This window comes from Gymnoscopelus braueri, assembly GCF_963280865.1.
Source record: "Gymnoscopelus braueri genome assembly, chromosome: 12".
Lineage (NCBI taxonomy): Eukaryota > Metazoa > Chordata > Actinopteri > Myctophiformes > Myctophidae > Gymnoscopelus > Gymnoscopelus braueri.
Genome location: NC_137614.1, coordinates 21,434,341 through 21,504,150, shown reverse-complemented (window position 1 = coordinate 21,504,150; position 69,810 = coordinate 21,434,341). Strand labels below are relative to the sequence as shown.

Genomic DNA, 69,810 nt, shown 5'->3' with positions numbered 1-69,810 from the left:
GTTCAAAACTAACCAATCCCTATAACAGGCCCATGTGAAAAATGTGGGGCAGAGGTTCTGAATTGGCATCCAATTCTATTAATATAATATTCTTTCTAATAAATGTCCTGCATTTCTATAACTTACAGTTCTAAACCACTCCAACAGCTGATCAGATAGCAGAATTTGTCCATAACTCCATGACTTCAGGGTAAGAGGTCCACCTAGAGTTTGTCAACCATTTAGCAACTTTTTACCAATAAGTGTTGTGAAATATAAAAACATCAACGTTCTCTTCAGTGCAGTGACACAGATCGTACGACACACTTACACAACGGTGTGTGTGCACAGTTTTGCAGCGACTGGGCCAACGTGGATGTCATTGCCTTCTAATGTCTCTTAGTCCCATTTAAGTGTCAATGTCAGGTTTGCTCTTTTGATCTAAAATCAAGATTTATTAAGTATCACTTGAATAGAAGCCAGACTAAAGACTAATTATTCACACAGCGAAACCAATAGAGTAAATGTAACACTGAAAGTGTAAAATGAATTAACACTCTGGATTTTACTGTGCAATCTTTACTACACTACTAACAATACACAGAGAAAAGACAAGGAAGGACAGACAAACAACAAAAAGGGCTGGACTTATACAGTACCAATGATGTCGCTAATACATGAAACAGTTTGTTGAGCCAGAATACAGTATGCAACAAAAAGCTATTTTCTGAGTGATTTCTTTTAGTTGAGACATACGATATGATACGATAATACTGTACTTTATTATGAGCTCTCACTTGACTCGGTCCGTTGCCTTGTTTTGCGTGGTTGATATGGTGCGGTACAGGCCCTTGGTGTAAATAATTTCCTACAGTAAGATGAGATATCAATAACGTAACTCAACCGCTTGTGTTGGCTAGCTGCTTCAACGTCAGAATGTAGAATGCAAAGTGCCTTCCAGCGGTCATGTGAACGCTCTACTTACGTACTCATGTCATCGTGTCAGCAGTGTTTACCAGCAACCTCTGATACACAATTAGTGGTTTTTACAATTGGTTAAAAGCACACTTGGTGCACTTTTTCAGAACTCTCTACCCTCCCTAACAGCATTATATTTAGATAAAACTGTGACTGGTTATTTTCATTGGTTTGACATAAAATGCATACAGCTTATAAAATGCCAGAACTTTCTCACTCTCACTAAACCACTGGCAGATTAGAGTGAGTCTACTGCACATTTTGCAAATGTTTCACAAATACCACATTGAAATCCTATATTAAAATTGGGTAATGGGAGGGCGGATGGGCGGACCTCTGACGACAAAGCAATGCGAAACACTCACCCTCTCAGTTAGCTCAGTCTGTAGAGCACTTACCTTAGGACCACAAGGGTCTGGGTTTGATCCCAGGCACCGCTTACTCAGCGTATGAGTTTCATGGCTTGGTTAACTAAGATGTGTGTTATGTACTAGAAGCTGATGGTAGGCGTTGTGTTGTACTCCACCTCAGCAATCCCCATCTTCCAGGGTTTGGACCCATGTTTGCAAACTCACAACACATTGCATCACGATGCGTTGCGAGCTTGTAGATCATCTATTTTCACTAGTTTAAATGTCTTATCGGCTATTTTCTCTAGTTTAGGTACCGTGGAGACATCACATTTCAATTATTATTTTTTTTGATTTATTTGTGGGCTTTTTTATGTCTTTATTATTGATAGCTCAGTAGGCTGACAGGAAATTGTGGGCGAGAGATGGGGAGTGACACGCAGCAAAGGCCTTCGGGATGGGGACTCGAACCCGCAACGTGCTGTCAGGCTACATTGTAGCCTAGGTGCCCGGACTGCTACGCCAGCGGTCCGGGCCCGGGTCTCTTTTGTGTCTCAAGGTTTGGTGACCACTGGTGTAGCGCATTGAAAAGGGCATTGACACCCTCGCTGGGCTGATTCCAACACTATTATGAAGTGTTGTGTTGTGTTTTTTCAGGCTGGCATAGACATCACCAAGATCCTGTCAGCCAAGAAGAAACTGGAAGCCAAGAGGAAGCGGCATGAGAAGAAAGAAGCCAAGGAAGCTAAGAAAGCTGCCAAGAAGGATGGACAGGAGATGGTAACATTATTCAAAAATATAACCTGCAACTTACACTTCGCATGATATGATGACAATAAAAAATTTTGGCCATATAAAATCTAACCTCACGTCACCAGGGGTAGGACCTGATAAGTTTTCACAAAACTTCTTCCTACTCCTTTTTCGAACATATACTATAATTCAAGGATGTTATAATAATTTTGGCTCTGTTTTTTTTTTTTTTATTGATTCTGATTTTTACTTTCTTCTTTTTTCTCCTTTGTCTTTTCTCATTTATATATTTTTTAATATGTTCGAAATAAATAAAAAAATGAAAGAAAAAAAAACAGGCTTTTCCACATGGCGGAACGTGGTCTTTGCCACGCCTACTCTAGGATTTCCTAAATGGTTTCCGGTTATGTCCAGTTGGTGCTGGGCTGTTGTTATTCCCCCACATGAATGCCGAATCGAGTAGTCTAGTGACTCTAGTCTCACCAGTCGCGCTAAGAGTTGGAATACAACATGGATATAACAAAACAAAATTATTATACCAAACAAAACTAATGATGACACGTCTGGACGAGGGAGATCATTTTGGAGGAGCACATGCGCTCTTGGTTTCCGCCCGAATGGTGATTTGAAGTTGTATACGCTCTAGACCGAATCAGAAAACTGCAAAACAAGTTGATCCCAGTCTATATGAAATCTAAATTTGCCATGTCACATCTCCTCCTGTCCAGAAGGACGAGCAAGAGACGAGGGCTCAAAACAGCATCATAGAGGTAGAAGAGCAGCGTGACCCCTCCCTCCCCAGGGCGATCATCCTTGACCTCAGCCCCGTTAACTTCCTGGATACTGTTGCAGTAAAGACGCTGTGCAATGTGAGACTCGCACGCACACGCACACACACACACACACACACACACACACACACACACACACACACACACACACACACACACACACACACACACACACACACACACACACACACACACACACACACACACACACACACACACACACACACACACACACACACATACACATACACATACACTGTAAGACACACATTAGTTTCTTCTTATCCTTGCTTCAATTGACCTCATGCATTCATTCAAGCTCAGTTCAATCACTACAGTAACCTAACCTAACCTAACAGTGTGAAATGTTGTGTCTCTGTTTTTGTTACCAGATCCAGAGGGACTATGGAGACATTGGAGTAGAGGTGTTCCTCGCAGGATGTCAGAGTAAGTTGTTAAAGGCATAATCAGTGTTGTGATTCAATACAAGGTCTGTTAAGAGGATTTTAAACCCAAGAAAGGCTATGGCTTGTTTCCATTGGGGTCAGTGATGCAGTGTTGATGCATCGTGTTTACTTCTAATTTGACACTTTGTCGCCGAAGCATAAATCAGGCGTCTGTCTTGTTTACAGAGAAGGCCATGCGATGAAAGGTCTGGTAAACATGAATTGTTCTTTATTCTTTACAGAAAGTGTAGAAACTATGTAACTGAATCATGGCTGCACTTGTTGGCTTTGACTTTTTTAACTACTCTCTGAACAGACTTAATAATCACCATTTGCCCCATTGTCCATTTACCAACTGCTGAACAGGCAGGCAATTCTATACCCAAGGACACTCCAAACAGGGCAGATTGCTTTTGCAGGATGCATTATTTGCTATTGTGAGGTTTAAACCTGTGGCTGTCCAGTAACTAGAGAGGAGGTAGAGTGGCCTTCTTGGAATCTGACCTTTAACACCACTCTGACTATTAACAACACTCCAGTAGAGGGTGCAATATGCTCTTGCAGTATGTCGGGAATACCTAAAATGCCCAAATTCCCCATGGGACACTTCAGACAGTCTCTCACACACACACACACACACGCACACGCACACGCACACGCACACGCACATGCACATGCACATACACACATACACACACACGCACACACACTGTAAGACACACATTAGTTTCTTCTTATCCTTGCTTCAATTGCACATAGCTTCTAAACATTGTATGTTATTTTAGCTGTTCTGCTATGTTATTGTAGTCTTTCTGTAAGACGGGTCAGTACGTCAATCATTGCACAGTGTGGACAACTACCGTGTTTTCATGGAAGGTGTCTCTGGGGAATCTACTGGGGATCAGACGGTGGGTTCATAGGGAAAAGACTAGAATAAGATCTGTGTTGCAGGGGGGGGGAATATAATAATAATAAAATGAACAAGTACAGTACATGAAGATGTGTGTATGTAATGTATACATTCAGGTATACTATTCCATATCATGTGTAAATAATTAAATTATAACTACAGTACTACAACTAGCTACTATACATTTCTGTAAAGCAAATGTTCTTTATTATATTATAATAGTTTTTTTTAAAGTATAATAATCATTTTAAAAGTACTCTGTACTTCCAGTCAGTATTCTGACTGGAAGGAGGATGTAATATCTAGTGTTTTATTCTACACTTTCTGCTTGCCTGTCATTGTTAGGAGGTAGAAATATATTGTCAGGCACTGGCTACTGTACTGTTAGCCCTGCATTGGGGTTTATGCTGGCATAAATATGTGTACATTAATACTGCAGCTTATCAGTTATACAGAATAGGCTGATTTAGAGACTGAAGTGTATGATGATAAAATGCTGTGGTACAACGGTGATAATGCCGATCTACAAGCTCACAGCATGTCACAACTGTGACGCATCGTGAGCTTGTAGATCGGCGGTTTTGAGTGACTCGTCATTTAATGAAGTATATGACGTAGTATACTATGTTTATTGTTTATATGTTGTATAAACATAGTAAACATTGTAATCATTACAAAACACAGTACCACAGGGAAATCATGTGAAACTAGAAAAAGTGCTCCTCTGACTTGTTTTACATAAGTCGGCCTTCTGGTGGCGCTATAAAAGGCAGATGTGAAAAATGCAGGGCATACTAGGTTTTTCCTTGGCCTCTAGGGAGTGCGCATACAAAGTTTTACACAGATCAGGCCTATTCGTGTTTTTCCCTATAACTGTTATAGCGCCACCATGAGGCTGATTTGAAAAATGATTCACAAGAATCACACACTGTGTTCATGATTTGAACGTTGTTCAACCGGAAACAAAGAGCAGCGTGACCCCTGATGTTGTTCAAAACGGAGCACTCCTGCAAACTTTGGAAGCCAATCTTAGCCAATTAGGATGGAATATGAAAAATCTGAAAGACCCTTTTCATTTGATTTGCGTGATGTTTGGACAAAATCTGTAGGAGTACTGTCAAAAAATGTGTTTCACAAAAATCGGCCTCCTGGTGGCGCTATAACAGGCCCATGTGAAAAATTTGGGGCAGACGTTCTGCTCTGGCATCCAGGGAGTGTGTGTGCACATCGCTGGACTGACGGACGGACAGGGTGCAAAACATAGTCTCGGCCATGCCTACGGCCTGGCGGAGACTATTAATGTTAATGTTTAAGGCATTATTTTCACTGGCCCCAGCAGGCAAGTGATTGGTGCGTTCTGCTGGTCCGGACGGTTTAAAAAGTACATTCGGGTCACCGGGCCATTTATAATGTAGACTCCTGATATTTATTTGTATTTCATATAGATAATGCTATAGCCTATCACAACCAAGGAAAATAATTACAGTATGTGCAAGAGCAAACATATGTCCAGATAAAAAAGCTAATGCAAAACAATAAAGGTAACCACAAAAACAAGTTAATAAACAACATGGCATTTTAAAATAAAGTCTCTGGCAGGAGAGTTTATGAAACTTTTTGACATAGGTTATAATTGGCATATATTTTTCCAGATACGGTAATGAGGAAAACGATTTTAATTGAACCACAAACTCCCAATCTCCTCTCCCACACACTGACTTGCTCTCTGTTAATTTGTACTGACTATGCCATTATGTCTCACTTTTTTCTCTCCCCCTTCCTTCCACCCATCTGCTTTTCCCTTCCTCTATCTCCCCTCTCCCCGTCTCTCACTCCATTCATGAATCTGTCTCCCTCACTCACACTTAAATCATGTTCCTCCTTCCTTTTCTCCATCCATCCACTCCTCCTTCCCTCTAATTCACCTACTCCCCCTCCCTCGCTCCCTCTATCTGTCCCTCACTCTGTCTTTCTCTCTCTCTCTTCTTCTTCATGTCTTCCTCCTTCCCTCTAGCTGGTGTAATGGAGAACATGGAATCTGCAGGTTTCTTTAATGACAAAGTGACAAAGTCTTGTCTCTTCTCCACCATCCATGATGCTGTTCTGCACTGTCAATCTGACAGCGATGGACAGGTACCCCACACCCACACCCACACCCACACACACACACACACACACACACACACACACACACACACACACACACACACACACACACACACACACACACACACATACACACATGCACACACGCACATACACACATATGCATGCAGATTCAAACACACATATATGATATAGAAAGACACACACACCTAATATAATCAAGTTAAGGTATGCACACATGTGAACGGGTCCATAAGCATAGAATGCATTTGCATTGATATATGCATGCACACATTCCTCAAGTATGCACATCTGCACACACACACACACACACACACACACACACACACACACACACACACACACACACACACACACACACACACACACACACACACACACACACACACACACACACACACACACACACACACACACACACACACACACACACACACACATGCATGCATGCAGATTCAAATTCCCTAGTGTGCGCTCCTGAATGCAAATTCTTCTCTTCTCAGCAAAAACACGTGTGTGTGTGTGTGTGTGTGTGTGTGTGTGTGTGTGTGTGTGTGTGTGTGTGTGTGTGTGTGTGTGTGTGTGTGTGTGTGTGTGTGTGTGTGTGTGTGTGTGTGTGTGTGTGTGTGTGTGTGTGTGTGTGTGCGTGCGTGCGTGCGTGTGGCCGTGCGCTCACGCATGCATACACATATATGCATGTTCAATTGTATGAGCATATACATTTCAGGTTTCGCTGTCTTTATTGTGTGTGTGTGTGTGTGTGTGTGTGTGTGTGTGTGTGTACGGAAAGAGAGAGACTTGACATTACATTTCCCCCGGGAAATCCATCAAAGCGCCACAGCTGCAGTCCATGAAATACATTTTACAGGAATAGACTTTAAAATGAAAGAGACAGGACAGCAGAGGAGAATAAGAATAAGAATCCAGATCTGGCAGTTGTGAGAACGATGTTGAGCAATGTAATAAACACAGAGAAGTCTTGAGATGAAAGTTAACTGACTTTTTGTCCTCAATCTTTCTCTGTCGCTCTGTTGCATGCCTGTTTCTTGTTCTCTGTCTGTCACTGTCACTCTCCTTCACTTTTGTCTCTTTCTGTCTATAACCTGATCTATATCCCTTTGTCCTTCTCTCTTTCTCTCTCTCATCTCTCTTGCTCTCTCTTCATTTTCTTTCTTTCTCTCTATTCCTTCCCTGGTGTTCCCCTACCCCACCCAAATTCCCATTCCTCTCATCCTTCCATGTCACAGGAGATGGCAGGAACTCATTTCTGATCCCTGGGAGTGATGAAAGAATGTAATGAGAAAAGAGGGGGAAAGAATAAGAGTGACAGAAGCATCAACCAGAGGCTCTCCAGCCGCTTTTACATCCCTGGAACAACTGTGTCTCTATTCTCACATACATGTGCAAAACTTGACGAGGGAACACTACAGTATTGCTACCAGCACACAATAGCACACACGGATAGGACGTAAGGCGAAAGACGCACTCACACATAACACACATACCGCACACGCACGTAAATAGCCACATAAGAAACAAGTAAGCAACAAGCAAATGCAACGCAACAGACAACAAACCAAATCTTCAGAGAGATCACATAGATAAAAGCACTGCTGTATGTTCTGTTGCATTCACCACTCACCAAAAGGCACATATTGAATATTTATGGTTTGCGAAGAGAGATTATTTTTCCAACTCAACAATGAACACATACATTGATTGTATTTTTATGAAATTGTAAAAGATTTTTATTTATGAAATTGTATTACAAATAAATACTTTTTGACTTTTGGATGGTAATCTTTGCTGATGTAGTACGCCATGTGGTGTTTACGTTGCACCTGATTATTTTACTGCTAAGTAATTGGCACACCTTGAACGATGGAGGGGGCAAACTTATTACTGAAATGTGGTGTTGTGTGTATAGTATTAGGCTGGAATAGAAACCATGGCACATAATTAAATACTTCTGACATACAGTATACGTAGATGGTGTATGCATATACTGTAGAATAGATGATACTGTGCATGGCAAGTTTTGGATTGCAGACATTGCATGAAGAGATTAATACAAATTAAAAAAAAGATTAATCTTTGGGGCAAAAGAAAACTAGCCTACCATAACTTCTGTTCAACAGAACCATCTGGCAAAGGAAAATATGTATCAAGTTTTACTTTAATCCCATGATAGGCAGATTGTTTGTGCACCTCCAAATCTCCCAGTTATTTTGAAATGTTTTCCTCTGACAGGTTCCACTCCTTCATTATGAGCACAGCGACTGGTGAAGTGCACACCCTGTGTATAAACTATTTGCTTGAAAACGGTCTAAATTGGCCTTACTTAATCATTGTGCATTCTTGCTTTTCAAATGCATACCATATATTTCCAACTGCTGAGTCTATGCAAAACGCCATCTGTTGATGCCTGCTAACAGGTTTCAAGGACACTGCTCCAGTTCTCCTACAGTATGCTCCCATAGAGAGCTAGGGAGATAGATAAACCACATACTCCTCTGTTTATTTATTATCTATACATTGCCCTCTTTTTCATGCTCATAAACATCTGCTGATGGTCTCACTTCATGAGGAATCCAAAAAAGGTTGACAAAAGACTCCATCTTTGATGCACTTATCCAGAATGACCTCACCTCCACTAAATGAGCAGGGAGTCAGATCTCTACACTTAAAAGTGGTGGTGTATCAATTGAATGTCCAAAACCAAACAAGTGGCAGTGAAACAGTTTGGGTTAGACTAAATAGCAAAAACGTGTCAATTGAACAATTGCTTGACAAATGCACCATTTAGATAGTAGAGGCAAGACCATGTTTCAACAGGGGGTGCCATTCTGCAATTTTGGATTGGACCATAATTTAGAACCATCATCAAGTCTAACTAAAAAGTTGTGATAATGTTGCACAGGACCTCACATTCTGTAGCCTACAGGACATAAAATAGACTGCATATGCCCTACTGTGGATAACTTATGGCAGAGACTACAATAATAGTTGGCCTACCTTGATGGAAACTTGCTCCTAATTGAAAGTCCACCTAGATCCTAGATCATTTTCAGGTGGTGGACTGAATATCACATGCATATTTAACGCATGATGCTGATGATCAGACATTAACACCTGGCATTAATTTGTGTCCTGTATGACAGGGCTGTAATTGGATATAGCAGTAAAATACAAGACGCATTGAAACACAGAAACACTGGCACGCATACAAACACTGGCACATACTGTACAATGAATACAAACAAGCATTTACAAACACTCTAAGCAAACATAGCTTAAACAATCATGTTTAAGCACACAGAGTGGCACACATAGAAAAAGGCCTGAAATAGAAATCATGCAAAGCACAGGAATGCTAAAAATACAAATGCACACACACTGTAGACCTCTGTTGTGATCCTAAGACCTATCCTAACCCGTGGTAACTGGTCATTCAGATGGATTTCCCATCTACAACACAGCATGTTCTGAAGATTATTAAGCACTATTTGCAGTCATGACTGATATAGCTACGCTAGAAAAGGCAGAACAGGAACAGAGCAGTTATCATGTGATACAGAGAAAGATACATTATCTTTGTGATGTTCTAATAAGCAGACGAGTTGTACTTCAACGGTGACATCCCATTATGTTTGGGCCCAGTGCTGTATTTTTTTGACAAAGTAGATTGCATGCCATTGCCATCACAAGCATATCTACATGCTTATGCACCTACAAGAATTCAGGTCAGGTCAAACCGCCATTAAAACACTAGTCAAGCGTGTTTAGCTAGAAACGTAAAGAACAATACACACCCACCTAGCCTACTGGTTAACCCATTAAGGCCTGAGGCCGATAACACAAAATGTCTTCTAAATCCTAACATGTTGCTAAATCAGTGGTCAAGGACCCCCAAAAAGACATACAGTATATTTGGCCACGGACCCCCATCTCAAAATAGTTTGTTTGTTACAAATGTTCGCTTTAAAATATATATATATTCAAAGATTTGCACACATGTTCACGAAAAAAAAAATAGCAGATCTACAAGCTCGTAGTGCTATGAGCTTGTATATCTGCTATTTTTGAATAGCCAAAGAAGTCTAACATGACACAGATGCGTTCGCGGTCTTAACGGGTTAAGCATGTCAGGGCAGATGGTCATTAGATTAGTTGAGACATGGATTCCAGACCAGTCATCTCTTTGTTTGAGGATGAGAACAAGGTATCTCCACAGTCTTACAGTTTTTCACAATTGTTTACACACGTTTCTCAAAACAATAACGGCTTTCTCAAACCTCACACACAAAATGCTAAACCCTACACTCCCTTCGCAAGATGACTCTTTGCCATCAAATCTCTTAACTGTTCACAAAATGGAACTCGTGTTTTCATTTGGTACACACAGCCATATTTTCAAATGACACACACATATCATTCATTACAGTACACACAATAAGCATGTGCTGCACACTACCAAGCATTTACAGCACACTGCAGGGCAAAATTGAAAACACAATCATATAAATGGAACACACCATATGAATGACAATGACTCTGGAGAATGAGCCATTTCTCCTTTTGTAAAATGACTCAGTGTAGGCCTAGTGTAGACATTTTTCGATTTTGATTTGGAAAAAAACATATTATACTAATCGAGAATCGTTTGTTTTGAAAAAATCGGAAAAGAATCGGAATCGTGACCCCAAGAATCGGAATCGAATCGTAAGATAGCAGAAGATTCACACCCTAACAGTGACGTCGCCACAAGCCTCCTCCATGGCCTGGAGCAGTGGGACCCGGCTCTGTGGGTTCCGTTCATTTACCTTCCACCTCCAAGCTCAAAAGAACTCCTCAATGGGATTCAGGAAAGGAGAATAAGGTCGAAGGTACAGAAAAATGGAAACGTAAAAATGTGGGTGGTCCTGGAACCACTCACGCAGTGGAGCTCACCAGACCTGAATGTTTAGAGATTTGACTATTTGTGTGTTGTAGGTTGATGCTTTGAGATTTTACGTGAGAAGTGTATGCAACAACTGAACATTGTGTGTAGTGTTTGGACAACAAGGTGTGTTGTAGATTGATGCTTTGAGATTTTATGTGAGAAGTGTGTGCAACAACTGAACATTGTGTGTAGTGTTTGGACAAGGTGGTAATGTAATTGACATCAGAGTGTAAAGAAGGAAAGTCAGAGTCTAATGCAGATAAGGGAGTGTGAAGTAGTGCCAAATTGGGTGGAGCGATTAGTACATGAAGTTAAGGTTGTGAAAATTGTGCCTAATTTTAGCTTTTTGTGTGTTAACAATTGTGAAAAACTGTAATTGTGCAACCATAAGCAACAGTCATCTGTAATCCAACCTGGGATGGGAACACCCCACAAGCTCTGAATGCTGATGAATTATATTTCGGCATCAAAAACAGCAACCCATTTTCAGCTAATGGATTTCCACTGAGGCCCCTTTTTTCACGGGGCCTCCTGGCCGTGCAGCAGCATTCTCTGTACTTCATTGATCCACTCTCTGAGGCTTCTTTTAACAGTCCAGAACCCAGAAACATATGGTGGGTTTCAATGAGGAGGAGAGAGGAAGGATGGAGGAATGAGGAAAGAAGGGGATGGTGATGATGAGAGAGGGTGAATGAGAAATTGCAAGGGGGGTTTCAGAGAGAGAGAGAGAGAGAGAGAGAGAGAGAGAGAGAGAGAGAAACCAGGGAAGAATGAAAAGCGAGGGAGGGAGAGGCAGTGAAAGGAGGGAAGGTGGGAAAAAGAGGGATTGGGAACCAAAGAGAAAGAGGAGTGAGCACAGGAGGGGAGCTTCAGGGCAAAGAGAGAGAGAGAGAGAGAGAGAGAGAGCATGAAGGGGCTTCAGTGTGTGTGTGTGTGTGTGTGTGTGTGTGTGTGTGTGTGTGTGTGTGTGTGTGTGTGTGTGTGTGTGTGTGTGTGTGTGTGTGTGTGTGTGTGTGTGTGTGTGTTGCAATATAGCCTCAATCTCCAGGCTTTTAATTATTTTAGTTGCAATGTAACCGCTCTGTTACAAATTTCTTTATTACATTATTTGGTTTGTTTTGTTCCACTTTTGCTTTGGCAATGTATGTTTTCTCATGCCAATAAAGCCCCTCTGAATTGAGAGAGAGAGAGAGAGAGAGAGAGAGAGAGAGAGAGAGAGAGAGAGAGAGAGAGAGAGAGAGAGAGAGAGAGAGAGAATTGGAGCACACACACAAGAGAGGCTTCAGAGAGAGATAGAGAACATAGAGAGGGAGAGGCGCTGAGTGACGCCAAAATGACAGAACGGGGCAAATGAAGAAGAGAAGAGTAGGACTGCCAAGCAACACACTCTCTCTCTCTGCCCCGGGTGAATAGAATGTGTGTGCGACAGTTTCACTGATCACTGTGTGTGTGTGTGTGTGTGTGTGTGTGTGTGTGTGTGTGTGTGTGTGTGTGTGTGTGTGTGTGTGTGTGTGTGTGTGTGTGTGTGTGTGTGTGTGTGTGTGTGTGCGCGCGCATGCGTGCGTGCGTGCGTGTGTGTGTCTGTGAGAGAGAGAGAGAGCGAGCGCGTGTGCGTGTGTGAGTGTGAGAGAGAGAGAGAGAGAGAGAGAGAGAGAGAGAGAGAGAGAGAGAGAGAGAGGGAGCGGCGCGGAGGAGAGAGAGGATGTGTGTGTGAATACTTGCTCTGAGTCTTTCCCCAAAACGCCTCTGACTACATTCTTCCCTCAACAGGCGCCGACAGCGGAGCATCGGTTGAATACCGTGCTGATTAAAACCCACTGAAAGCTGGAGCGAGAGAAGGGGTGACAATAAAGGAGAGAGAGAGAGAGAGAGAGAGAGAGAGAGAGAGAGAGAGAGAGAGAGAGAGAGAGAGAGAGAGAGAACCAAAACAAGGAAGAAAGAGAAACTGAGAAGTGACAAGTGAAGTCAAAGAAGAAGCTACAACTTCCAAGAAGCGTCTTTGCAGCAGGTTGGTCGATCAACTTTCCTGCATTCATTCATTCGGTACTTGCATTACTTCATCATTGACCATTAAAACCCCATATGGGTCCGGAGTCTCTCAGGGCTCAATACATACTAGTGTCTTTTCTATTTTCTGTTATTGTGGGGAAAGCTCTCGCTGAAATTCGGCATCATAATAATGATGACAATTAAATAATAATGGAATGTGTATTGAAAATTCTGCTATATGATATAGCCTATTATTTATAGCCCCATGTTAATGTTCATTTATTTAAATTAGTATTTTATAAACATTAACATAAATGTTGTTGAAATTTAAAATTCTCAAGGCCACAATTAGGCTAAAGAAGACAATGAAGGACTCAAAACAAGGTGGCATCTGCTCTGCACTAAAGCTAAAAGGAGATCCACTTCAGGACATCACATGGGGCTATTTTTATCTGCAGCACGGTGCCATGTGGTAGAGGTAGACTACGGCACCATCTGTACATTCCATTACATTAGAGCAGTGGATCCCAATTCCCAAACTTTTTAGCTCAAGAAGACCCAAAAGAGAAATTAGACGTTTGCCCGCGTTGTGAGCTTGTAGTTCGGCTATTTTCACTACTTCTTAAACATTTATTTTCTAATTTATGGAATTTCTTTGATTTTTTTTTATTTCTTTTGATCTATTCATGAAATTCTTTTGAAAATCATTGAATTCATTTTTTAATTCATGAAAAATGTTGCATTTCTTTTATGTTTTGACATTTACTCATGACCCATACAAAATGGTCCGCAGCCCACATATGGGTCCCGAATCCCGACCCACCGTGTGCATTAGATTACATTATGCACTTGAAATCATGCCAGAGAAGTCATCTGTGATGCTGTGCGACGGGCATGCTGGCTGCTTGCTGCTGCCAAATGCCAATGGGGGGATGTGTGTGTGTGTGTGTGTGTGTGTGTGTGTGTGTGTGTGTGTGTGTGTGTGTGTGTGTGTGTGTGTGTGTGTGTGTGTGTGTTGTGTGTGTGTGTGTGTGTGTGTGTGTGTGTGTGTGTGTGTGTGTGTGTTTGTGCGTGTGTGTGTGTTAGTGTTTGCGTGCGGGGGGGCGGGATCCGTGCGTGTTTGGGAGAGCATGCGCGCGGCACCGTGTGCGTGCGCGTTTATGTTTATGTGTATTAAAGGATCCTAATAGAGACACATGAATGAGCCTCTAGTCTACCCGGGAATCCGGTATCATGAACAAACCAAATGTACAACTACAAATTAAAGTATAAAAAAAGAATAATAAATAAATAAAAAGAAAAAAATGAATACAACAAGTGCATGCGCGTGAGAAAGAGCGCCAGTGTGTGTGAGAGAGAGAGAGAGAGAGAACGAGAGAGAGAGAGAGAGAGAGAGAGAGAGAGAGAGAGAGAGAGAGAGAGAGAGAGAGAGAGAGAGAGAGAGAGAGAGAGAGAGAGAGAGAGAGAGAGAGAGAGAACGAGAGAGAGAGAGAGAGAGAGAGAGAGAGAGAGAGAGAGAGAGAGAGAGAGAGAGAGAGAGAGAGAGAGAGAGAGAGAGAGAGAGAGGCACTGACAGTGGGACAGTGGAGAGATCTTGGCACGTGACGTCACTACGTAGAGCCTAGCTACCGTCCTCCGACTGGTAAACATTCCTGGCGCGTGTACCGTGCACGCGCGCGCGGTTTTAACGACACGAGACGAGAGATTATCATCATCACAACAACAACAACCGAGCATAGAGTTATATAATAATAATAATATAACACCGAGCCGCCGCTGTGTGAATGAATCCTCTATGAGCGAATGACAGCAGCGACACCATGAACGCAGTGACCGCCACCTGCCTGCTCGTCGCCGGCTTCTCATATCTGTACAGCAGCGATGTCTTATCGGTGCTGCGTGTCTATGTTGCAGAGCGGGTGTTCGGCGTGTCTTCTCCTCCCTCCTCCTCCTCCTCCATCTCCTCCTCATCCTCCTCCTCCTCCGCCCCCATGCCGGAGCAGGGAGCCCCTGCTCCTCGGATGACCCCCCAGGGGGTCCCCTACGACGATCTCAAGCACCTCGTCAACGCCGACGGGATGCACTTGTTCTGCCGCTACTGGGAGCCGGAGGGTCCGCCGAGGTCAGTGAGTGCATGGTGTTGTGGTGGTGTTGTTGTTGTGAAAGGAAAGATGGAGGCTTCACGAAATACCGACTCAAAGTCACACACTCAGTGGTGTAAAGTAATTAAGTACATTTACTCAAGTACTGTACTTAAGTACACTATTGAGGTATTTTTTACTTTACTGTAGTATTTCCAATTTCCTGTACTTCTACTTCTACTCCACCACATCTCAGAGGCAATTGTAGCCTACTTTTACTCGATATACAATTATTTGAAAACTTAAGTTACTAGTTACTTTGTACATTTTGATTAATATTACAAAACATACATTAGCCACTTCAACCCCATATACATTTCGGCCATTTGAAAATAGCCGATCTACTGTACAAGCTCAGAATGCCTAGTGATGCGATGCATTGTGAGCTTGTAGATCGGCTATTTTAAAAAGATTTTTACATATTTTATACATTTGAAAACTTGTGAAATGGGACATTCTGCCTAATGAGTACTTTCGGTACTTTAAAGTACATTTTGATACCAATACTTTTGTGCTATTACTCAAGTAAATTTTGAATTCCGGACTTTTACTTGTAACAGAGTATTTCTACATCGCAGTATTGATAATTTTACTTAAGTAAGAAATGTGAGTACTTTTTCCACCACTGGCAGTTTGACATCAGGCTGTATGGTTTTTCTTTGATGTGATGATAAAACAGCATAGTAGATAGCTACTGTATTACGTAAACGTGACTGGAACCTGTACCCAGCTGGCTGTGTCCTATTAGTTCATAGCCTACTACACCGACATGGTTAATAAAACATTCTCACGTGGCTACTCAGAAGTGTGACCATAATAAGACCATAATAAGATTCCCTCTTTACTGGAACTGTGTCCCTTAGTTATATAGAGACCCCACGCCAACTTATTCAGCCCCATGAGCCCATGACCTAAATATAAATGAGAACACATTTCTTATCCCATGACTCAGACTCATAAAACTATTAGATTAGGAGTCCTGAATTGGCCTTCATCTTATTGGGTCATGACCCATTGACCCATAGTCAAAGACAAAAGAGCTAATGTACAGTATGTCAACGACCTCCCTTCCATGACCCAGTGTAAGAATGAAATCTAAAAATCTTGGTCCTAGGGATCTCCTGAAGGATATTGAGGCACATTTCATAAAAAACTGTTATTTGTTTTTTTCCAAGAGAGTATAGACTTGGCTCCTGAGCCTGGTGGTCTGCTATTGGACCACACAGCCTTTTTGACTTTGCGTTTGCCTCCTATTTATTTTCTCTCATAATTTGCGTTATGTGCTACTGCAACAGTGTTAAACATTTCATTACTGTATGTGTGAAGTTGATGCTGCTCTTGGCCGGGTCTGCCTGGGCAAGATCTCAAGCTCAGTGGGTCCACCTGGTTTAAATAAAACATATAGAATAAGACACCAGAGCCTAGTGTACTATTGTCTAGCATTCTCTCATCTCTAACACGGATGTTTTCAGCTGTACAATATGCTGCAAAATCATATTCATTTAACCAGCCCTATTTTCAATTATATATAAAAACTAGAAAATGTGCTCCTCGGAGCACAAGTCTCCGCCAGCAGACCTGTGCTATCATTTTTTGTCATTTAGGGATTCTTTGTCTCTGTTTAGTGTTCTTTGTCTCTGTTTCTTAGCTTTGGCCTTCTGCGCCTTTGCTTCTTCATCAGGTTTCAGACGATGATTTACTGCTTCTTCAGTTTGCGTAATGGGAGTTAGTTGCATTGTGTGATCTCAGCTGTGATCTCTGTTCGTACTGGATAGTACTGTTCCTGTCTAAGCTATTTATATATTTATATTACATGAAACTTGACCAATGTTAGGTCAATTGGCTAGAGGGACGCATGACGAAATAAAATCCTATAAATAGGATTTTATTTCGTCATGCGTCCCTCTAGCCAATCAAAAGCATTGGTGTCAACATATTGTCACGTGGAGTTTGACCAATGTTAGCTTGGCTAGGGGGGGGGGGGGACACACAGCGGGACGAAGCGAAAACATACTCTCCGCCTCCGGCGGAGACAATCACACCCAGTGTGAAGTGGGCGGTGTGGTCACAGTGGTCATCACAGTGATGGAAGTTCACTTAAAGAAAAGTAATATTGTGGACCAACCATTGTACACCCCTAACTTAAAAAAACCCATAAATGTGCATAGTCCTATTTATAGGGCATGTGTCATGTTTCACTAGCCAATCACAGTCCTGAATAGACTGTGATTGGCCAATCACGGTGCAGGGTTAGGGGGGTACACTGGTGGCCAATCACAGCGCAGGGTTGGGGGGGTGCAATGGGTGGGGGAGGTCCAAACCTCACATATAGGGGCGGTTTCACCGCCCAAAAATCACACCCAGTGTGAAGTGGGCGGTGTGGTCATCACAGTGGTCATCATAGTGATGGAAGCTCACTTTTAAAAAAAATGGATTTTTGGAAGTGCATAATCCTATTTATAGGTTATTAATGTCATGTGTCTCGCTAGCCAATCACAGGGCTGAATAGAGTCAGCCAACAGAGTCAGCCAATCACAGTACAGCTAGGGGTGTACTAATGCTAGGGGTGTACTAATTATGAGCCAATCACAGTACAGCGAAGGGTGTACTAATGAGGTGTCCCAACCCCACTTATAGGGGCGGCTACACCGCCCAAAAACATATTTCATCTACAAGTTCAGAACATGTCACATTGCAATCCATTGTAGATCTGCTATTTTTGCTATACAAGAAAAAAGAAAATATTTGTAATATTTATATCACCTATAATGCTTGCCATGCCCAAAATATGGATGCCAGGGTGAAAATGGTTTAACTCACACAGGGTAAATTCGTACACGCTTTAGAGTTAAACTAGCTCTCAGGATTTTGCAGTGTATGTTTCTATTACAGGCCCCTCTGCCCCTAATCTCTTATCCTAACCTCCCTCATCCATCGCACGCTTCCAACATGTGGTGGGAGGAACAGCATGAAATGCAACACACACCTAATAAAACAGAGTTACAAGCCTGCCCTGCATGCACATGTGTATGCATACAAGGTAACAGCTTATGTCCACATGTCCTGGTCCTACAGAAAGACATATATTGTGCACAAGCACATACCTGTTTCCTGCAGAGGGAGTAAGAGAAAGAAAGAAAGAGACAATAACAGAGCTTGTACATACATACTGTATGAAGCATACAGGCACAGCATGAGCATACTATAGAGCTGCATGTACACGCATCATGCACACAGTGCATGCAGAGAGAGAGAGAGGTGCCAGACGAAAACCAGAAAACATCTGGATTCTAGTTTTTGCTGATCACAAACACACACACACCTACAAATATACACACACACACGCACACGCGCGCACACACACACACACACACACACACATACACACACACACACACACACACACACACACACACACACACACACACACACACACACACACACACACACACACACACACACACACACACACACACACACACACACACACACACACGTACAGTGTGTTTGTGTTTTTTCTCTGTATTTTTCTCACAAATCATATCTCAGAGTTTACCTGAACTAGTGCGAACTTGTGTGTATATCTTCCTGCGAGTGTGGAAGTGGGCTTTGTGGGTGATTCCAGTTTTGTGTATCTGTTGATGTCTGTCCATGTATACTTACAATTTGTGTGAGTTTTCATATGGGTGTGTGATTGCTAGCTTGCAAGTGGATTTGTGTAGCCTATGAATGGAGCCTTTTGTTTTGTGTGTCTTCTTTAATGGACTCTTGAGTCTGATACTAAAGTTGAACTGAGCGGAACTTTTGTTTTCATCCGAGCTGACTGGTGGTGATAGATAGCTCTTTTTAACAGAGCAGGAAAACAGGTGCCACAAGCTCTGCAGCATGCCTTGGTGTGTGTGTGTGTGTGTGTGTGTGTGTGTGTGTGTGTGTGTGTGTGTGTGTGTGTGTGTGTGTGTGTGTGTGTGTGTGTGTGTGTGTGTGTGTGTGTGTGTGTGTGTGTGTGTGTGTGTGTGTGTGTGTGTGTGTGTGTGTGTGTGTGTGTCTGTGTCTGTGTGTGTCGCGACACAGACCCATTTCAAAATTATCCTTCATGTCCAAAATTCTAGAAAAAATTATCTCCTCACAACTTCTCACTCACCTATCTAATTACAATCTGTTCGAAAAATTTCAATCCGGTTTTAGAACACTCCACAGTACTGAGACAGCCTTGGTCAGGGTCACCAATGACCTACTAATGACACTGGACTCTGGGGACGCTGCAATACTGGTCCTCCTTGACCTTAGTGCAGCGTTCGACACAGTTGACCACGCCACTCTGCTGAGCTGACTGGAGTCATGGGTGGGTCTCCAGCTGATGAGCTCCTACCTTACAGGAAGGACTGTCTCGGTGGAGATAGGAAATGCCACCTCTTCCTCCGCCCCCCTCATTCATGGTGTCCCTCAAGGATCAATTCTTGGTCCACTACTCTTTTCTATTTATATGCTTCCTTTAGGTCAAATAATCAGAAAACATAACATTAATTTCCACTGTTATGCCGACGACACCCAACTATACCTGCCACTCAACACCTCAAATCCCAACTGTCTAGCTTCCCTTAAGGCCTGCCTGGCCGACCTCCAAAACTGGATGTCTGCAAATTTTTTACATCTCAACTCTAACAAATCAGAAATTCTTCTGTTTGGCCATCTCACCTCTAGATCCCAACTTCACAACTGTCTTGACTCCATGTCAGCAAATGTCACACCAATAGCCAAGAATCTGGGCGTACTACTGGACTCTGACCTCCGTCTTGAGGCTCAGGTAAAAACGGTGGTTCCTGCTTTTTTCATATTAGGAACATACACAGAATCAGACCAATACTCTCCACCCCTAACCTTCACAAAGTCGTAAATGCTCTAATTTCATCCCGCCTAGATTATTGTAATGCCCTATACTCCACTCTCAATAAAGGTTCCATACACCGTCTACAATTGGTACAGAATGCCGCCGCCAGACTCATTACCGGAACTAGGAAATCTGAGCACATAACCCCGGTACTGGCGGCACTGCACTGGCTGCCTGTAACTTTTAGAATAGATTTTAAGATTTTATTGTTAACTTTTAAAGCTCTTAATGGCCTGGCACCACAATATCTCACTGACCTGCTCGATCCCCATGTGCCTGTCCGCCGCCTAAGATCCTCTGACGCCGCCCTATTAGATGTCCCTACATCTAGGCTGGTGACCAAGGGTGATCGGGCCTTTGCCGTCAGGGCCCCTACACTCTGGAACAGCCTCCCATTGGACATTAGGGTTGCAAATTCCATTGCCATTTTTAAAACCAAATTAAAGACCCATTTTTATAGAAAGGCCTTTTTAACCTCTTAACAGCAGAATCTCGGTGCTTCTCATTTACTCACTGATACTGTTGTGTGTTGTTTTTATTGTTGCAAAATTGTATTTCATTGTTCACTGTCTGATTTTAAGTTGTTAAGCACTTTGTAACATTGTTTAAAAAGGTGCTATATAAATAAAGTTTATTATTATTATTATTATAGTGTGTCACAAGTTTTATAGCTGGATCCTAGACATTGAATATGTTTACCATAACAAGCTAGCACGTATGAGAGGTTTACTGCTTGGAGTGGACCACCCAGGCTTATGTTGTTAGAACCCATGGTGCTTAGGAGCTTTGAATCAAAGCATCCATTAAATGGAATGTGTTGTGTTAGGCTTTACAGTATGTTATGCTATGTTACAGTTTTGTTATACTATGTTCACCTGTGTCTTGTTCAGCTATAGTGTAATGTTATGTTATACTAACATAACATAACATGAAATAGTGTTACATTGCATTATATTGCATAACATTGTGCAAACATTGTATTCCCCAGCAGGGAGTAAATTAGCTTCTTCCAGTAATACCCTGTCAGCCGTCATAATAACTGCAGAGCTCTCTGTGAACAAACTTCAAACACTGGCTTCTGTTTGTGCATGTTCTCTGTTACTACCCTGCCGCCTGCCCGTTTACTGATTACGTCTTTTGGTGTTTCAGGCATGAATGGAATTCTCTTGACACAAAACCACACAGTACTGCCCTGCTTTTTCTTTGTTGAACCAGGATTAACTGTGGTCTAAAGTGGTTGGACCTGTGAGAATCACTTCTATGTGAAGTTGCAGTCATAAATCCCTCAGACGACTGGAGGTTATTGTGCATATTCTATTTTAATTCAGGTCTTCATAAAATATTTTCTGGCCCTTCTGGTTCTGGCCTTTATCTACCTGTTTTCTTAGGGCTGTTAATGTATCAACCACACCTGAATGAGATGTACTGTAGAATTAGATTTAGTAGTTAAGTAGTAGATTTGTTAGCGGCTGTTCTCGCCGCTATACTAGCAACTACATTGGATTTAGACGTCACCAGACATAAGGGAGAGACTAAGTGAAATGCTATGTGAACTCTTCCTGCTCACTCATTTTGAGTCATAAAGAGGCGGATGACTAAAATGTCATCATCGTATTTTGATCCGGCTCAACCCTACATTACGCTCACTCACCCAGTCAAGTCAAATTAGCATTTCAATTTATTTTGTGATGCAGCATTTCAGAACCGTGGGAGAATGTAAAACCTGGAGCTCTGTAGATATGACTTAACCCCAAGCTTGCTACTTGGTATTTGGGATACAGTATACTGAACTGTGCGGTTGTTTATAACTTGTATATAACATTTAAACCAATATGCTGTTTCATAACTTCTCTCTCTATACCACCGCACTCTGACCGCTCACCTTTTTTGAAGCATGTCAAAATAAAACAAAAAAAATTACTTATTAATTCAGAGTGCGAGCCTCCCTGTTTTGATTTAATGAAGTCATGACTGAAATTTGAAATTCAGACGAGGTGACAGATGCCGTGTTTGAGAATGATCAAACAAAGCTGCTTCTAAAAACGGGTCCTTTTAAGGAACATTAATCTTTTATCACAAGTGTCATGATATTTTTCCCCCGTGGCTCTGGTTCCTGCAATGATAGCTGTTTGCCGTCATCATCATGATTCATCAGTAGCAACATATCTATCTGGCATGCGTTTCCTCTTCTCACAAGTACAGTCACAATCATATTATACATATGCTGCTCAGTTACAAACACTGTCATCGTTCTTCACAGTAATCTTCATCATTATCACACCAACATCACCACAACTATCATCTCTTATCTTCAACATCAATTAGCGTCATCTCTGTCTCCATTAATGCCATCATCATCATCATCATCTTCATTTCCATCTCATTTATCATCATTTATCTTCATTGCCATTATCGAAATTAATCATCCCGATCAACTTATAATTATCATCACCCTTCAAGGTCTGCTACAGTGTGTTGTAACTATGGTAACAGTCGGTCTCTTGCAGTGACAGGCCGACCTGACTGTTGACTCACTGACTTGTGACAGCAGTGGCCAGTTTGATGCCTGCTGAGTTTGTTTAGCAAAATACTGGAACGGAAATAATGTAGACTGCTTATTAGTAATTGTCATGCTGGGCAGAATAGGGTCGCACCCACAAGAAATTGGTTTCGCAACTTTTGTTGGTGAGACAGATATTTCGGGGATGAGAAGGTGTTCTCGCTACTAGCACACTGCTGATTGCTATGAATCATATCAGCATGTGGCCCGGAGTCTGGGAGATGAGAAATAATCATTTGAGCAGACCAGAGTATTTGCATAACTAGGAAAAGGAGAGCCATGAAATGAAAAAATGGAATGAGCAATAACTGCACAGCGAAGACTAAAACAAACTTGAATGTAGGCTGTTATTGTATAGAGTTGGATAGTCCTATATTGTTTAGCTGCATTTAATGTTTCTGTAAGCTCAGCTGTAAACTTTGATGATATGAAACGTAAACTGAGTTACTGCGTTTTGTTTCATAATCAAAACACAGAATGGAGTTACTGTTAATTAATGCCACAATTTAGTATAAACCTTTGATGTCGAAATTTATGTTCACTTGAACTTGTGATTCATCTGGTTGGTTAGCCGAACCCCATGTGAATACACTTGAGTGTGCAAAACATATAAATGTCTATTGCCATCACATAGGCAGACAGTGATTTTAGTTAGATTTTAATTCAAACTGAAACACACATGCTATTAACACCTCCTCTTTCCATGAAATACACTGAAAGACAAGTTTAATCCAATTGATTGAAACCAATTGATTCAACTGTGATTATTTAATTTACATGATCCATTATTTAATTTGTTTTTGTCACAGAGGAAATGTCAACGCTACCTTCAGTTGATTGAGATATTGCGGTAAAAAAATGTCTATGATTGAAAATGCTAGGCGTGAATCGATGACTGATTTATTGATCTGATCAGGACATGAACATGAACAGTCACAGTAAAATTGATTTTGTGATGTGGCCTGTGTCCACTGAGCACCTACAATGGAAATGATAACAGTGTGATAAATTAGAAAGGGAAAGCATTGTGAAATGCATTCGTAGAATTCCTCTAGTAAATGTCAATATTTTGTCCAGTGGTCATGTGTGGTTATAACGGGGTCAAAGGTCAGGTGCTTCTGAAGGGCCCTTTCAATGGAACCTGGAAGTAGGTGAAAGGTATGTGCTTAGGGTGAAGGGGTCATTCCAATGATTGACAGATCTGTCAATAGATAAGCCATCTGTGGTTGCACATAACACACACACGCACATAACACACACACACGCACACACGCACACACACACACACACACACACACACACACACACACACACACACACACACACACACACACACACACACACACACACACACACACACACACACACACACACACACACACTGAGAGAGAAATGGAGAGTGAGATTGAATTTCTGTGGGTCTGTGAACCCACATTGGGATGTGTTTGTACACGCACGCACAGACACACTCATATGAGCTCTGAGTCTGAAGAATCATACAGTGTCCTCTCTGGTTTGCTATGTACAGTATAAACACAACTGTTTGTATACATAACCTGAAAAACACACAGTGACACAGCTTACTGTCTGTGAGTCTCTCTCTGACTCTCACACACACACGCACGCACGCACGCACGCACGCTCGTACACGCACACGCACATTTTCCCATGAGGATGCATTAAGGTCTTTTCACATGGGAAGCAACTGACGCACGCGCCTTGTAAGTCATTTTCTATGAGAGGTGGGCATTCAGGTAGGGGCCGGAGGCATAGCGACAAGCGGGCACGATCCTATGAAATTGTATTCGTGCTTGACTAATGCACATGCCCACCTGTGTCAAGAGTTGAAATTTGTTTAACTTTTTTCTATGCGATGCGTTAAAACGTGTCTATTCGCATGAGGAGTTTGGTGCGACCCCGCCGATCCAAGCGAGAACGCAGGTGTTGTCGCTCCCTTTACACATGTGAAAAGCCCTTTACATAACGTGAATACATGAGGAAAAATAACATGCTCAGTCTTTTGTGACTGAGACACACTCATGCACACACACTCACCCACACACACACACACACACACACACACACATTCACACAAGTGTTTGAACATCTAAGTAGGTCATGCCAGTATTGATGTTTTAGCTGATGGAGTCTGGATTAGGCGTTTCCTTCCCAAACAAGGTCGTACTCTCTTTCTACTTTTAGAATCTCTCATTTCCCTCTTTCTCTCTTCCAGTCTCTCACCCCTTATCAATTCATATGTCACTGTCGGTGTTGATGGTTATTTAAAAAAATGATAAGGCAGCCATTTTGATGTATTGGACCAATGGGCCCTGTACTCATTTCCATTGTTGGAAGAACATTTCTGTCTTTCCATGAAATACTCTGACCAGAGTAAGGCTGTGAACCCTTGTCGTTTTTTCACTGCTTCAGGGGAGATGTCAATGGAAGAGGTCAGCGACGGGTTAAAGCAGGTTTTAAGCTCTGAGAAAATTGAGACCCGGATTGGACAAATGAGGGTGAAACTCACCGTAAGTTTATGAGAACTTTCTTACACTATTGATAGATTCTTTACTGTCGACTTGACAGAGTTGAGCTGGGACATTTGAAATGACCAATTTGTATAATATTTCATATACAGTATATATTGCTTGTTATGTTTTCATACTGATCTTACAGGTTGTGTCTAGCCAGGGTGTGAGTTAACTCCTTGGCCTGAAGGCCTGTCTCTGATTGATCAACTTTGATCAATGGCCTCAGTACAATGTGGTCATTCCTGTTCTGACCAGGTGTTGGCTGAGTTGTTGGTGACCAAGCTGGCTTGCCCTAGCCCGGGGGTCTACACATGGGACCCCTCCCAGCCCAAATCCTGTTACTGCTTGTAAGACACTATATAGAGGTTCGGGCTGCTTCGCGGCCCTCACATCTAGTAGCCTGGCCCTCACATCTAGCTATCAAGCTATAGTATACTATTATTACAATTGTTGTGGGCATGCACATGGCTACATATTTAATGACAAACGTGATGCGACAACACTTTTAGTTATGTGTGGGCAAGGCGTGTTTTCATATGAGTGGATGTCTGCCTGGTGACAGTTACATCACACAGACACACACACGGGGCAGCTTCGCACGTTGTGATTCACAGAGAGAAGTTGCGACCCGACCCCCAGCGAATGGTTCGCAGGGGTCCCGCGACGCTGTGCTCCGTTGTGCTCCGTTGTGCTGCCCGGGTATGTGCACTCTCTCCCTGGCTAGTCCCAGCTAAGCTATGCGTGCTATTAACACTAGCGTTGCAGTCCAAGGCTCGTCCCAGCTAAGCTATGTGTGCTAATAACAACAGCCACACACACACAGTTGCTGTATCGCCGATGTCCGTTTTTGGTGGAGAGTGGTGCGCTTAGCAGTAAGAGCAGATTATTAAAAAGTGGAGGGGCCGATGGAAGCAACAGATCTTCAAGATCTTGTAGATCTGTTCTGCAAAAGTGTGACGTCAGACGACTTGCGCAATCATTTACTGCGTCAAATATGAGCCAGTAAACAAATTCAAATATATGGTAAACAATTAAAAGTAGCCTATGCAATGGCTACAGGCGTGATGGATTTTTCGGCTAAATTTGTTGGAGATTGGACATGTGGTCTGCTAGAACGGCGGTCAACAAAGAAACAAATGTGGATAAACAGGCCGTGGCTGCGGATAAACAGGGCGTGGCTTCTAAGGCAAATGTATATATAGATATAAAGGGACTGTGAGAGACATGTGGGAGGCTTTTATGGAAGGATGGGCTGAGTGAGAGGACACACTAATAATCATTTAAGCATTCATCATTTCCATGTCAAGCCTCTAAAACAGCATTTTGTGCCACCCTCTGCCTCTGTCTGTGTCCCTCAGTTTCTCTTTCATGCTCTCTCATTCATTAGTGGCAACCACAGTCTTGTTCTTGTTCACCATTATTCTATAGCAGAGCAACCGCAAGATTTGTCCCGCTACTCCTCACACAGGCTTTGTGGCACACACAGGAGTCATATGTCAAATCAACCAGCTTTGACCGTGAATGGTGTGCTTGCATTTAGCTAAATTATATGTTTCATAGTTTAAATGATATAAATGAAAGTGAATTACATAATATGTATTCGATTCAACTATTTTTCTCTAGGAAACTGTAAAGGGCTAATGTTACCACACTTGGTAGAGAGGTTCTCAGTCCATTGACCTACTGTATGCAGGAAAAAATAATAACACGAAGTTGTCCTCATCGTGGTCCATATACCATCTGGCTGTAATTGGCTTCCAAATGGTGGGGCCTATTTTACACCATGCAATCATGAACAAAATGTCCAATCAGACCCAAATTTGAATCACATGTTGATCTACTCAACCGAGCACCAAAAGCTATTTCAAAGGTTTAGCTGTACAGGTAACAGTGCAGAAACATAATCTTTGGACCAGTTTCATTCAATTAGTTGCATCTATCTATGAACATCCAAACAACCACAAATTTGAATTGTATGTTGCGTTGCCTTTAACGCAATTTTTACCAGCGGTTTCCTCGTCTCTCGATGGCCGTGTTGGGGCAACCACATTTGCAATTTCTCTGAACTGCACCTTTCTAGTTTCATTTTCTCCTTTGCTCTTTGCTCTTCTGTCTGTTCTGTTACACCCTTCACTTGCCTTCAGACTGTGACACCTACAGTTTCTCTCTCTCTCTCTCTCTCTCTCTCTCTCTCTCTCTCTCTCTCTCTCTCTCTCTCTCTCCCTCTCTCTCTCTCTTATACTGAATATACCGGTATTACCTATTTATCTGCCAGGATCTTACTTTGTCTGATTGCTCTATCATGCACAGTTTTTCTCTTTAACTGACTCTCTGCTCTCACCCTCTCTTTCACTCTCTGTGTTATAGTCATACATTTTACTGTGGGTTCATCTATTTGTCTGGCTGTCTGGCTGTCTGTCTGCCTGTCTATGAGGGAACATAATTTAAATGCTGTTTGCCTTGTAGGCTCTGTCCACTCATTTATGTATATATTATGGAACATCGGTTGCGCGACATACAACTACAGTAAATAATGCAGTTGGGTGTTCAACGATACGATTGCAAATATACGACGTCATGTTACAGTAATACGTGGTCTGCAGATAACTACAAACTGTAGTGTAGGCCTGTTTAAGAAAACAGTTTGTCACATTTTCTTTCACATGCATCACTCCCTTTCTTAGCACCTCTCTCTCACCCTCAGATATTCAACCTTTTGAGCATTTCTCTCCGACTCTTACTCTCTCACACACACACACACACACACACACACACACACACACACACACACACACACACACACACACACACACACACACACACACACACACACAGATGGATATCCATGGATAGCTACATGGACACAGACACACACGCATGCACGCACGCACGCACGCACGCACGCACGCACGCACGCACGCATACACACAAATCTATATGCAGCTCTCAAACGCATTCAAGTACAGAACGTACGGTACATGAGCACACACATCAGGTCCCCTGGGCAGCCCTTCAAAGAAAGCACAGTAATCTCTCTCTATCTCTCTCTCACTCCCACTCTCTATCTCTCTCTCACTCCCACTATCCAACACTCACACACACACACACACGGACACGGACACGGACACATACGCACACGGACGTGCACACAGAGACCGTGAGAGGAGAAACCCTGACCATGCACTTCTGAACGGCTAAGTCTAGTAATCACATTAACATGCCAAGGTTCTGGACTACAGCTTGCTCTGATTACCCACACACACTTCTGTGGAAAATAATCATGTTAGGTACATGACTGTGATCAGACAGTGTGGACTATATAAAATATGCTTTTTGAAATGCACAGTACAACCAGTAGATTGTATGTCAAATCAACCTTTTTTTATAGTCAGATGGTTGCATGCAGTGTCGTGTACCAAAATTAGCCAATCTACAAGCTCTCAACACGTTGCAGTGCTACACATTGTTATTTGCACGACACCAGCGCACAACTAAGTACAATTCAGACGTAAGAGTTAAGTAAAGTTCAGTTTCTTTGCGGCATCTGTTGGCAGAACAAGGGACAATGATACCGGCAATGATAGGGAGTTGACAAAAGTTGACAAAGTCTGAAAACCTGTTGTGGAGGCTAGGAATACATGGACATTATGTTATTGACCTTGGTCCAGAGATATGGTGAAGAGTGCATGATTCCTATATGAATGGAATACATAGAGTGGTGCCATTTATGTTTTTGACCGTTGACAAAGTTGACCCATCAATAGAAAACCTTAGTAGCAATAACAGGTGATCTACAAACTCACGATGCTTTGTTGTGAGGTTGTAGATCTGCTATCTTTGGTGAGCGACACCAGCGCGCAACTTAGTATAAATCAGGCATAATAACACATATACTGCATGAGGAAGGTAGTGCATGCACATCCTTGGCCCAGGTGCAAGACAAGCAGCAGTATCACAAAAGGAAATAGAGTCTGCACACTGGAGTCTGCAATACTGTCTGCAGTCTGCAATACTGAGTTTTTTCACTTAGATCACTTAGATCTTCATCAGGACCTATACGTACATGTCCTGATGAAGATCTAAGTGATCGAAATGTTGACGCAATAAAATACTGCAGAACTTTTTCAGTATTTCCAGTGTGAAGACTACTTCCTTTTATAACACATATATTAACCTCAGCAAAATGTCAGATGATTGTGAAACAGTCATCATTAGGTATAAATATAAGGGCTTTGAGGTGCTCGGTTCAGTTGTGCAGTTCCTTTTGTGGACCAGCTTAGCCTTGGACTAACTTGTGAAGCTGTGGATGTATTGAACTCTGTTGGAGTCGTTCATGTATACATTTTATCATAAGTTTTTGCACATAATATCAATGTTAGAGAAATAGTGTTTGAGAAGACCCAGGGATGTCTACCCCACCCAGGGAGTTTCTCCTAACATAACAGCACAGAGAAGTGATACAGGAAGCCATGTTTAGAAAGCAACGATATGGTTTGAGTCAGATTGGAATGCATGAGGTCTATGTTGCAGGGCTGGTAGGCCAGCTCTTCAATATGATAGATAAGTATTTGAATGATTTGAATAATACAACATTGAGATGCTATATTGACAACAGTTCAACAGTGTAAATGGAAAATGATTTAAAACCATCTTTCTATCTCTCTGTTACTTCCCCTTGTTGTCAGTAAACAAAGTTGTGCACTTGCACAATGGGAGATGGAGCATAATAATGAAAGATCTGTATCCATAATTGTGTGTGAAATGTGAGCACAAACTTAAAATCAGTCAGTTCCACTGTATTCATGTTTCAGGCACTTTCTGCCTCAAGGACACACTCATAAACTCTGGTCACTCCACAGTTTGGATAGTGTTAATGTTAGACATTGTGATCCTACTCGCCAGCTTGAAATGTTGCTAATTCAGCACCGAAGAGCATTAGACGTTACCTCAAATAACAAAAACACAGTTCAAAATGGGAAGAGATGGGACGTTTTAAAATGTCCCCTAAAAATGAGCAGCCATTTTGGAAAAATATTAAAAGAATGAGAATCAGATGCTTCTAGCAGTTGTACTCATGGATGAATTTTACCCTTAAGCAACATTAACATTCCAAAATGGCAGATGAATCACTTATGTTAGGAAATGTAAGTATACGTAACACATGGTAAAAGAGTAGAATATTTGACCGCAGTGATTATTTGACTTTGTACCAGAGAATAAATCTTTCTTGTTATGAAGTATGTAAGCACACCACTTAAGGACAGTGGTTAAGTCACTGAACTGAGTCCAAAAAATAAGTGATATTTTCTTTTCATCTGTCACAGCCTGTGGTACTGGGAACATTACTAGTGCACACATAAATAACTTGAATTGGTTCCTTGGATGAGAACATCAACTTTCAATGCTAGTGAAATGTATTTGGACTAAATAAGCATGCGAGGCCCATGTGAAAGACATATCCATCACACTGAGATTTCTCCTCTCAGTGGAGGGCAGGAAGAGGCAGTGGAGGAAAAAGTACTCTATTATACTCTAGTATTTTTTTTTTAAACTTAAAGTATCAATACTGCAATCTAGAAATACTCTGTTACAAGTAAAAGTCTGGATTTCAAAATGTACTTGGGTAAAAGTACAAAAGTACTGGTATCGAAAGTACTCATTATGCAGAATGTCCCATTTCAAGTTTTCAAATGTATAAAATGTATAAAAATCTTTTGAAAATAGCAGATCTACAAGCTCACAATGTGTCGCATCATGACGCATTGTGAGATCTGCTATTTTCAAATGGCCGAAATGTATATAGGGCTGAAGTGGTTAATGTATGTTTTGTAATAATAATCAAAATCTTCAAAGTAACTAGTAACTAAAGTTTTCAAATAATTGTCGTGGAGTAAAAGTACAATAATTGCCTCTGAGATGTAGCGGAGTAGAAGTAAAAGTACAGAAAATTGAAAATACTCCAGTTAAAGTACCTCAAAAAAATACTTTACATTTATAATACTTTTGTCTAAAAGGTCCGACCAAAAAAGTCCTTGCGGACTTGTTTCCGTTGGGGTCCTTGAATTAATTTCATAGACATAGTAGCAACCAAACATTTCAAGTACAGTACTTGAATAAATGTACTTAGTTACTTTACACCACTGGGAAGAGGAGCAGGCATGATGATAGTGTGAGTCTCAAAGAGGTGATAAATGCCCTGATGTTATGAAGTGTACAAGCAGATGGCCATTTACAAGGGCATAAAGGGGCCTGTCACCCTTATTACTACTCTTTTTTTTGGAGGTAACCGCTTTACGCTGCAGATCACATGGAAACTTAGCCATGTGTGAAACTAGTCCATTTCTGCTCACCATCCCACATAAAGTTGAGGCAGTTATGTGTATAGACTCACAAATTAAAGAAAGTGCGAGAGAGAAAAAGAGAAGAAAGGGATAGAAAAAAAGAAAGATCACGGAAGGGCTTTTCCCCCACACTAGAGGTCTCAAGCAATATGTCTGAGCCATAGTGTCGGGGGCACATCGAAAACAGGGATTTAAAATCCCCAAAAGTTAGCACATCCCATATTTCAGATCAATGGAGGACAAAGCATTCACACCTCCACTTTCTTTATTGGCACACACACACCAATAAACGAACGCTTATGTGCTTCGGCTAAGAGCCTTCATCAGAGCATGATGACAAGGCTCCTATGATCATAGTGAAAGATCATAGTGTCGGGGGCTTTGTCAGAGCACCTGTGGTCACCTCTGTCTGTGTCCCTTCTGTGCCCATATATGGAGATCTCTGTATCTGTGAAACTGTCTACCTGTGAAACTCACTTGTAACAAGTAACACGTGGTTAAGGCTTGAGAAAAAATAGATAGGAATCATGAAAGAGTGGAACCTCAGCACCAGCAGCCAGTTCCTGGTGTTTTGTTAGTTCCTTTGTAAGTTCCCAGTTCCTTGCATGTCTAATAGTAAAAATGTTCTTCTATTTTTCCCCGAATGTTATTCTATTTTTGCTAGACATTCCCAGAATAGGAATGCTAGGGTTCATTTGGTTAATTAATCTCTTAAAATGTACAAATTGACCCTTAAGGATTTTCTTTTACGGAGTGGCTTTACCAGCGCCGTCATGGGGTGGAATTAAGCTTATGATCTGTGTCACATGGCATCTCCCCACTGCGTGGCCCCTCCATGCTGTCCCACTCCACTGTTAACCCCGCGTCACCAGACTTCCCACATGGAGGAAAGCCTTGTTTTCATTCCATCTGACCAGTGTGATCCGGTCTAGGCCACGCCTACTCTAGAAATCTAGAAAGTGGTTTCCGGTTGGCACTGCATTATTTTTGTTCTCCCCGAATCAAGTAGTATATTTTACCAAGAGATTATTATACCAGACGAAACGATTATACCAAACTATTCATATCATAACGCCTCTGGCCGAGGGGTTTCCGCCATGGTTTCCACCATGGTTTCCACCATGGTATCTGCCCACCTGATGACACAAAGTTATATCCGCTCTAGACCGGATCAGAATTACTTCTCTCAGTAAAGCAGAGATAATCCTTAAGAAAATAATTAGGAGATACTAACTCATTAACACACAATGAGTGTTTTTTTCAGGGTCAGTCCAACTGAGAAATGCAGGCCGTCTTTTGTTCCACTTTATGGAAGGTGCTTAATGTAGGAGGCTAGGGGCCTCTGGTGTTTGGCACAGTGAGGGAGTTGAATTAAGCATGGGAGTGTCCATTCAGCATCTTGTTAAGGGGATTAACGTCTTGGCTTGGTTTTAGGTTCTGCAGCTACCAAGTATGGCTTTGGCTCAGGCTAGTAGGTCTATGCCCCCAAAACAACCCACCCCTGTGTGTGTGTGCGTGTGTGTGTGTGCGTGTGCGTGTGCGTGTGCGTGTGCGTGTGTGCGTGTGTGCATGTGTGCATGTGTGCGTGTGTGCATGTGTGCATGTGTGCATGTGTGCATGTGTGCGTGTGCGTGCGCACGCGTGTGTGTGTGTGTGTGTGCATGTGTGTGCATGTGTGTGCATGTGTGTGTGTGCGTGCATGTGTGTGGTTCTTTCGGCTGTTATGGCTGGGTTGTAATAAGAATGGCTGTTTGCCGCGGCTTTTTGTAGAGGAAAACATCCTGGGAGATGGACTGGTTTCCAGTTCCCATGCGAGGTGGTGGGGGTGGGGGGAGAGATGGAGAGAGTTAATGAGAGGCAGGGAGAAGGAGTAAAAGAGGGTGAGAAGTTCGGGAGCAAAAACTGATAGTTGTAATAATTAGAGCAAAGAGAGCGAGAGGGAAAAGTGTCAGAGAAATAGAGAGTAGTGGTAATTGAATTAAAAGTAGTGACATCAGAGAGAGAGGGAATGAGATGCAGAGAGAGGAGAGAGAGAGAGAGAGAGAGAGAGAGAGGAGAGAGAGAGAGAGAGAGAGAGAGAGAGAGAGAGAGAGAGAGAGAGAGAGAGAGAGAGAGAGAGAGAGAGAGAGAGAGAGAGAGAGAGAGAGAGAGAGAGAGAGAGAGAGAGAGAGAGAGAGAGAGAGAGAGAGAAAATGGAGAAGTCTGTGAGGGAGAGGTACAGGTAGAAAGGAGAAAGAAGAGTTGGGTATGAGAAAAACTGAAAGAAGTAATGAGGAAGCGAGAGAGAGCGAAAGAAAGACAGAAATTGAGAAAGATCAGTTAAAGAGCTGAAAGAGTGAGAGAACAAATTAGCCTCGTCACACTATAACTCTACCCCCAGGCTGTGTCACACAGTGTTCCTTACATTGCACTGAGATTGGAAGTAGAAGTTCTACTGACCCATGTACATCACAGTCGCACAAAGACAGTCTTTCACACACACACACACACACACACACACACACACACACACACACACACACACACACACACACACACACACACACACACACACACACACACACACACACACACACACACACACACACACACACACACACACACACACACACACGCACGCACAGTTGCATGTACACGCATATTACACAAACCACAAACCACCAACGTACAGCGTACAGCGTGTGTGGAGACAGCATGAGCCACAGTCTCTGGATTTATAAGAGGAGAGAGAGAGGAGGAGGAGAGGACCGGGAACTAAATTATATACTAATGAAGCTTGATGAACCGCTACTCTCCTTATTCTTCTCTCAGCCTCCTCTCTCTCTCTCTTTCATCTTGTATCATTTCTCTGAGTTCTGTCGCTGAATACATTGAGGCTAATGGTCTTCCAGTGATGATTGGAGCTTTTAGCTGTCTCCTGAAGGCTTTGTGTTGCAGAAAGGTTTCAGCACTACAGAGATGTTTTGTGCGTGTGTGTGTGTGTGTATTTGCACTGACGCGCATTTATGTCTCTGTTATCCCTCTATGCCGTTCTCCTCTTCATTCTGCCTGTGCTCTCTCTCTCTATGTGTGTGTGTGTGTGTGTGTGTGTGTGCGTGCGTGCGCGTGTGTATGCGTGGGTGGGAGGCTGTATGGAGTTGGCTGAGGAGTGGTATTGTTGAAGTGCTGCACATCCACCACTGCACAGTAAAATGTTCACTTAAATGAGAGTGTACCAATTGCCCAAAATGGGTCCATTTGGGGCGATTGTTACATGAACACTATAGCAACAGTAACAGTTAATTGAACACTGAACATTTTTACCTTGTGGATTTTACTTTGTTTGAAGACTTAATGACTGTAAAAAAAAGGTTTACAAAAATGGGTGCGTGTGGGTCCATTTTTACACTCTGTGTTAAATTAACACAGGAGCTACAGGAGAATGTGTAGCCTAAATAGCACAAAAAACACTCAAGTGTTGGAACTGTACAATTATACAATATGTAGTGCAGTTTGCAACAGTTTGCTTGTACACACAGTGGAAGTCACTCATTCATACAAGTACAAACAGCGTTGGTGTGACATGCTCCGAGACTGTAATAACAATAACAACAACATATGATACAGGGTAAAAAATATAATACAGTATAAGAAAAAAACCTTTTGCTGAATATGAAGTGGGTTCAATTCCGACTGTAGACCCGTGTTGCATGTTCTTCCCTCTCTCTACTGTCCTGTCTAAATAGTTTTTTTTTAAATAACATTGGTACCACTGATCTCAGTTCTTCAGGGGTGTGATAGCTGATATCAGTTCAGCAAGGGTCTGAATGTAGTCTCACAGACAGAAGGTGTTGGAAGGTGTTTTGGGCCACCGTATGTCCTGTTAAGGCAACACAGCAATAGCTGCATTTTGTGGCTTTTAAATGTCAAAGATAATAACGTAGCGTTTTAGGTTTCATATGAGCAAATGAAATTGCACCTGTAAATGGTTGGAAGTCACTGGACTTGTAGGACTGTGGCAATCATATAAATCACACAACTTCCTGTGCTTTTGTCAAGCCAGGACATAAATGTATTCTTAGTTTCACCACTCCTCTCCTTGGTTTTAGTAGAATAACATCTATGTTTACACTAGAGGGTTTAACCCTGACAATGATGTATTTTTTTTTCACCCAAAGGGTCACACAAAGCAGTAGCAGAATGAACTTTATTGTCAACATTACTAGAGAGCCAAACCATGACCTGGCGAGTCACCTGATTCCTGATTCCGGACAGGACAGGACAGGACAGAGCACCACAGTCTTATGCTGCTGTATTGTGTTAGTGTAATGTTCAGATGTTAGACTTATTGTTTCATAATAAAAATGCATGGGAATCGGATTAATATTTTTGCTCCGTGATCTATTCTCCTATCCTCAGATGAGCTTCGATGACTGTATGAATGCATGTTTTCTTTGTGTTCCGGTGAGCTGCATTTTGATAGATTTCCTCTGAATCTGTTCCTAGTTACATGGGCTATGAAAACAGGGGTGTGGTGGAATGGATGGATAAACAGATGGATGTTATCCTTAATCTCTGGCTATACAGGATGCTGGAGAGTTGTATTATGCTTATAGGCGAGTGGCCTCTGACTCGTCTCCAGGGTTAGGGAAGGAATCAGTTAGTATCCCAATGATGTGGCAGCACCTTCTCTACAGACTTTCCAAATCCTGGGTCAAGTGTTTTGGGAGGCCAGACCAAACAGGTGAAGCGTATTAAAGGACTGGTTTGATAAAGGTCACGTATATCTGGGTCAGCACATCAATGGGGACTGGGGAAGCTGTGCTCGTTTGGCGATACTTAGATAATTAACCCTTGGCTGAGCCTTTTTCAGCATGAACTGAACTTGTGCAAAATCTTGTCCAATACCTTCCTGGGAGGAGGTATTGGTCTGTTTTGAGGCTCCCTAAGACTAATAACCGTGTCCTTTGCTTTCACCTTGTCCTTTGCTATCTCCACCATGCCAGATGAAAATCTTTACAACTCCCCATATATGCTCGGCCATTTATGCCAGATTAGATTTTCCGCCACTTTTATGCTAATATGCTTTCAAAAGTTTGCGGGCCCTGGGTAGGCAGCCCGGCCTGGCGGAGACCAGTGCTCCGAAGAGTGCACTTTTCTTGTATTTTTCATTCAGCCCACTGACTACGACATACTGCACATACTTTACATTGCTGTCAACCATTTTCCAAAGTATGCCGTGGTTTGTTTGGTTTTCAATTAAGCCAATTTCAGTACGGTATGAAAATAAACTTGCAGAGACTTGCGATAAGTAGGTAATCCATCAGTATTATATTATCTTTGTGTTTTAATCCATTTTAAAACACAGATTGATTTGAAAAGTCTAGACGAAAATAGTCCCTGGAGAACAGATTGATTTATGAACAAAACTCAAGCGTCCATGATTCATATCCATTACATCCATGACCGTTCAATGATGTTTAGATAATATTGACTCAATTATTAAGGCACATTTGGTAACGTTTTAATACAGGTAACTCAGGAGAAAATGGAAACAAATATGAAATCAAAAAATGTATCATTAACCCATTAACTGCCAGAGGTATTTTCATATTTCTTTAGCCAGTGCCAGAGTTTTTCATTGAAAAAAAAAAAGTACTCAGGAGCCGAGATACAGAATTTTTAAGTTTTAAGTTAACAAGGAAGTGGATAGGAGTCTAGATCTTCGAAAAATCATATCTCCTTGGTCTTTGGTTTTTATTTTTATTTTTAGTTCACGTAGATCTACATGATTGGCACGTGGCGGCTTTAAATAGGTTTGCGTAGATCTACGTGATTGGCAGTGAATCAGTTAATGGGAAAATAGCCTGTGTTTATGTACAATATATGGCCAAAGATGTGAATAGACAGTAGACACTGGCATAAAATGATGTCCGTATGGTCTTTTAAAGTTTATGCTGTTCAGAAGTTTGCCTACTGAATATAAAATGTTTGTTCTTCTGCAATTAAAAGATCCATTCACTGAATATATTTGCATTTTATCATTCTCATTTTTGCACTGGACCTGGTTGTTGGTGTCAAATACCTTAGAGATGTATGCAATCCCATAAACTTTCTCCCACTGTCAACAGTTGCAACTACTGTTTGAAGTTGATGTCCCAATCCTTGCAAGAATCATTCATATTTTTGCATGTTCTCTCCTTCCACCATCTCTCATGATATTTAGACTTTGCATACCATATTACCGTATTGAAATGTCCATTGGTTTTTCGATTTGGTGTTTGTTTTCAGTTTAGTTAAATTAAATGGTTTTAGAAATTGAGTAGTTTTAATTTAGTTTCAATTAACCAAATAATTTGCATCTATGTTTTTGTTTAGTTTTAGTCGTCTTCTTTTTAGTTAACTATAATAATCAACCAGTCCTGCACTAATCTCTCAAGAACAGATTCTGCTCTGCGTTGGAATCTGTCGTCATAACGTGTACGCACTGTGTGGGCGTGGGCGTGCCTTCAGATCAGGAAGCAGGCCGCGCTTTACCCAATCAAATGTAGTGGGCGGGATTTACGTGTCCGCTGATCCTTCCCTACTCGAAACAAGACGAAACTAATTTAACAATGGCGTCCGCGGAGCAGACAAAACCACGGAAAGATATTCACATTTTAACTTGCTCTTTCATCATAGAAACAAGTGGGCTTATAACCAAAACGATCCATGTTCTCTGGGAGAAGTGGTGTTAGTGTTCCGTGTAGAAATATTGTTAGTGGGAATGAAAACATAGTCGCACAACCCGGAAGTGGAGCGTGAAGGCAGACTAAAACCCCGGTTTCCTTTGCGCACGTGTGCTGCGTCGTCATTGTCCCAGAGCCAACATGAGATAGTACAAACAGCAGAGGGCGCTGTTTTTCATTCTCATTTGGCTTTGGGTTCCCAGATTGGTCCTGCACTGACAGGAGCTGTCTCTGCCTCTGAATTGATAAACTCCACCAAGACATTTTATTTTTCTAGTGTGTGTGTTGCTTTGTTTGTTTGTACTAAGTACCGTACTTGGATTAACTTTGCCCATTATTTCTCTCCTCTCAGGGCTCTGGTCTATGTGGCCCACGGGGCAGGAGAGCATTGTGGACCGTATGATGAGATTGCACAGAGACTGAAGGAACTGTCACTGTTTGTGTTCGCACATGACCATGGTGAGTGACACACACGCACGCATGCACGCACGCACGCACGCACGCACACACGCACGCACGCACGCACGCACGCACGCACGCACGCACTGACATACAATCACACACATGCACACAAGAATGCACAAAGTATGCATGCACACACATACAGTAAACAGACAAACAGGCAGACTCATAAGTGAAGAAAACTATGCAAAGAACAAAAATATGCAAAATACTGACAGGACAAGGACATGGAGACACACTGACTCACAACACACCGTCCAAGTACGATAGTAGCGCTTCAAAGAGCAGCAGCAATTCTTCTCTTTCTGTTCTCCTCTGATATAAAGTTTTATGCATCACTAATAGCTGAAAAACTAAGCCTTCCTCTGAAAATTAATTAGGTAAAATAACTGCTCTCTTGTTCTTGTGTGCTCTTGTTTGTGTGTGTGTGGGGAGTTCTATGGTAAATATTTTGGAGCAAAGTGAAAAACGTTCAAGTAACATTGAGTTAATTAACAATTCATAATGTGCATATTTAGTGTGTGTGTGTGTGTGTGTGTGTGTGTGTGTGTGTGTGTGTGTGTGTGTGTGTGTGTGTGTGTGTGTGTGTGTGTGTGTGTGTGTGTGTGTGTGTGTGTGTGTGTGTGTGTGTGTGTGTGTGTGTGTGTGTGTGTGTTAAATAGCCCTATACACTGGCTATTAAAAAAGTAGCCAATTGGGGGTCCTTGACGTGACGAGGACCACTGGTCTATCTTACCTACTTATCGTAACGTTTTTCAGTGTTGTTCACCTTTATCCCACTTGATGATTCAACCAGAGATTGGCTCAAAGTATAGCTGTGTGTGGGGGGGGGGGGAGAAGTAGGTTGTAATCTTTACGTGTGTGTGTGTGTGTGTGTGTGTGTGTGTGTGTGTGTGTGTGTGTGTGTGTGTGTGTGTGTGTGTGTGTGTGTGTGTGATGTGTGTGTGTGTGTGTGTGTGTGTGTGTGAGTGTGATGCATCCACATGGCAATCTTCTCTCTTGTTTTAGTTGAGGAGCTGAAGTTCAAACAATGGCAAGGTGACTGGATCTACTTTTGTTCCCATTTCACTGAAACCCAAACTTGACCCTCACAGAGGGGTGCTGAAACACAACCTCTTGAGAACCAACCTGACTGGTTTGGTATAAAAAGTTCACACTCAAAAACCATTCATCTACACTTGATGACCGTCTTTGTTCCTTTAACAAAGACGGTCGACAGTTAATCTAGAAGCGCTTCGCTGCCAACAGTGGAAGAGTATGGATTTCCTGGACACCTCCCAGGAGTTCAATGCTGTGCCAGGGGTTGAATGAAAATGATTGTACAGTCATGCTCTGTGATCATTTCTCTGTACATAAGGAGAGAACAAGAAAAAGACGGAAGAGAAACAAATTATGATGTGAATTTGATAATATTAGATGCATTGGCATTTTCAGTGGGGGCGGCTGATGACTCGTGGAGCCTGGCTTTGTTTGTGACTCTGCAAATGTCACCATGGAAAACTAGAACAGCTCCTTGTAGACTCTGCCCCCTCTGTCTGTCTGTCTGTCTGTCTGTCTGTCTGTCTGTCTGTCTGTCTGTCTGTCTGTCTGTCTGTCTGTCTGTCTGTCTGTCTGTCTGTGTCTCTCCTCTGTCTGCCTTCCTTTCTCTGTCTCCTCTCTCTTTGCTCACTTTCATACTGTTTCATCAGCAGACACAGTAGCTGGTTTTTCTGTTGTCAGTTGTCTCAGTTTTACCTCCCAAATTGGTTTAGACAAGAAGTTGAACATAACAGTTGGACACCTGCCAAAATGGATGCTAGAGAAACATCATTCACCAGCCTCTACTGCAATGTCCTGTCCTGCTATACATCATAATGCAGCACAGTATATATTGAATATTGAAATCTTAACATTTTATAATGCTTTGACAGCTCAAGTATTGTTGTGCTGTGCAGAATCTCTGGCTTAGAAAGCTTACTTTTTTTAAAATAGAATAATACAGAGAGAAAAATAAATCACTACACTTATACAGTACATTCAGTAGTTAAAGGTAGAGTAAGTGATATTTTTTGGTTGAAACCAAAAGCTAGCTCTATATTCATTGCTATAGAGTGTTTGTTCATTAACAGGGGTCTCCCCACCTCTCCAGCTCTTTAATAAACAGAAAATACATTTTCAGCTGGATGGCCAATTTCATCCAATCAGGAGAGAGTACTCATTTGTCAGCTTAAATTTGATAATGTTGCAGTTAAAAAATTGTCTGCTTATTTCTTTATGTTATCACTTCCAATTGCAGTTGCTGTCTCCGCCAGGCCGAAAGGCATGGCGAGAGAGTATGTTTTACCCCCTGTCTGTCTGTCCGTCCGTCCGTCCGTCCGTGTGTCCGTGTGTGTGTCCGTCCGTCTGTGGACAGCTAATCTCTGGCACCGTTGGCCCGGTCGCTGCGAAACTGTGCACACACACTCCCTGGATGCCAATTCAGAACCTCTGCCCCAAATTTTTCACATGGGCCTATTATAGCGCCACCAAGAGGCCGATTTGTGCAAAACCAATTTCTTTATATTACTCCTACAGATTTTATCCAAACGTCATGCAAATCGGTATACAGTATCTCTATAGCCATGTGATGAACACGGATCTGTCCGATTTCCCATATTCCATCCTCATTGGCTAAGGCTGGCTTCCAAAGTTTGCAGGATTGCTCCGTTTTGAACAAAATGCCTCAAATTATGCACTCAGCTTGCGATTTCCGTGAAATTTTACACGCACATTCCCACTAGGCTGAGGAAGAAATGCCACCCCTTTCACATTGGCCTGTTATAGCGCCACCTGCAAGAATGCAGTGTCCCATTGTCGTGAAAGGCCTAAGAAGAAACGGGCACCCTTTTCACAATGGCATATTATAGCGCCACCAGGAGGCCACAATAACCTACCTGACCTGGCGGAGACCTGTGCTCCGAGGAGCACTTTTTCTAGTTTATCCTGTATCCTGAACGAGTTCTCTCTCGTGATTGGATAAAATTGGTATCCCAAACTGAAAATGCATTTTGTGTTTTCTAAGCTGGAGAGACGGGTAGACCCCTATTACTTAAACACTCAATCTATAGCAATGAGTACTATCAGAATATAGAGCTATCTAACACTTATTTTAACAAATAATAATACTCATGGCATCTTTAAATTCTTTTTCAGTTTTCCCTTGACAGAAAATGTGTGAATTCATACACGCCACTTAATTAGTGGAAAACAGATCATGATTCAATGTGTTACTGACTTTTGTCTACAGATAAAAAGCTCAAAGAAAGTTTGTTAATTATCAGGGAATTTAAGGTTTTAATTCATGAGAAATGTTTGATTGGTCAGGTTGTTATGGAGATAGGGCTGAGGTTAGGGGTTGCTTGGATGTTGTTTTTGTTACTGTAGACTTGTATTTGTCCAGTGAAAGCCAGAGATAAGATTTGTATCATAACACGATGGCTTACAATGACATCAAAATCATCTGTTCATTAGCTCACTCGAACAGAAATAGTGTGTGTGTGTGTGTGTGTGTGTGTGTGTGTGTGTGTGTGTGTGTGTGTGTGTGTGTGTGTGTGTGTGTGTGTGTGTGTGTGTGTGTGTGTGTGTGTGTGTGTGTGTGTGTGTGTGTGTGTGTGTGTGTGTGTGTGTGTGTGTGTCTTGTGTTGTACAGTATATCCCTCAATGAAAAGGTAAAACCTTGTTCTGGAAATTACACTGGGCTCAGCCCAATTTGATTAGATTAACATCACACTACATCAAAAGACTTGATCAAGTACCACTTTGTCCCCCAATGTCAGTTGATTAACGCGGGGAGAACTAAAGAAAACTGAAAAATGGTGATGTGGAATTCTAAACTCTACATCTTCATTTGAACAGATGGAAATGTTTAAATGGAACAGTTCACCCAAGGGGATCAGTCCCTCTCTTGACGAAGACTGTCTGTCAGTGTGTCCGTGTGTCTGTGAGCAGCTAATCTCCGGCACCATTGGAATGATGGGTGTGGAACTTTGCACGCACACTCTCAGTAGGCCAAGGAAGAACATCTACCTCTTTCAAATTGGCCTCATGGTGGGGCTATAACAGGGCCCTTCATGTTTTGGCCTTTAACTCTTGAACTGTACGTCGCACAGTAAATTTCCCTGAATTCCGTGGCTCATGACGCAACTCCCGATAGACGCCACGCCCATTTCTGCCAAGATTTTCCGCCATTTGGGGTTCTCTTCAAAACACACTTTTTGTTACTACATTGTCCAAAACTCACACAAATTGTTAAACATTATCTTTGGAGTCATGTGATCAAACTATATCAGTAAAATTATTCAGATTCCATTCCAATTGGCTATGACTGCCTAAAAGGCATTTCAGACGGGGAACGATTTACGCGCCTACTAATGCATTTTCAATGCGAGGCGAGCGACTATTTGGGAGGCGCGGTCAATGTGAAGGGAGGAACGGGAAGCGGGTACGATCCCGTGAAATTTTCCCGCGACAAACGCTGGATTGTGGTAAATTTTGTCTGTACGCCTGCCGTACAGACAAGCGGTTGTCTGTGTATTCACAAGGTTTTCCGCTGATCCAAGCGAGAACCCAGGTGTTGTGTCGCTCCCCGTCTGAAAAGCCCTTAACAAAGTTTGTGGGCCCTGGGTAGGCAACCCAGCCTGGTGGAGAACTTTTCTTGTTTTCACTGTGGTAGAATTAAAACATAACAGAGGCTCCAGGACATGTTGTAGTTGTTTTTTAGAAGAACGGCTGTCGCTGGCGGAGAACTGTTTCGACTCAGGGCTTAATGGAATCCCTGTGGGGAGGATTAACCACCAGCAATTGCTTTTCACCCTGCAGATTTGATAGAGAGAGGAACTGTGTGTGTTTGTGCGTGAAAGGGACTGAGAGCAAGAGGGCTTGTGGTTTTGTGTGTGTGTGTTTGTGTGTTTTGTACAGAATAATAGAGTGTCTCTACCAGGATGTATGGATGAGTGTTGGTGATCATAGTCCATATTGATCGCAGGTCATGCTGGTTCATTCATCACTACTGCCTACTTGTACAGTACATTGATTTCAGCAGTGATGCTGGCTGAAGTATTGACCTGGAGGAAACACCCCCCCCCCCCACACACACACACACGCACACGCACACACAATGGTGTGTGTGTATGTGGGGGGAGGGGTATTTGTATTACTAAACTTGTGAGGTCCCCACAACTGCAGTATAATTTATAAATAGACGTGTGTTACTTATGTTTTAAAAAGATGTTTTTGAGTACCACGGTTACAATTAGGATAATATTACTCATTTATATATGTTTTGATTGCCTTATTAATACCACGGGGGGAAATTCAGGTTTTTCAGCTTCACCCAGTTGATTGCTGCTCAGGTGAGCATGATGAGTGCGCGTGGGGGAGCAGAAGTGTCTTGCTCAGAGACACTTGCGACACATCGACGAGGGCTGGGAGGCGAACCGGTGACCTACTAAGTTACGGCCACCCTAAAAGATTCAGGTTGGGGGTAGGATTAGACATTTAAGCGTTGTGGTTAGGGTTGGAGTTATGGCGATTTATACTTAGTTGCACGTTGGTATAGCACACCAAAAATAGCAGATCTACATGCTCACAATGCATGGTAGCGCAACACATTGTGAGCTCGTAGCTAAGCTATTTTTGGCACACAACATATTTTTAAATGGCATTTATAAAATTGCTATCCTAAAATGTTGATATCCTCCCGTGTATAGTAATGGAAACGTGTGTGTTTTCATGTTTATGCTTGAGGTTGTGGTCGAGAGAGAGAAAATAGAGGGTTAGAAAATGGGAAATGGTGTGCGGCCGTGAATGCATGTGTGAGAGAGCTAGAGATGGGCGACATGCAGGAGTGAATGACAGAGGATGAGGGAGGGAGGAGTAAACAACAGCTAGAGAGACAGAAAGATAGATGGCCAAAGAGAGAATGCGTGAACTGCACATGTTGTGAATGTTTAAGTGTCGTATTGTCGCCATGGTAACTCACCTCACCTCTTACCATAGAACTCTGCACACACAAACATGCACACGCAAGCACGCACACGCACACACACACACACACACACACGCACACACACACACACACACACACACACACACACACACACACACACACACACACACACACACACACACACACACACACACGCACACACATGCACACACATGCACACACACACACTATTTCTATAGGCACACATTACCACATGCATGCACAGATATTATGTGCACAAACACACCACTTAATATATGCAGGAATGCACACACATTCTTATACAGTACATATACAGTACGTACTAATATCCTCTATACACACCTACAAACACACACACACACACACACACACACACACACACACACACACACACACACACACACACACACACACACACACACACACACACACACACACACACACACACACACACACACACACACACCTTACAGGAGAATGATCTAGGAAATGACAGACATGCACTTACATTCACATATGGTCACGCGCATACACACAAACACACACATGTTTTTATAAACATATCGATTCACACTGCACTCTTAAAGCTGTTGACTGAACGAATAAAAGCGGTTGGTGACTTGATCACACACACACACACACACACACACACACACACACACACACAATGAACATGCATCTCAAATGTACAATAGACAGCCAAAGAAGATGAGATGCGGTAAGGTAATCCCATTCAAGCTGCCACTCAAACATTTCTCTCTCCTTAATCTGTCCTTCTGTCTCTTCCCTTTTCCCTCATCCTCTCTCTTCTTCCACTTGCCTCTCGTTTGAACATTATTTTTCTTCTTTTTTCTCATTCTCTCTTTCTGTCCTGTTTTTTCCATCTCCATTTTATCATCTCATCTTCTCTCTCTCTCTCTCTCTCTCTCTCTCTCTCAGTTGAGTGTGTGTGTGTGTGTGTGTGTGTGTGTGTGTGTGTGTGTGTGTGTGTGTGTGTGTGTGTGTGTGTGTGTGTGTGTGTGTGTGTGTGTGTGTGTGTGTGTGTGTGTGTGTGTGTGTGTGTGTGTGTGTGTGTGTGTGTGTGCGTGCGCGCTCGTGCATATACGTATATGAGTGTAGCAATATGTTTTGATAAGCTGTTTGTTTTTCATACGTTGCATTTTATTGTTAATGAATGTACATAAATGTTTTATTCTCTCGCCGTCTGTTTGTTGATTTATTTATGTGTGTGTGCATGCACACTCCCATGGGTACGTGCACGGGTGTTTAACAATGTGTTTTGAATTAAGTATTTCTTATGAATTAATGATCTATTTTAATTTATTCTCTCTCCATCCATCCAGTGGGTCATGGACAGAGTGAAGGGGACAGGATGAACATAAAGGACTTCCAGGTGTATGTCAGGGACTCCCTGCAGCATGTTGACCTGATGAAAGCTCGCTACCCAGGTCTGCCCGTCTTCATCGTGGGACATTCCATGGTAATTCCTTGAAACGTAAAAAAAAGAAAGAAAATCACCTATAGTGACATGCCCAAAATAGTGTTGAAATAGGCCAGGTCGAAAGTGTTTGAAATGGTCCTAAACTGGTCCTAAATGTAAAACTTGATCTCAGTGTTATGAACTGAATCAGGGCTGTTTTTTACTTTAGGAGAGTCATATTAATTATTTCTTGACAGTTGATGGGGAACTGTAAAATTGCTAGTCCTCTTGGAAACATTTGTGACATTCAGAGTGCAAAAATGAAATGAAAAGTTTAATTCTCAAGAAAGTAAAACTTTATAGGACAGAGGATTTGAGAATTATCACATTCATGTATTTTCAGATTTTATAACGCTCTCTCCAGACCACATTCTCAATGCTTTTCCTGCACAATGTCTTCTATGCGTATCGAACATTGTCATCCGTTAATAACATTCTATTCAAAAGTATTTGTATTGAAAATTTCAGGCATTAGGTTACAATGCTTCACCACAACACCTATCACTGCATCTTGTTATACTACTCTTTATACTACTACATTCCTTTAGTTTTTGATTCCCATAAAGCTTAGAGAATGACAATCCACAGACAAACACAGACAGTCCCTTAGCAGTTCCACAGAGCTATTACTGTAATAGTCTGTCAAACCGTTTGGCACACAAGCCACAAGTAGTGTTCAACTTCTAGGTTTGGCCTTGTTCTTTGGCATTGTGACTGTCTATGAAGCCATACACAATGTTATCCAACATTTGTTCTCTTGCCACTCAGAGTGCAACCCATTGCTTAGACAGTCCCTTAGCAGTTCCACAGAGCTATTAATAGTCTGTCAAACCGTTTGGCACACAAGCCACAAGTAGTGTTCAACTTCACAGTTTGGCCTTGTTCTTTGGCATTGTGACTGTCTATGAAGCCATACACAATGTTATCCAACATTTGTTCTCTTGCCACTCAGAGTGCAACCCATTGCTTTTATAAAATATTGTTGATCTAAGAGGATATCGCACCAGAGGAGTCAGAGCGCAGTGGTAACAAAAAGTTTAGTCAATGTTTTTGAGAACAGTGTTATATTTTCCCATTTGACATTATATATACTTTATATATGAGACCTACAATACATGCTGCACAGCACATAAAGACATAAATCCTCAGAATCCTAACTCTGAGAGAGTAGAAATGGTGCCAAATGGATCCGTAAGGGGATAAGTTACAGTGTAGCTTTTTAGATTTGACTATGCATCTTTTTACTTGCACAGGTGGACAAGTATATCCAATGAAACCAGTTGATGATGAAGGTCCTTAAGACCAGAGTGTTTTACATCACATTAGGGTGCCTTTCATTGCAGAGTATTGCAGGTGTTTTTTTATCAAATGAATGAAAGGCACACAAAGGCATCAGAGACTGCATTCAACATTAAAGCCTCACCTTCTAAACAGGACATAGTCTAAAGTGTGATTTTTGCATTCAGATCACATCAGTTTCAAAAGATCTGAATGGCTTTTTTATGTAAAAAAAAAGAAAAAAGAAGGGCAAAGCTCGTGGTGGGCTGCCTTCAGCACTGTTTGTCTGTCAGGGAGGATTGCAGGGCTTCACTGCCCACATATAATTGTACTTAAAATGAACAAGCTGTGTGTGGGTGTGTGCGTGTGTCTTTGCTTACATGCAACATACTGCCTGCATAAAACACAGCCAAACATTTACACTGTGCTCCCAGACAGGGACCAATGTTGGGTTAGAAGTGTCACAGTGTAAACAAGCAGACCGGACAGACTGGATCACACTTATATACTGCCCACACCCACTTCTCTTCTTCTCCAAATGTGGCTTGATTGATTGATATCATCTTTGTGTGGCTAAAATAAAAATGTTAAGTTGTACAGCCCAGAGAGGATCACACGTTATTAATCCTTCACATCATTATAGTTTATTCATCAATATCATATTTCATCAGTACTTCAGCAGAACATAGAAGTACTAAATCATACGTACCCTTATGAATCCCTGAATCCCAGTCCCTGAAAATTCTATCTTAACTTTTTATGTGTAGAATGATTAACCTCTAGTTTTTAACCTGAACTGGAAAAAAGCTGCAAAATCAGTCTACGGTTTCATCCCTCTATAAGCTTTTTCTTTTCTTCATAATTCCTTTTATATCTTCTTTTCTGACCTCACTAACATACTATGCCATACTTCTGTTCATTATTTATTTTCATTCACCCTTTAGTTCTTACTTTCATTTGTATGCTCCGATCCCTAAACCTTCATTGTATTGTACTGTTTTCATCATTACATTTTTTATTTTGACCCCTTTTTTCCCTCCCCAATTTAGTTGCTATGACAACTGATTCCTCCCCCACACACCGTTCTGTGTGTTGTCACTGCTGTTGTATCCTACTGGCTCACCTGCCAGTGAGGAGCCCCAACTGGGAGGACGTAGAGCCTTCATCCTACTCCTCCCGCCCAACTCTCCCTGCTGACAGGGGCCACCCAGCCCGTAGGAGTACGTGCAGTGACAAATATCGCCCTCCCCGCCCAGGTTTTCCTCCCCCGAACATGGGCCAGTTCTGTTCGTATAGACGCTCGACAAAGCTGGATGCACTGTGGTGGATTCGAACCCCCAGACTCCACAGTTTGTTTTCTTACCTATTCTTGACAAAATCAAACAAAATATAAAAATCTGACATGCAACTTGAATTCACATCATAAAGCAATATTTCCTAATCCATCTCTATGGCCTGCAAACCAGGTCAACCCTTGTCTCACACAGACCACCCATAGTGTGCGTGTCGACCATAATAAAAGTAGTGAATGGCTTTCTTATCGCAGGACCTCGTTTCCCTCATCCTGTGTTTCTCTCAGTCAGTTCCTCTCGCCCTCTATGTTTCTGTAAGTCTCTATTTGACTGGAAATAGTATGACGTAAGTCCAAAGGACAATGAAAGCCACCTGGGAGCTAAATGCCTTGACACTCCAGTGATAACATCCTGGAGAGGCTGTGATTTAGCTTAGATGTTGCTAAATTAATACAGTGGTAACTTGTAGAAGTCTCCCTTCATGTATCCTGCATTATTACAACGGAATTAGTTAATGTAAAAGTTCCCTTTTATGCATTCACCCTGCATTAACACTGTATACAGTAGTTAAAGTTCCCTTTTTATGCATTTATCCTGCATCCATCTTGCATTAATAAAGTGTAAACTATAGAAATGGTAGCCACCTGTATCTTACTCAGAAACCAAGGAGGAGGATTTCATACACCTCACCACGTCCAGCCTAGCCCCAACCTACATCAGCCTAAACTATTAAAGCAGTAGTTTGTTCACCCAAAATAATTACTTATTTTCAATCAATTGCACACCCCATGAAGCCTTGAATTCATGGAGATTCTTACGTTTTTGTCGCATTCCTAAGCCAATAATTTACCTACCGGAGACTCAGCCGGGATTTATTTGGGTTAACTACTTATTTAAGGTACAATCTAGCCTAAACTAGATCTACGTAGCTGAGACCCACCTAGCTGTGTCTGTCCTATATTAGCCTAAAGTGTTAAATATATCTATATTCTGATAGCAATCATAATACAGTGTTTCTTCAGTAATAGGGTTCTCCCAGTCTCTACAGTGGGAGCACCTGGTTATCAATTGTTTCCAATCACAAGAGAGAACTCATGAAGGATACAGGATATACAAGTGAAATTAGAAAAAAGTTAATGACACAAAGAAATAAGTAGACAAAATTGGAACTAGAACACTATAAAATTGAAGCTGATAATGGGTGCTGATTGGATGAAATTGGCTTAGAGACAGGAAGACCCCCCTTAATTGATCAAACACTTAAAGGCAGTGATTACTATCTGAAAATAGAGCTTTAACTCTTTCACTAAAAACTTTTTTGTTTTAATCAAAACACATCGCACTACCTTTAACCTATTAAACCCTATATACTTGACTGGGGTCTGTACTTGGTCCCCTCCTTTTTCTCTACACCAAATCTCTTTGCCAAAAATAACCAATCTTCAACCTCACAACACATTGCAATGCGATGTCTTATGAACTGGTAGATCTGTTATTTTCTTTGAATGTTTGCCTATTTTCATAGAATGTGTGCCTATTATGACATGCCCAGCCAGAATGCGGACCCTAGGGTTCATGTTCAGGTTAAAGGGGAATACCACCCATTTTCAACATTAACCGGGAAAGCATCTGTGTCATTTTAGATTTTTGCGTTGGCTAATGAAAAATAGCAGATATACAAGCTCACAGCGTGTCACTTCGTTCTTTTTTCATTGCAGTTGAAAATTCTTCAGAACACAGAGAGAAAAAAACCTGCCATGACTCACTGGAGTGGATCTTTCAGTTAAAACATTTTAGTACACGTTTGAAGGACCATGATAAAGACTTTTAATGTTTTGTAAACCAGCATGTCACGAAACCTTTAATGTGCATTGTGAGCTTGTAGATCTGCTATTTTTGGCTAAAGTTCTCGTCAGAATAGGGATGCTAGGGTTCAAGTGGTTAATGTAAAATATATATATATCCTGTCACACACAGATTTGGTGGCCCCCCTGTAGAAACTCTGAGGACCCCCTAGGGGTCCCGGACCCCCTGTAGCTGTGTCTGTCCTAGATGAGTCTAAATTAGTCAAGGCCAATTTAATGTAATTTCCCTGCAGGCAAATGATCATTTATTGGTGGTGATGTTAGTGTACTTGAGGGATTTTATGTTTAATAAAACAAAACAAAAGGCACGGGAGATCTGATGGTAACGTTTGAGGCTGTAGCTCAATGTCTGTCCAGGCCAGGGCTGAATGGCATTTTCCCCCTGTTTCCTGGTATTAGCCTACAGTAAAATACAACTCATGTTTACTTTCTGACATTCCTTTATTTAGGCTAGAATTGACTTGTTTACTGCTGCATAAACAGGAAAGGGGGAAATTAGCCTGGTTCATACTTTGTTGTATACGACACTCTTGCATGCTGAAAAGAGCTGATCTAACAGCCCACAAGCTGTTGTGAGCTTGTAGATCGGTATGACAGAGTATAGTATAAGCATTACCCCCACCCACACAGACGTACACGATTATTTTCTGTGATTCAGAATGTTATACGTAACTCCTCATACAGTCTTGTCCAACCAGAGAAGTGCTGTCAATGTAAGGGGACACAATACCACCATTCATCCTCTCACAGCAGAGGGTTTTTGTGTGGTTGTATGAACCTCTAACCAACTTTATCTTACTCATGTAGGTCAATTAATTAATTGAGAAGCAGGTTTTTTTGCGGTAAAAAACAAACAATATATGAAGTCGACACGAAACAAATTCGAATAATTTTTTTTATAATCGACTAAAGTCTGATTAGTCACTAGTCCTGTATTTTACAGTACTTTGTTGTACAATGGTGTCGTGCAAAAATAGTGAACAAAGCCTATCTACATGCGACGCGTTGTGAGCTTGTAGATGGGCTATTTGCACTTTTTTATAAGTCACGTTTCACGTTCATTAATTGTAATCGAGGCATAAAGTTTCAAATAACCGTGATATTGATTTGAAGACATATCGCCCAGCCCTATGTGTAACTGTGCATCATGCCGTACTGTATCTATCTATGTTTGACTGAGTGAATGAAAGACAGACAGAGAGAGGCAGGGCATGTGTGTGAGATTAAGATATGAATCAGTTGAATCTTCTTGTTAATGGGGTCACTTTGACCCCATTCCACCCTCTTCCTCCTTCACTGTGCAGAACTCTGATCTGCCTTATCTGTTTCAGTTAGGACCCAATGGACAAAACTGTGTGTGTGTGTGTGTGTGTGTGTGTGTGTGTGTGTGTGTGTGTGTGTGTGTGTGTGTGTGTGTGTGTGTGTGTGTGTGTGTGTGTGTGTGTGTGTGTGTGTGTGTGTGTGTGTGTGTGTGTGTGTGTGTGTGCGTGCGTGCGTGCGTGCGTGCGTGCGTGCGTGCGTGCGTGCGTGCGTGCGTGCGTTCAGGAATGATTGTCCAGGGAGAACTCCCATCTTCTAAAATACATTTCTCTTTCATGTTGCTAACACAGGACGTTTGTCTGTTCCTTCCATAAAACACCCTCCATGCTCCTAGTGTCCTAAACTCTCCCAAGCTGTAGAATGACCTCCCCTCCTCAGTCAGGACTGCGGAGTGCAGTCTCACTCCCTATTTACTTTGAATAAGTAAATTGTTTTTACTTGCGCTCTACTTACATGATAAACTGACCATTTACCCTGTCGTTTGTTGACTAGGGCTCATGCCATTTCATGCCAATTGTAAATTGTGATGACCACATTTCCACGGTACGACCCAGAATCAGAATGTTGTTTACAGCTCCGTTCCATTCTTCAATCTGCTCCTCATTCTCAATATGGAACTGATTATCTGACCAGCTAATGTGGGCCAAATGACATTAGAGTCTAGTTCTTAAATTGATGAGATCTTTGTGTGCGAGAGAGAGAGAGAGAGAGAGAGAGAGAGAGAGAGAGAGAGAGAGAGAGAGAGAGAGAGAGAGAGAGAGAGAGAGAGAGAGAGAGAGAGAGAGAGAGAGAGAGAGAGAGAGAGAGAGAGAGAGAGAGAGAGAGAGAGAGAGAGAGAGAGAGAGAGAATTGTGTGTGTTTATCCAGCTTTAGGAAGTGAAATATGTTGTTAGGAAGTGTTTTGTTCCTCTGTGCTTATTGTCTCTTTTCATGAAGTTCTCCAGCCGTTGGCCTCAACCTGATGAATATTCAAACGCCAAACAAAGAAAATGCTCAAAACTCAAAATCATTGTGTGTACTTCTGTCTATTTTGGTCAGTACACCAACATGCTGTGTGGGTTTGTGTGTGTGTGTGTGTGTGTGTGTGTGTGTGTGTGTGTACTCACATTAGCTGAAACCAGGACAAAATCAACTGTGACTAATCGATTAGTTCTTGGCAGCCAAAGATCTTCTAATTATCCTGGCCCTGAGTGGTTAGATTCTAGCCCCAGTCCTAAACCTTCACTCACAGTATGCCAAGACGTGACTTACAGCTCATGTTAGACACAGCCTTAGAACACATGTGTGAGTTCCTGGGGTCGTGGGTTCAAATCAAATTCCATGTCCTATTTCTGACCCTTTCCTGTTTCTGACTTTCTGTCCCGTTATGTTCTCTCTCTCTCTCTCTCTCTCTCTCTCTCTCTCTCTCTCTCTCTCTCTCTCTCTCTCTCTCTCTCTCTCTCCTCTCTCTATGCTGAAACTCAGAGGAACAGGGAGGAACTTCACACCCATTTTAAACAAAAGACATATTGTGCGGCATTCATCTCCAACCCCTCACTGGTTTTCCCGCTGTTTCTTTCTCAATAACCCCTCACCTAATTTTGAGAGCCATTCTTAAGAGATCTCTTAAGGTTTTACACAATTGGAGTAAATCATTTGAATCATGACCACATAATGTCAGTGAGGATTAGTGCTCATTCCAGGCATAGGTTTAAAACGTATGCTCCTGTCCTTAGGGTCTTGGGTTCAACGTCTTCCTCATGGTATCTATAACCCCTTCCCTCCCACGCACACACATGCATGCACGCACGCAAGCAGTTGGTCTTAGGGAGGGTGTAGTAGACAACCACATTTCATCCAATACACATGGAGTCACCAGCCGCTTCTTTTCACCTTACAGTGAGGAGTTTCACCATGAGGATCTAACACATTCGGAGGAACATGGTATTCCTCCTGGTGCCGCTCCCACTCCCCGCTTGACACCCTCTTGAATTCCCATCAGTGAACACGGCCAATTGTGTTTGTTGGAATGTCCGGCCACCGTGAAGGTGCCCGGTGTCCGGGCACCGTGAAGGATTCGAACCACTCCACAGTGGTGGGCAGAAACATCACCTCTATGACCCTTGGGTGCTCTAATTGTTTCATTTTGAATTTGAATCGAGTTTTCTTTGATATCAGAACCCCTCACCTAATTTCTTTACTCATTTTGGGTACTCATAACCTACCTACACTGTGAATTATTATCCTAGAGCTTGACCTTTAGAAACATCTTTGCTGTGTGTTTGATTGTTATTATTCTTTCTTTTACCATCAGGGTGGTGCCATCTCCATCCTCACAGCATGTGAGAGGCCCAGTGAGTTTGCAGGAGTGGCTCTCATAGCTCCTATGGTCCAGATGAACCCTGACTCAGCCACACCGTTCAAGGTAACAACACACCTACTCTTCACCTCTCTTCTTCTTCTTTCCTCTGCTCTCATCCTCTCTCGTCTCGTTTCGTCTTATATTCCTCCATTTGCTCTTCTCCATTCTCATCCTAATTTTCTCTTCTATTCTTTTCTCTACTCTTGTCCTCTTTTCTGTTCTGTTCTCATTTTCTTTTTTCTCCTCTTCCTCAACATTCGTTTCTCTTCTCCTTCCCTTTCTTTTATCTGCTTTACCTCTGTTCTCTCCTCTACTGAGTCCTGTCACTCACTTACTCATACACACACACACACACACACACACACACACACACACACACACACACACACACACACACACACACACACACACACACACACACACACACACACACACACACACACACACACACACACACACACACACACACACACACACACACACACACATCTTAAAGAGAATTGAATGGTTATGATCTCTCTCTGTCTCTCTTTGTCTACCTTGTTTCTCTTATCAGATCTCATGTATTTCTCTAGTTAGGTTTTTAAGAAATCTGGAGACCCTTTTGCTATTTGGTCTGTTTGTCCCTGCATAATTATTTGTCTGCACGGCACGCTCGTGTGTGTGTGAGTGTGTGAGTGTGTTTGTGTGTGTTGTAGCTTATATCATGTGTGTGTGCTGACCTTAATGAAATGTGCATATGTTGTTGTGCTACTGTGTAGGTTTTCCTGGCTAAGGTTCTGAACCACATGCTGCCCAGCCTCTCTCTGGGCACAATTGAGTCCAGATGGGTTTCACGGGACCAGAAACAGGTGAGGCACATGGAAAATATCTGCGTGTGTACGTGTGCATGTATATATGTGTGCTTGTGTGAGATGTGTGTGATGACTTTGTAGGTCAGTACACCAACACCAAGCAGGGTATGGCAGAGATGTTGGGAAGTAAGGCTGTAGTGTCTTTATTAAATCAAGTGCAATAAGCTAGAGATCAAAACATGGTCTCCAGGGATGAACTGAGTGAACCACAAAAAATAGATGTAGAAAATAGAGGCGTGTGTGTGTGTGTGTGTGTGTGTGTGTGTGTGTGTGTGTGTGTGTGTGTGTGTGTGTGTGTGTGTGTGTGTGTGTGTGTGTGTGTGTGTGTGTGTGTTCTGTACATGGACCCATTCACAGATGTTTATTCTCCTGGTCACAGATTGTTCAACAATAGATTTTCTTTGACTCGGTTCCAAACCACAGAGGTTTTGTCACATCTAGCTGTGTGTGTGTGTGCAGCATGCATGCGTGCATCTCAGTGAGTGTGTACTGTACAATGCATGTTTATTTCTGTCTCTGCATTCCTGCTTGCGTACATGACCCCCTGACCCCCCTGATCTCACTTGTTCAACAAGCAAAGACGGCTGTACATCAACTATACAATAGTGTATGTGTGTACCTTGGTGTTTCTCTGTGGGTACCTGCACAGTCTCAGAACTCCAGTCCTTGTGGACATGTCTTGTATAGACTTTCAGAGGCAGAGGGCAGGAACATTGAAGACTAATTTATGCTGACACACTGACGCTCGCAGAATAAAATGTCATTTTTAGAATTTCCTGTAGTATGTGCTAAACATTGTAACCTCCATGTACTCAGCTAAAATCAGCTGGGTGCAGCCGAAAACTGAATTTCCCCCACGGGGTGAAATAGGTCTAATTATTATAAACAGCGTTCAAATTTACTTTTATTTTTATAGAATAAAATTCGTTTTAACTTTACTCAGATCTCTTCTTCTTTTTTTAAAGTTTACAAGTCCCACTGATCCTAGAAGCACCATACACCTTTAAGACTTTTGTATCTCCTGTGAGCATCCGGTTGGCCTCTCTCTTTTCTCAGCTTTCAAATTAAGTTAGTCATCTGTCACCTGACTTTACAGAAATGTTTTCCACTTCCTTGTGGTTCCTCACTGTCTTTTGTCACGTTCTTGGATTCTTGGAAAACATAGCTGTGAATGTGAAACCGCAGCTGATGAAGAAATCTGAGGATTCCTCAGATTTCTTCATCAGCTGCGGTTTCACATTCACAGCTATGTTTTCCAAGAATCCAAGAACGTGACAAAAGACAAAAGTGAAAGTTAACTGGGATTCATATAAAATACAAGGCCACCTATACCCACTCTTTCGCTTCCAGCGGTGGCCCCAAAAAGACTGGAAGTTTTAAAATTACACATTATGACTTAAAATAATTAATATTATTTTAATAATTTATTTTTAGCATATGTGTGTGAGTGTGTGTACGCTCACACGCGCGCATGCACGCACACACACACACTTGCTGATTTTGGTATGTTGAAATGCCTTCTCCACTGTCTCACCTGTTTTAGTGGCCTTCTGCACTTCTTTAAAAAAAAGATGATGTTCCCTAACACTGCTCTATTCTCTATCTCATGAGTCATTTGAGTCAGAGTTTCATGTTCCTCCTGTGAGATGTGAGACAGGTCACTACAGTGACGCAGTTCCTCTCTCTGGAATTCGTTCCTCAAAGCAGCAGATCACATAACCTCAGATAAACTTCTGAAGTGTGGGTATTACCTTCTGGCTAACTCAAGTGGGCTGTGGGCTGTATTTACAGGCAAGATGAAGTACTGTAGATCGGAATCAGAAAGCTGAAACGCTGTTGCCAAGTATGGAGGTAGAGGCGGTGCAGCGACAACCCAGTACAATTCAATAAATATTTAACACTGCTGCTAAAGTATGGGACTCATTTGTCCATGTACGTTTTACAACAGGACATGCAGGATATACATAATATATGACAGACTGTTCTCTGATATAGCTCTGTTGGCAGAGTGTGTGCAGCACACAGGTCAGGCCCACAGTTTAACTGGCTTACCTTCCACCCCCCCCCCCTCCCTTCTCTCTTAACCATCTCTCCATCCTCAACCATCTCACCATCCTCCAACCATCTCTCCACCCTCCAACCCTGTCTTCTAACCGTATCTTCATCCTCCAACCCTCTCTCCATCCTCCCCTCATCTCCCTACTGCTTATCACTCACCCAACTTCTATATTTTCTCTCTCCCCCCTCTCTTTCTCCAACTTCCACAACTCTCCTCTCTTCTGTTTTCTCTTCCTCCTACATCCATTCCCCAAAACTCCCTCATGCCCTGACACCTCCTCCCCCCCTACACCACCCCTTCCCCTAACCCCCCTCCCCAAGGTGGCAGCATACGATGCAGATGTGCTGAACTTCCACGGAGGGATGCGTGTGTCGTTCGGCATGCAGCTGATGGGGGCGGCAGCGCGCATTGAAAGGGAGCTGCCATCCATTGCCTGGCCTTTCCTGCTCCTGCACGGTGACGCAGACAAGCTGTGTGACATCAGAGGGTCCAGGCTCATGTACGACACGGCCCAAAGCGGAGACAAGAAACTCAAGGTGAGATTGCATCAACCTCAGTTAGGGCTGTCACGATCATGACATTTTTAATGTAATGTAAACACCTCCTGTCGTTATGTGCATGTAGTCGCAGGAACATGCTGTCTCAGTTCAGTTTGTTGCAGCATCCCCTACACCCTCACACAATGTGTGAGTGTTCATCTGTTTGAAAGAACAGCAAGTGGGATGCAGGAGACCATGTGACCTCTGAAGAAATACTTCTTCCTCTGAGGTTTTAGAGAAGGAAGTGGTATTTCTAAAGCTCAACCACATCACGTGGTTCATCATGAGTAGGATGAAGGAGATAGAAAAGAGAGTTTTATTGCATTTTATTTAATGAACTTGGTCCTTGTGTCCTCTATCCAGTCTTTGTAGTTTTCCCAATAAAGAGGAAATAATATTTGTTTGTTAGTTAGATATAGCTGTCATAGGCGATACTGCATAAGTCTCAGTTGCACAAGTTTGTTGACACACCTATAACAGAAATGCCACTCCTGCTGTGACAGTTCACAGTACTTGGGAATCTTGGCACTGAAGGGATATTTCGTAACAAGAACAGTTAAAAGGACCTTCCTTGTACTGGTTAAAGATAATATTCTCCTTTCAACTCTTATTGATAATAATAATAATTATTATTATTTGCAATAATGACTTTATTTGCATAGCACTTTTCAAACAGGAGTTACAAGGTGCTGCACAGCAATTGAAACAGATGCCTTCCAAATTATCCAAACCATAGCATGTGGTACAATGTGGTATTATCAAATATGATAATAATATAGGTGTGGGTTGTGTAAAATGTCCTGGAAAATTATTTCTTGAAAAGAGTGGGAGCCCTGAACAAAGAACACATGAGAATGAAACAATGGAAAGAACAAAGCTTGATTGTACCAGCTTATTCTACTTCCTCCCTCTCTTGTCCTCTCTCGCCTCCTCTCCTCTCTGTCAGGTGTATGAAGGAGCGTACCACGCCCTTCACCATGACCTCCCAGAGGTGGCAGAGTCCGTGCTAAAAGAGGTGACCGGCTGGATCACAGAGCGCATCCCTCCTGATGCCCAGCAGACTTCTTAGACCCCTCCTCACCTGTCATCACCCAGACTCGCCCAAGAAGACCTGCTATACTGCTATGTGGAGAATCCCTATCTCTTCCTGAATTTGTAGGGATACCCATGTCTGTCACTGGGTGTATATTGTACACACACTTGTGTCTACCTTCATTTTCTGAGCATCTAACCTATACCCATCTGTTTTCGTGGGCATAACGTTATCTCTTAGTTGGGGGAATATGAAGTGTACCCACATCTTTCTCTGGCCGTAAAAAGAGTATACACTCTGGACATGTAGAGCAAGAGGCTGTTTTCTTTTTAAGGCCTGTCCATGTGCATACCAAATGTTACACAACGTGTCAGAGGCCCTACAGATGCATATTACCAATGTGTACAATATACAGTTCTATTGGGTGTTTCAATCCCCGGTTAGGGGGCAGGAGAAGCCATTTTCTACTCCCCACATTGACCTCCCCACATGTCTAACCTAAATAAGCTCTCTCCCCCCCCTTTGTCCCCCACAAGTCTCCCTCCTCCTCCTCCTGTACTTCCACCTCACATTGGCTACGCTGTCATATGACTGAGCTGAAATGTACCCTGTGATATTTTCCACTGGCAGCTCTGGTTGAGTGAGTAGAAATGTTATACTATAAATATATGTGACTGTTTAGGTTACCTGGGACACACAGAACAAAACTTTTTGTCCTTTGGCCCAGAAGACATTTGACCAGTGCCTGTAGTTTCTAACAAAATATTTTTGATAGTTATCTTAGCTTATAATTAACCCCACTTTCACTCAAGTGCAGAAATGTTAGAAATGTCTAACTCTCGCTATTTCTCCCTCCCTCTGCTGGTGACAGTGTCACTGTGACCTTTGAACCTGTGGGGTCATGGTTGACAGCACAAAGGCTATCCTTGAGAGTTCATATGTTCTTCATTGAGCATAGACTGCAACTGGGGCCCAGCGGTCCTTCAGAGTAGAGTCAGTGTAGTATACTCACTGCATTGCACATCACTTGCATTGACATGGATTTGTCATTTTTATTGAAAGTAGGAAATCGACCCTCAACAGGTCTTTGCAATCTAAACCTTGATTGGTATCTGTTTTTATCTGATTTCTGGAAAGAGAATGTAGAAAGAAAGGGGGGAAAGCGGTCAACACAGGTCATGATGAGACCTATTTTAACACAGGACATCACCATTAGGTCTGAGCCTATTCACCTGTTTCCTAGGCTGTGTGTTTTCCACTTCCTGTCGGATTTCATTGGATATCATTAGTCATCTGACCAGTTTCATTGGATTTCATTGGATCAAATCGACAGGAAGTGGAAAACACACAGGAAGTGGAAAGCCTAGGAAACAGGTGAATAAGCTCAAACTCATTCCACCACCAGGATACCCTGTAGCACCATTCTTTTTTTCCCCTTTTTTTTACCAGATCTATCTATATAATATATCTTTTAATACAACTTTGAATCATGTTTTGTCATTTGGCACACGCCAATGCAACCGTGGGCTGCTTACACTGCCTGTGTAAGCAGCCCAAGGTTGCATGCTGGCTGCAACAGACCAGGCATGTGTTTTTAATTCTGTTCTATCCCATTCCATTCTAGTCCAGACCATTCCACAAGTCATCTATCACGTACAACTGATACATATCAATATTTATTCTGTTGCATGCAGGAAGTGTTTAATGTCACTCCTGTCCACCAGTCAGTCAATACCAACATCAAGCAAAAACAGGGATCAAAGGGGAGGGCCAGTGTCCTTTCAGTCCCGTGTCAATAAATCACTCCAGAATGGCATTGGACATACATCACACACCCAGATCAAGCGTGACGTTTGTGTCCCAGGGAGAGCGTGTCCTCGCCAAACATGTGAAGCATGTCCTGGTTGGAAATCGACTCAGTCCAGGCTTGTCACTCTAGACCTTTCTTCTTCTTTTCCTTTTCTTTTTTTATTTTTACCCAGAGTTCAAAGGGAGTCATGCAGAGAGCCCGGAGGTAGACAGGGTATGGTATCCATGGTGATCCCTGCTAACATGTAACCACGGCAGCAGGTTTGCAGACATTGGCAGAAGCAGGCCCCTTCCCCGTTTAAATTCTTACATGTGTTGTAACCACGGTGATTACCACATTGACACTACCACACGTCCCTTCGTCCATGCCTGTCTGTCTGTCTATCTGTATGTCTGCCTGTCTGTGGCTCTCTGGCTCAACCCTTCACTCAGAGTCTCTTCTAGTTTCTAACCTTGTCACCTCGTTTCTCATTCACTCTGTCTCTTCTCTGTCTGTCCATCTGTCCTTCTTTCAGAATCACAATCAGCTTTATTGTCACATCACAGGTTTACAGAAGTAAAAAAGTGTGTGAAATTCGTTTTTGTGCATAGTTCCCATCGTATCGTTATTTCCATAGAAAAAAAGAAAGGGAAGAAGAAGAGGGGGATGGGGGGGGGGGTCAAGGGGGAAAGGAGATCAAACAGGTTATCTACATATTTACACATGGTACCTTTCTCTCTGGGATCCTCCTCATCTTTGCCATTATATCTCCCTCTCTGGCACTCTCTTTCTGTCTGTCTCTCTGTCCCCCCCTCTCTCTCTCTCTCTCTCTCTCTCTCTCTCTCTCTCTCTCTCTCTCTCTCTCTCTCTCTCTCTCTCTCTCTCTCTCTGCCCCCATCTCACCCTCTGCCCTATCTCCATTCCTTTTTCCAGTTTCTCCCACCCTACTCTTTTTTCCCCCCTCTCTCAGTTGCCGTGGTGACCAGTGTTCTTTGTACTGCCTATCACAGAGGCTGTTGTTCCAGTGCAGAGTCAAACATCCTGTACTGTCTGTCTCTCAGCCCCCCTGCCTAACAACCTCATCCTACACTTCCCCTAGTGGCCATTCAACAGAACTGCAGTATGGTTTAGGCACAATGTGCTATTTGTGCTCTGCCTTGCAGTTAATTGCACTTCCCTGGTGTCCCTGGTCTAATTGGGTTTTATGGGTCCTCGCAGTACTAATGCATGCAGTGCACACGTAGACCTCTAGGGAGGGTTTAAACTATACATTACAATACATGCATTTCAGGCATCAGATAAGGGATTTCTTAAGTTTTTCATTTAATGTTTTTCCTTATCAGAATTAAAGGACATTTAAACAAATAGCAGGAGACTACTACCCATGGCTGGCATTGTGTCAAGACCCCTGGACCCTCATGCTTCACTTCCTGGCCCAGAATTGAATTCCACTAGACTAGAGCCTTCTACCCCGTGCTTGTGATCTCCCACTCAGTTTTTCAAGAGAGTCATATGATAGGCTGCAATTTTCAGCCTTCCAAGATATGTAAGATCCCAAACCGAATCAACCAGTTAAATAGCGTGCACTACAGCACACCTATATTTTTTGGCTACATCAGAGCCTGTATTCAGGACCTGCAATGTGTTTCTGTCCTCGTTGGCAACAAGGGCAGAGAGAGAAATAAAGAGATGGGGTCATTAACCATGGCAGCACCTTTCAGCAAAATGAGCGAGTGAAAAGGGGATTTACAAAAGGGCCTGGTCTGACTGGTGAAGCACTAGTATCCTTGAGCAAGACCCCAAAATACCCAAGTCACATAATACATCTCACTGATCCAATTTCTGATGCTGACATGATATTGGCCTTCGTTCCCCCATACTGTAGGCTTATTTTTGTCACCATTATACATTATTGTGTGGAGAGTCAATGTGATTTAGAAAATGGCTGTATACAGTTGGAATGTTCTGTACGGTGTAAGAAATCCAAGTTACCGTTGATGACACCTTATTTAGAACAGAAGGAATTCTATACTGATGAGGGGTTTGTGAATAAGGGCCATTGTGGGCTGTTTTTTTTTCTTTCTTTTTTTTCGTGACTGTCCTTGAAGAGAGCTGATATATGTGAAGGGGTTCTTTGCAACATATCTTCTTTTATTTTTGTATGTCATTATCACTATTACCTAGTGATATGCTATAGAGTTTTGCACAAAAGAACGCAAGAATGGCTCCTCAACCACACATGTAAAATAAGAACTGAAGAGTTCTCTTCCAATCCAGTTTGAAATCTTAAACATAGAGATATCCTGAGTGGGAAAATATCATCCTCCACCAAGGACTTGTCTTTTTTTTAAGTACTATGCGTTTTCCAGTCATTCTGTAAGAGTAAATGTCACTTTATGTTCAAATGGTGTGCATTTTGGAACAAAACTCTTCAGCTGTAAAATATGAATTTCAAAGAGAATAGTACCTTTTTTTTAATCAACATACGTTGATATAGATCTCAAGTGGGAAGGCTGCTTGATTGCTTGATATAATTGTAATACACTGTAAAGTACCACGCAAATGCATTGCTATTTACACTTGAAGAAAATGTCAAAATCAGAACTCTATTGTGTTTTACAAAAAACAAAAGCCTTTTATGTATCTTGTCTACAGTATTTATATAGGCATTGAACACATTGGATATACAGCATGACAAACGCACTTTTTATACCATAACCAAGTTACGTGAATACTTTTTACTGCTTTCGCACGGTTAATCAATACTGAAGGTAGACTGCAACCTTGAAGACACTGCCCTACAAAGGCCAAAAGCAGTAACTGCCTTATATGTGTATTATATTAGTTTTTCGCTAATTGCTCAAGCAGTCACTGCTTTTTGGCTTTTGTAGGACAGATGCATGTACAGTCATCAACTATTGAGTAAATTGATACAATTCCTTCCTGATATGATTTTATAGAGAATGCGTAAATCACTTGTTTTGTCAACATCTCAGTGACAGTCTTGTGTTGATAGAACTGAGGTCTTGTTGCAGTTTTATTTGTTTTATTTTTTGTTGTTGTCGAACTGTGAATGTTTAAGTGTCGAGTGTGCACATGTGTATTTTCTGACAAGTGCACAACAACCAGGGTATTGCTGTTGTCTGGAGAAAACTTTGCAATCCTCTGAAATGGGCTTTTCACAAACTGATTTATTCTCATATTGGTGTGAAATTATTTCACATAAATGGGAGAAAAAAAGGTAGTTTTTACTTACAAACAAGCATCTTCAAAAGAAGCTGACTTTTCAGGAATTCATTCCAAATAGACTTATTTTTATACTGACAGCCATGCATCTGTGGAGGTAGACTTATTATGAAGCTCACCAAGATGTAACTCCATAACCAAGTCCCTAAAGAAAAAGCTAAAAGCCCCAATTCAGAGGGTTAGGATGTTTTCACATGACAGCTGCAGCTTGTTTCTGAGAAAATAATCCTCAGATTCCCTCTTCTTACCAAGAATTCCACAAGACTTTAATCTAACTGTTAAAACTGTTGTTTTTATGAAGGTTTTTCTATGTTTATTTTTGAAATGTGGTTTGTTGCTTTGTGCCTTATTCCCATGACATATACAGTATGTGTGGCTGTGTGTGTGTGTGTGTGTGTGTGTGTGTGTGTGTGTGTGTGTGTGTGTGTGTGTGTGTGTGTGTGTGTGTGTGTGTGTGTGTGTGTGTAGATCAACTTTGCTTTGCTAAGGTGAATAAGCAACATTATTTCCATGTAATGTAACCTGCTAGAGTCAGCATTGCCTCCCAGCTGTCCATCTGTCTGTGTGTCTATCAATCTACCTTGTCTACCTCTCTGTCTATTGTGTCTCCCTCTCTGTCTGCTTATCATACATTTCTATATCTGTCTGCCTTTCTAGCTTCCTCTCTGCCTCCTTGTCTGTTTGTCTGAGGCAGTCTGACCATACTGTATGTCTACTTTTTTGTCTGTCGGCCCTTGGTCTCTCTATGTCTCTCTGTCCCTCTTTTGACTGTCTATATGTGTCTGTCTGTCTGTCTACCATCCATTCTACTTTGGTCTGTTATGTTTTTTTTCACCTGTCTACCAGATGGCCAGCCCATCTGTTTCCTCTAACATTTTGTCTGCCCAATTTTGTCTACCTGTTTGATCTTGTCTACCTGCCTGTTCATCTGTCCCCCTGTCTTTGTCTCTCTCTCTCCATTTAGGACATTGAGAGGATCATAGAAATATTTCCATTACTTTTAGCATTCGTTTTGCTTGAGTGCGTACACCGTAGTGTGCTTCTGTGTAGAAGTACTATATTGTGTTTCATAGACTTGGCTTTAGGCTTCCTTTTGAAGCGCTGAATTCATTCCATTTGGGTTCTATTTGAAGTTCAAGCTCACTCAATCACATTCAAGTGAAAGAAAAAGCAAATCCAGATGAGGGCTTGCATGTTTCACTCAAAACTTAAATTGATGTCCTTGTTGCTCTTTCCTGCTGTGTCTGAACTGTACACAGTATGTACATGTTGAGATGCTGCACAGCGAAATATTGAGTATGGATACATTTTTACACAGTTTAACACTCAGGATTTTACTGTGCAGGAGACATGTTGGAAGTTGGTAATGCATGACTGACTTTACAGCAACAGGCAATGTTGGCCTCGGTTTGGATACTGAATGGACAGTAGGACTAAATCAAAGTAGTTAATATCTTGCAGTGGCTCTCAGTATCAAAATAGTTTAAGAGGGAATACTACTGCTTGTGATATTTGTTGGTAAATTAGATGGATGGCACTGTTAGGCAAAGCATTGAGACACAGGCTCAAAGCTATTTGAATGTTCCCTGGCAATATCTACTTGCTTCTGGAAATATCTGATCGAAACACACCTGGTCTGGTCAGTGTCGACCATCTGAGTTGCTCAGAAAAGTTTCCCTCTGCCTCTATGCGGTCAAATGTAAATGAAGACGTGAAGTGTTGTACAGCTGAGCTAGCAGGAATCAGGATGATGCTTGCTTAAGCAATGTCAATAAAATAACTGATATGAATGTAATGCCAAATGGAGATGGAGAAAAAATAAATAAAAAAGCGGACCTGTAATGTCACTGTAGGTTGACAACATGACACTATTCAGATTCTATAGCCTATAGTGAAATGCTTATAGGAAGCACATGTGAATTGTTATCTGTGAAAATGACGAATCAGTCTTTTGTATGCAGCAGGGAAGCACACATTCAGATCAGAGATTCAGATTATGGAAATCTGTCTTGGAAGTTTTGATTCTGACATAACTTTGCTGAGTCTTCCTTTTATCTAAATGTTTTAACCAACTAAATGTGTATATAATATGCTATGATTAAATTACTTCTGAATCACTGAAAGTCAAACTACTTATTACTATCATGTTAATTATGTTCACACTCTTATGAAATAAACTATAAATATGTTCAAATACAAGCTGGAGTGTTTCCACAGTTTGTCTCTAATAATGTGATCATCATAGGTGAGTATTTATTTAATTAATTCACTTTGGGTTTGGTTACATAAAGTATGTAGGCTACAACAATTGAAGCTAACAATAGCTCTTTGTGCGAGAATAGAAAAAGATTGTTCATTGAAAATATTCCTTTAAAGGAGTATAGTTAACTCTATCAATTACATACCCCATGAAGCCTTGAATTCATTTTTTTTGTCACATTCGTAAGCCAATAATTTGATGACCTACTGAGTCTCCTATTATTGGCTTAGGAATGCGACAAAAACAATTAAGAAATCTCCATGAATTCAAGGTTTCATGGGGTGTGTAATAGATTGAAAATAAGTAATTTTTTGGGTGAACTACTTCAAGGAAGTGAGTTTTTAGGGTCAGTCTACAGATAGTTTTTTTTTTACAAGCTAACTGCTAGGGCACACACAGCCAACCTCCCACTGTGGGTGAATGTAGCTTGTAATAGTAATGGTTGCCAGATGAAGTCCAATAAAAATATGCAACACTTTGTGAGGAAATTGTGAGTTTGATCAGCATGGTTCATGACTGGCTAGACCGTGTTTTTTTTCACACAGGAGCAGGAGGTTAATGCATGATGCTGCAAAAATACAGACTGATCCATTTTGAGGTTGCCTTGCCTGTTCACAACAGGTTGCTGGGGAGATACATACATTAACCATCAGGTGGCAGTGTAATCTCACGATTTCATTTCCATTGAAGCCTAAAGCCAGTTTTTATGAATGTTCTGAATCTGATCAGTAGCCTTGATTCAAGAATACCACACACAGACTTGAATGAAGCAAGGATTTGGTAATGCCCTAGAGACTGTATTTTTTTGGTTATTATCTCTGTCATGCACAGCAGGGGACTAGTTCATTAGACTTTCTTCTATGTTTACATCTTGATCATTCATGAAAGCCCTTAGCTCTGAACTCGGCAAAATCTGCACCTGGCTCATTGATAACAAACTATCATTACACCTGGGCAAAACTGAATCCATTCTTTTGGGGTCCAGAATTAACCTCTGCAAGGCAAAAGACTTCACAGTCAAAGTGGGTGACAATGTTATCACAAGGAAAGAAGAAATTACCTACCTGGGTTGTATTTTAGAGGACAACCTTTCCTGTGAAAAAATGGCAACAAAAGTAATCAGAAAATTTGACCAAGATTTCTATTCAGGATCTCCTCGGTGGTCAGTAGGAACACACTGAGACACCAGCTGGCCGAGCACTCATCCAATGTTTTTTTTTCTTTTTTTTTACTATGCATGCACCTCATGGTGTAGCACCACAAAAGCATTAAAAACAAGGCTTCAGGCCAAAACAAACTGGTCAGGTTACTACTTGGCCTCACACCTAGAACTCACATAACCCCTGCTCATTATGCTAGGGTGGGATGGCTCAGAGTAGAGCACAAGGACAGAGTACAGCAACTTGCAATGGGCCTGGTCTTCAAGACACTTAAGACTACAGAGACACCCATGTACCTGTCAAACTACTTAAAAACACACAGGCACAACACCAGAGGGAGCTCCACCGATCTCGTCCATCCCAGATTCGGCACAAACATGGGGTTGAATTCGTTTGACTGCTATGCCACCAAAATGTGGATTGCCCTACTAACAGACATCAAAAAGTGTGACTCCTTACCCTCCTTCAAAACCGCCATAATCTTTTATGGTGGTTACAGGTATTAAATATAAATTACAGGTACCTGCCTGTAATTTGTAACTGGTCCTTGTAAAGTCTAAGCTTAACACCAGAAACTGTTTACTGTACATATACGTTTTATTGCTACTAGTGTTGATGATGTCTTGTATATTATTGTATGTCTTTAAATGTCTCAATGAATTGAATACACAGGGCCACAATGGAAACAAGCCCTTAGCGCTTTTTGTGTTATCTTTTTAGCACCATTGTATAATCGTACCACTGTACTATTTGCAAACTGTTAATAAAGTATTCAATCAATCAATTCAATCAATCAATCAATCAATCAATCAATCATACTCTTCCTCTCTCACACATTCTCTCCTTTGCATCTCCTGCCTTCTGAATTTATCTTCTCCTCCTATCCTATCTGAAAATGTAAGCTATTAGCATAGGAGCTGGAGCCTTGGCATCACATTAGGGGCACATCCCAGTGGAAAAATTAGAGAGAGAGAGATTGATAAGGCTTGAGGAAGAGAAAAGGAGATGTAATGAGAGAGAAAGGAGAAGATACTCATGCGATTATGTTTTGCAATGAAATGTTGGTGTAAAATTCTAACCGTGCTATCAATATGAAACAGAAAATATCTAAAAGGGTTATAATACAAGTAAAGTAATAACGCACACATGTGACAGGATGAATGTCATCATTTCCAACAAGCAGTGATTCACTCGTAGTGCTCTCATGGAAAATCTCATGGAAAAACGGTACTCAATCTCCACAGATATTGTTCCAGGATGTTTATGTTAAGTGGAGTGGGTTTTGTTCATAACCAGTGGGGACATAAATATTCACAAGCCGATAAATCTCAGGAGTGTGGTCAACTTGCAAGATCAACTGACATGCGAGGTTAGGGAATGTCAAGAGGAAGTTCATGATGTTGGCTTATGTAGACTATAGAATCGAGAACATATAGGATCCTTATCTTTTGCATTGATTTATTTGAACTACTTTGCTCTAACTGCTCTCATCATGGCCAATTTACCACAATCTTGGCAAATAGACATTGAGTTTTTTTTTAAATCACAACTATTACACAATAAGCCTATTTACAGTTTGTACAGCAGCAATCCGCCAGCAGAGGGCAACTTAAGACATGTTTTAATTTCCATGTAACTTGGAACAAATCTGCTCTATAAACCAATCAGATATTGGTTCTTCGAGGAATTAAATCCGGGCTCACTGTGGCCATGGCAACGGCTTTACCTCTGTGACAGCGGGGTGATGGAGGGCAGGAGAAGAGAGCAAGGCTGTTATTTAGCATCTCAGCCTATTGGGTTGGAAGAGAATGTGTGCCAGTATCCTTTTATCTGTCTCATTTAGCAGCAAGCTGCTAGGCCGATCTAGGCCGCAGTATGAGTGTGTTAGCACAGTTCTGATGATAAAAGTTAAAATGCAATCAAAAAGTAACACAGACACCATGTTGCTGATGTTAATGGTAGGTGTGACAAAAAGAAACATGCGTGCACACACAAATAATTTCACAACTCAGAATATGTAAGGAGGGAAAGCTGGGGCTGAGGTGAGTAGTAAGTGTGTGTGTGTGTGTGTGTGTGTGTGTGTGTGTGTGTGTGTGTGTGTGTGTGTGTGTGTGTGTGTGATGATGGCCTATAAACCATGGCGATAAAGGAGTGCTTTGCTGAGCCAGCCTTTACCTAGAGTAGTCTGTCATCAAGAAAAGAAGGAAGGAGCAAATAGAGGGAAACTTTGGGGGCTTCATTTTAGTTGGCTAATTTCTTCTGTATCTTTTGGCCTTTAACTCTCAGGTACCAGGCTTAAGGGAAAGGCAACCTGTCACATATTTCAAACCACAAGACTCAGGTGAGTCACTGTCTGAAATAATGACAAATATTCAGTCAGTCACACTCAAAGGAGTGAGTAATGTAAAACAAA

At 41.9% G+C, this 69,810-nt stretch overlaps 2 protein-coding genes across 3 annotated transcripts in view; both read left to right on the top strand.

Moving 5' to 3' along the window:
• slc26a6.2 (solute carrier family 26 member 6, tandem duplicate 2) overlaps positions 1 to 8,119 on the top strand; it is a 22,984-nt gene extending 14,865 nt beyond the window's left edge. The window contains exons 14-18 of the mRNA XM_080445743.1: positions 1,965 to 2,087; positions 2,789 to 2,929; positions 3,244 to 3,298; positions 6,222 to 6,340; positions 7,582 to 8,119. Of these exons, the coding sequence (XP_080301869.1) occupies positions 1,965 to 2,087; positions 2,789 to 2,929; positions 3,244 to 3,298; positions 6,222 to 6,340; positions 7,582 to 7,605 (462 nt within the window). The 3' untranslated portion in view covers positions 7,606 to 8,119. The remainder of the gene's footprint in view (positions 1 to 1,964; positions 2,088 to 2,788; positions 2,930 to 3,243; positions 3,299 to 6,221; positions 6,341 to 7,581) is intronic.
• Positions 8,120 to 12,889: 4,770 nt separating this feature from the next.
• On the top strand, positions 12,890 to 66,176 carry mgll (monoglyceride lipase; the record flags this gene model as incomplete). 2 transcript variants are annotated; one of them, XM_080445753.1, is made up of 8 exons in its annotated part: positions 12,890 to 13,284; positions 15,180 to 15,387; positions 38,786 to 38,892; positions 46,225 to 46,361; positions 54,410 to 54,520; positions 55,219 to 55,308; positions 57,691 to 57,906; positions 58,856 to 66,176. In XM_080445753.1, the coding sequence occupies 7 exons, from the start codon at positions 15,257 to 15,259 to the stop codon at positions 58,976 to 58,978; spliced, it is 915 nt and encodes a 304-aa protein (XP_080301879.1). In that variant the 3' UTR covers positions 58,979 to 66,176. The 2 variants fall into 2 exon arrangements, with proteins under 2 accessions (XP_080301879.1, XP_080301878.1); XM_080445752.1 differs by lacking the exon at positions 12,890 to 13,284 and having other exon boundaries at positions 15,086 to 15,387.
• Positions 66,177 to 69,810: the final 3,634 nt, after the last annotated feature.